This window comes from Lissotriton helveticus, chromosome 8 (genome assembly GCF_964261635.1).
Source record: "Lissotriton helveticus chromosome 8, aLisHel1.1, whole genome shotgun sequence".
Classification (NCBI taxonomy): domain Eukaryota; kingdom Metazoa; phylum Chordata; class Amphibia; order Caudata; family Salamandridae; genus Lissotriton; species Lissotriton helveticus.
In genome coordinates this window covers 89,114,708-89,186,796 of record NC_136069.1, presented here as the reverse complement: position 1 = coordinate 89,186,796, position 72,089 = coordinate 89,114,708, and the positions used below count along the sequence as shown (strand labels likewise).

The 72,089-nt window shown below is 46.1% G+C and overlaps 1 non-coding gene and 1 pseudogene across 1 annotated transcript; both read right to left on the bottom strand.

The window, feature by feature from the left end:
• Positions 1-53,241: 53,241 nt before the first annotated feature.
• On the bottom strand, positions 53,242-53,360 carry LOC144774402 (5S ribosomal RNA). Its single transcript, XR_013600239.1, has one exon. It is a non-coding gene; the product is annotated as a 5S ribosomal RNA (ribosomal RNA).
• A 1,563-nt stretch (positions 53,361-54,923) lies between these two features.
• Positions 54,924-55,032, bottom strand: LOC144774441 (5S ribosomal RNA; annotated as a pseudogene).
• Between the last annotated feature and the right edge of the window lie 17,057 nt (positions 55,033-72,089).

Genomic DNA, 72,089 nt, shown 5'->3' with positions numbered 1-72,089 from the left:
TCCTCAGAAGGAGACAGTGGGCATTCAGACATGTTCAACCCATCTGACATGTATCATCCTATGCCAGCCGAGTGGACCCCAGACCAAAAAGTTGCAGAGTATGTCGCTAGCGAAATCCACCATCTTTTGGAGAAGGATGTCAGGGCAAGTATCAGGAGGAGTGTGTCCAAGACTATCACTGAAAGGGAAGGTAGCGGCCTCCCCTGACATAGACGATGAACTATGCACCTTTTTTAGTAAACATATGAGAGACCCTAAGAAGGGCATTGATCGATCTTGGAGGGCCTGCCAGGACAAACTCTTAGATGTAATTGGACCTATCACCCAAATCATTCAAATAGCAGAGCTTTCTTAGTAATTTGGGGTTCTTATGCCCACAAGGATAGTGGCTGACTAGGCACTGAGGGCTGTCTGCAAACTGCGCACTGGCGGTAGAAAGAAGGAGATCTCTTCTCATTAAGATTGACCCTAAGCTGGGGAAAGTGGTTAAGTCTGGGGCGGGGCCATAGCACAAGGTAACCTATTTGGGGACCCTTTAATCAAGGAGCTGAATACTTTTGTAACAACCTTCTCTGCCCTCGACAAAGTGCAAGACTCCATAAAAAAGATTTTTTTCCGGGAAGGTTTTTGCAGGGGCCAGAAAGATACAGAGGCCGCTCCTCCGGCTGACCATACTACTGAGGTTCCTCTAGAGGTCAGTTCAAGAGGAACAATGGCTGGAATGAAGGCCGACAGGGGACCTTCTATCCCAGCAGGGGCACCGAAAGACGAGAGAGCAACCGAGCCGGTAGAGCAGCCAACGACATCCCAGGACGAATCCCCTTGTCCCGAGACCACTAGTTCTCTCAATGGAGGGCATGCAGCCAATAGACTCTGAGGTAGCAAAACTTCTGCAAAAAGGTGCCATTTACAGGTCAGTACTTCACCCAAACCAGTTTCTGATCAACTTATTCCTCGTGTAGAAAAAAGAAAAAGGCTTCAGTCCCATCACCATCATCAACTTGAAAGAGTTTAACGAGTGGCTGGTATATCACCACTTAAAAGTGGAGGGTATCCATCTGCTCAGGGATATTCTCCTTACAGGGGACTGGAGGGTCAGGCTGGATATTAAGGATGCCTACCTTTCAGTTCCCGTTTACCCACCACACCAGAGATTCTGCCAATTCACATGGAGGGGACACATTTATGAGGTTTGAGCTCTCCCATTCAGCCCCTAATCTGACCCTTGGTGCTTCACCTAGTTACCTGCGGCCAGTGGCAGCAATCCTCTGCACAAAAAGGAGTACAAATGATTATTTACCTGGGCAACATCATACTCATTGACCAGTTTCCGATGCAACTCTGATGCAATCTGAACATGACTATTGCGCGACTTCAGGATCCAGGCTTCGTCATCGACAAGCGGAAGTTCGGACTGATACCCGCACAACAGTTGACCTTCTTGGGGTTTCTCTTTAAATTGACTTTGGCTTCGCTGGACCTACTATCCTCAAAGGTATCCATAATCCAGAAGGAAGTCAGAAAAGTCCTAAGATGGGACAGGACCTCCCTGCGGCAATTGGCCCAGATTGTAGGACTTCTCTTGTCATCCATAGAAGCCAATCAATATCCCCGGCCTCCTGCAATACTGAGCTCTACAGAGACTGAAGACCATACACCTACGAAGAGAATTAACTTATTTGGAATTAATATCCCTGACACAAGAAGCCGGAACAGAACTCCAGTGGTGAATCGGCCACTGGATGCTTGGAACAGGAGAGCAACTTTTGGGACGACACCAGACAAAGCCATGAAGTCGGACGCCACCTGGCTGGGGAACCAGATGTGGAGATGTGTCAAAGGGGGGATAATGGTCGGAGGAGGAGCTGCAGATACACATCAACTGCTTGAAACTCCTTGCTGGATCCTTTGCGGTCAAATCCCTTACCAGAGACAGAATCCTGTTGCATTGTATTATGGATGGACAACATCTCGGCGATCTAGTGCATCAATGGGCTGGGGGGCACCCCCACAAAGACACTATCAAATTTGGCGAAGGATTTCTGGAACTACTGCCTACAGAAATAGATTTCGGTGATGACAGAGTACTTCCCAGGAAAACAGAATATGGTGGCGGTCTGGAATTCCAGGAACTTCTCGGACAGCAACTTCTGGCATCTGGATCACAAGATATTCCTATCACTGATGGACAGATTGGGTCTTTGCCATTTGGACATTCTTGCATAAGGGTTGTACCATCAAATTCTACAATATGTGAGCTGGAGACCAGAAGAGGCATAGCAGTGGATGCCTTCCTCCAAGACTGCGCGAAGAATCTTCAGTAAGCCTTCCCGCCATTCATGATGACTCCCAGGGTAGCGACTCAAGTTAGACGACAGCCACCATCCCTTTTGTTGGTCACACTGATCTGGAAGTCGCAGACATGGTTCCCAACGCTGATGGACCTGTCATGGGACCTACCAATAGAACTGCCCTCATTCCCTTGGTATTCAGAGACCCGCAGGGTTGCCTGCACCCTCTGGTCCTGCAGGGACACCTCTTCCTCATGGCATGGAAGATTTCCAGGGAAGCTGGAAAGACAACCAACTTTCAACGCTGAGACCTTTATTCAGCAGGCGTGGGCTTCAGGCACCATCAAGAGATATTGCTCAACTTGAAGACGATGGAATAGTTGGTGTTTGGACAGGCATCTGGATCCCTTGTGGGCAGAAAGTACTCACAATACATGTTTTTTGGGCAGAATTGGCACAGTCAGGGCTGGCATACCATACTGTCAATTCCTTTAGGTCAGCCATATCAGCCGGACATAACATTATTGATAACAAACATGCTGGAGAAAACCCTTAGGTCAGTAAACTAATGAAAGGTATCAAACTCTCTAACCCCTCGGAGCCAAGGTAGTCGGAGCTGTGGGACGTTAATGATGTCTTATAACTAATCCTTAGTTGGCAGGATAGACAGTGCTTGTCACGAAAGGAACTGTCAGCAAAACTGCCCATATTCCTGTACCTCATTTCATGTAAAAGGGTGTCCGATGTGAAGACTTTGGATATCTCCGCTAGGGTTTTCGTGCCAAAGGAGTCACATTTACCATATGTAGGAGAACTAAGAAAAATACTGTGTCGGTATCTCATTCTACCTTTTTGGAATGCCCCAAAATATGTTTGGTCAGATGCATTTAGGTATATGAAGAAATTAGAGAGGATATCAGACTAGCAGGTGAGAGGCAACTTCTAATTGCTACACAAAAGCCATTCATTCTATTGCCAGGTGAGTAAGGTGGATCATGGGCGAGGCCGGTATGGATGTGCATACATTTGGGGCCCAATCCACAAGAAGGGTCATTGTAGGAGAGTAGGGTCTGCTTCCTATGGTTACCCCCACTTTTTGCTGTGATGCACTGTTTCTTTGTCTTTAGCATGGCTGTGGCCCTGCTTATCAGGCCCACAGCCTAGCTGTCCTCTCTCTAAATTGATACCATGTTCTTTAGTTACATACCAGATTGGTTACTGGGTCACCCTTGTGAGCCCCTGTATATGGTGCCATAGGTAACCAGGGCATAGGTGCACCCAAGTCCTACCAGGGGATGAAGCATGTATTATGCCACCCCTGGCTGGCCTTCCAAACTGACACCACAGGTCTGCAATTGCAGCCTGGGTAATGTGGTGTAATCACCCCTTACTTAGATATAGTATACCTATATCTCTATCTATATTTATATATATAGACACATATTAACCTATAAGTCACTCCTTGGGCAGGCCTTGACAATCCTGGAGGCAGAGTGCTTGGTTTTGTGTGAGAGGGTGCCCTAGCATGAGCTGAGCCCCTCTGCAGCTTTCGGAACCATCTCCTTATAGCTGTTCTATGATATAGCTATACCATATTCTCTTAAGTGCATTTGAATCCTCGCGGTTAATGCTAACTTTGGTTTGGCTTTATCAAAACATGTTGTGTATGGTGTCAAACACTTTGGAATACTACCCCCGCCCGTTCTGGTGGCGGGGGTAGCATTCCACCCTTCTCGAGGGAGAAGATGTAGTTACTGTTAAACCCGGTTAAAGTTAAACAGAGCCCCAGCATCACAGAATGGATGCTGCTGCCACAGACACGAGTCTGCCCTCCTGCTGCTGGACGAAACTCTGGCAGGGGAGTCCTGGACAATAGGTTTCCTGTCCAGGGAGGTGCCAGCACCTCCACATACAGGTGCCAGCACCTCCCCAGAGAGGCGTTAGTGTATTGGGGCAGGGTGGGTAGCATTCAGTGAATGCTTTTCAGACACTGCCTGGGGGACACTAGGTGCTCCATGCATTTCCAAGCTCAAACCGGTTGCTGGGGCACTCAGCCCCAGCTCGGGCGCAAAAGTTGGACAAAGGAGAAGGGGTGTAACCACCCCCTTCCCCGGTCCTCCCATAGGTGGGACCCTAGAGTTAGTCCAACCCCTAAACTTACTATAAGAATAGGAGTCCAGTCCCTGAGACTTTAGATTACCCTGGATGAAACTCTGCAACATACATCTTGGACCTTCGACATTACATATCGACTGGAAGACGGAAGAAATCTCCCTTGTGGTAAAGGAGTGACCACCCTGTTCAAACAGGCACCAACTACATCTTTGCCAGTCTGCATTTTCGAAGCTGCCGCCGGATCCCGAAGAATCTGCAACTCAGGACATGGACTTCCAGATATCTCTGACGCTGACCTGCGCTCTCAGCAAAGCTGAGAACTGTGGCGGACACGAGAGATGTGTTACTGGAACTCCTGGACACCCTGCATTTTGCAACCTGCACCTACTTCCCAAGGTATCCCGAAGTTGTGCATTGGGGTGCTTGAAGCCCCTGCCCAGAGCACCTTTTGCACTGAAGCTCAGCGGCCCACACTCCACGAGTGTCCCTTGGGCCCACTTTGTGCATTTCAGCTCAATGCGTCCTTGTGGTTCCTAGTCTGTTGGCTAGTGAGCCCCCACGAAGACCAATCTTTGATTGGCTTTGCTTTCCTGGTTGCTCCAGGCTTGCTACAACTTCCCTGCAAAGGAGAAGTTCCTCAGACATTGCTAGTCTGCACAGAAGCCAATCTTGACATCTTGCGTGGAGTGCATTTGCCAAGGCTTGTTGGGTCCAATCTGGATTCCGACACTGCAGTCAACTAGATCCTTTGTGGAACAGCTGGAATCCAGCTCCTGGTTGTCGTTGACACCTCCTGGACCACGTGGCTGAAGAGACAAGCTTCACCTCTTTCACCTGAAATCACCCGACATTGGCTGGCAGCTTCCCATTGCCATCCTGGTCACTGGCTAGTGACCCAAAGTCTGTCCCTTCTGCTTTCAGGTTCTTCAGAACTTCAATCCACCCTTGGATCCACCCGGATACTTTTCCTCTGGTTGCCTGTAGCACTTCTTCGCAGCTCTCCATTGGATTCGACAACAAAACCTGACGCCAAAAGGCACCTATGCACCCGGCTTCCCTGGGTGAGGTAACACGAGTACTCTGGTTTTCCCGTGGGTCTTGACTCTCAAAGTGTTTTAGTTTAAAAGGATTCCATCGTAGTTAACCTAGAAGTGTGCTTAAATTGTAAATTTGTAACTTGTTCGTTCTCCAGAGAAAGTCAATGGTAACCCGCGGCTGTGTTTAGACACTGCACGCGTCTCCCGTGGGCCTCCTACATCCTAACCTTTCGTTGTTCTTGATAACCCCATTCTATTCTAGACGTAGTTCATATACCACTGTTTTAGTATATGGTTTGTGAGGCCCCTAGGGCATAATGTATACTGTGCAACTTATCGTATGCTAATTAACTTCCTTGTATTGTACTTTTACCTCTGGCCTCATAAAGAGTGTAGAGGGGTTTTGTTTAGAATAAATACATATATATTTGATATATACCTTGTGTGGTGTGCTCTCAATTGGTACTCAAGAGATTATAAATGGTAAAACAATTTGCTTAACTCGCCTCTAAGTCTTAGCCTGAGGCTGCTCTCCACAGCTACCACTAGGATAGCTTTCTATAAGGTTGACTTTACAACCTACCATCAATAAGGGTCGTTTGGACTGGTGCAAGGTGCCCACTAGATTAGTGGACATCATATACCAGGCCAACTTCTCACAGTCATGGCATCTAAAGCCATACAGGTAGGTGGCAAACTTGAGTGTTTCATGGCCCTCTGAGTCAACCTTCAAGAAGTTTTACTTCAAACCATTTCAGAGGCCGCCACTCTGGTAGTAAGTAAGCTTTGAACATGCATAATCCTCGCATCAGGTCCTCACAGAATGAAAAATGTCCTAACTAACGAAAAGAAAAATTTCAATTCTATTAAGGACAAGGAGGCGAGGATTATCCCACCCAGGTGCATCATGAAATGATTTTCGGACCCACCTGATGTTACTTCGTTATCAGTAAGTAAAGTTAATATCATATGTCTATTTAAGTGAATGTTCATGGAATTAATGTAAATGTTTTAGATTAGATTAGATTAAAAGTTTATAAAGCGGCTGGTTACTCCAACGAAGTGTCCCCACTCTAAGAATTCCTCCTCTCTGTGAAGTGGGCCACTATCCAAAACAAAGGTTAACTTAGCACCAATCTACTGTAGATGATGTAAAGAACCATGGGGCATATTATCAACAAATAGTGATAATTATCGCTAAATGAGCTTAGCGCATTTTTTTTATCACCGCAAATCGCCGGATTTTATTGCTGAGATAACGTGCTATTAGCAACATTTATCTCCAAAGCGATAAAATATCCGGCGATATCGGCTCAATGCATGAATATCGCTAGAAATTCAGTGATATTCAGGCATTATCGTTAATGGGGACTTAACCTGAATATCCACCTCCCATTGGATATACAGGTTAAGTCCTGGTCTAAGCAGGCGTTAGTTTCTAGCGATATTCGTGCTTAGCGCAAATTTTTTAATCGCTTCATCTGCCTAGCTAATAGGCGATAGCTGTGTTAGCGACTGCTTTCAGTCGCTAACAGGTTGGGTATGCTTGTCATTAGCGATAAATATTGCTGACATGCAAATCGGGCCCCAAACCTGTAGCAATCGCCTATAAGCTGTCGCTAACCGCTGTTAGCGACAGCTTGCCAAAAGGGAGCTTTAGCGGGAAAAAGCGGCGATATGACACTTGATAATATGCCCCCATATTTTCATGTTTCTACAGAACAGCACTACTGAGGCTTCATCCTCAGCTCCAATTGCACTTGGTTCCAAGCTTTTGCTGGTAAAATGCTAAAGGATCTGCCTCCTAAGCGTGCCTTTTGAATTTTTGGAACTGTCAGATTTGCAGTACCCGCAGACCTAATATTCCAAATGGGTCTGTAGGGGGTGAGTTAATGCCGAAGATATCTAGGAACTTTCTCATTAAGAATCCTATGACAAAAGCACAAAGCTTTAAACGTTTCTCTGTCCTGCACCTGTAACCTGTGTAGTTCCCTCAGGGCTGCTCCCACAGGGGCTTACCTTGGGATATTCAATAATATCCGGGCTGCAGCATTTTGGACTTTCTGCAGCATTCTCATATTGGTTTTGGTGACTCCTAAGTAGAGAATGTTGCAGTAATCTAATCAAGATGTAACCAACGCCTGAATAATGGTCTTTTTTGCTCCCAAGGTGCCGGACAGAGCGGATATCTGTTCCGTGAACGAAAGGGTGTTATCAAACTATACTCCCAAGTTTTTGATCTTAGATTTAGGAAACAGGGTCGGCCCTCATTCTTCCGGCCACCGGATATGAGACCAGATGGAAGACTGTTTACCAACTACCATGATGTCAGTCTTGCCTGCATTTAATTGCAGGCAACTGAGATTCATCCAGTTAGCCAAGTCAATTAAGCAAACTTTAAATTTAGACGCAGCCTCTACATCATTTTGTTCTAATGTGATGATCAGCTGTGTGTCATCAGCATAAGACACCAGTCTCACCCCATGTTTCAGGGCTATGTCCACTAATGGATGCATATGAACATTAAATAAAGTTGGACTCAGGGCAGAGCTCTGTGACACCCCTTGTAACAGGGGACAGATTTCCGATTTAAAGGACAGGTGCAGGACGTGAAAGGATCTGTCTTGTAGGAAATGCTTAATCCTTCCCATTTGCGGCCTCTGATCTCAGCATCCCACAACCGTTCCAAAAGAGGGCCGTGGGATACCGTATCAAAAACTGCACTCAAATCCAGCAGGATCAATGCTGCTGTCCTACCTTCATCCACTGCTATTTTCATCGCTTTGAAGACTAGGAGTAGAGCCGATTCTGTGCTGTATAGGGCCCTGAAACCTGACTGAGTTTCGTGAAGTACCTGGTTTTCTTCCATAAACTTGGTTAGTTAGAAGTAGAGACATTTCTCTGCTATTTTAGCAAAGAAAAGGTAGCAATGATACTGGTGTCAGATTTTCTGGGAGCGCAGGTGTTGGAACTGGGGTCACCAGCTCCCCGAGGGTAGCATGGCACGAGCGGGTAGGCATCCGAAAGCACATGTTTTAAGCGATCATGCAGCACACACTCACACTGAGACAGAAACATGGGCACGTAAGAAATGACTCCACTCCCAAGCTTGTATAAAAACAAGTAATTTATATTAAGATCAATAGTTAGATAGAGCAGGATCAGGGAAATCATAAATTCATTTAGAATACATATGTCTTAAAACTTGCAATCAATAACGGATGAATAGATATTAAATAATCAATAAATATTAAATATTGGATCAATAACTATTAGTTAGATAAATAGTAAATATTCAATAAATATCAGATATTAGATAAATAAATTTTCAGAAAACCACAGGCCTATCCTTCGCCTTGCTTCTTGACAGCACCTGTAAAAATGCATTAAGGAGACAACCAAATAACATGGCATTTGTTCCTGCAGGTATTTCACCCATGTTTCACTAAACATAAATAGGTAAATAAATAACTGTAGGTTTCAGTAAATATAGCACTGTATAGGAGAAAACATGTCATTAGAATAATCATCCCCTAGTGCAAGTATATCCATCTCCTTAATCAGGAATGACCAATTTATGCATCTCTCCCAGTAGGAGTAGACATTCCCGAGATCAGGGCTACACAGTTCCAAAACAGTAACATCTCCTTGTGCAGGAATAAACAGGGCATTAAGTGTGGATCACACATTTCATTATGAGTAAACATCCCTTGCACAACATTAAGCATTTTAGCAAACCCGCCTGAGTTTAGTGGACTTGGCTTATGCATATAAAACCTTTTAGTAAATGAAAACATTTCTTTAAAGCAAGGAGCACCTCACTCCAATACTGTGGGCATGTGCTCCACCTTTCAACCAACATGAATAAATGTTTCATTAGTCAGCAGACACAGTTCATTATGCGGCTGTTGGCGTTTCCACCTCCCAGGTCAGAATCAACATTCTAATACCTACATTAAGCAGGCATAACCCTTTCAGCACCCAAGAGTAACCCTGTAAATAAATAGAGGTTAGTACACTGGGGCAGGGGTGTAATAAAACTTCCATAGTTCAGAATAATCCTGGCTTCAAGCAGGAATAACCACTTCAAAACTCTTCCCCAAGCCTAGGTAACATCCCCCTAATCAGGAGTAAACATTACACTAGAAGTCCGGCAGGAATAATAACATTTCCCCAACCATAAATAACATTTCCTTAGTCAGGAATAAACATTTCCAATTGAATAGACATTCCATCAGGGTAGTATCCCTCAAGAAGGGCAACACATCTCATTCGTGCTTGGGTCCCAATTCACTATGCAAGGGTACCCATCTCCTTTAGGTAACACTAACCAGTTCCTCAACTAGGAATCAACTTCTCATTAGGAGATTATCCCCATTCCAGTTCTCAGCCCCCAGGCCTTTTTAATGTACAGGAGCTCGGTGGGCTGTACAGCAGGGCTAAAAATACACTCCTGGCCCAGTTCAAGGGCCCCGCAGGCCGGTAGGCACTTAACTTCCCCTCTCTTCCACCCAAAGGGGGGGGGGGGGGGGGGGTTGTACACATTAAGTGGGGCCAACGGGCCAAGTACCAGGGTTTTCCCGGGGAGGGGCGGTCTTAGGACCCTCTGCCCTCCTTTCCGGGGTTTACCTGTCTCTTCGGGCCTTCTCCGGGCCCCTTTCGGTGGTCTCAGGCGAAGGGGAGAGCTCTTCCTCCAATCTGGAGCCCTCCGGTTGTAGTTCCTCTTGTCCCCGGGCCTCGCTCTGTCTCCGGGGCCCGGGATTCATTCAGGGTCAGCCTCGAGGTAGCTGTAGCACATCGGAGGGGGCTCTCGCTCCTCCAGCCCCCTCCGTGAGGATTCCCGGCTTGCCCGAGCCTCCTTGCAGCCGGGAGACAATCGCAGGCTTCACTGGGGAGGTGTGATGCCGGCCGCCAATCACAGCGCGGCCGGCAAGGGGATGCGGCCGGGTAAGCCAATAACGTGATGTGGGGGCGCGGCCGATGATGCGGGCGCCCCCGTCACGTGAGCTGGTAGGGGTAGGCTTCTTGGGCCTAACGCGGCCCTCTTGGAGATCATGCTGACAGGAATTTACGAGGCCTACTGCGGCCCAGCTGACATCCGCGGCAGATCGTCGGGGCCCGGCACGGCCCTCCTCAGATTCCGGCGTCCCTCTCTTCACACCGGGGGCCGCCGCGGGGGTTTCTACAGTGCTTCGGGCGCTCCAGTGGACTGGGCTGCGGCGGTGAGTTAGCAGCGCGCTCGGGCTTCACAGCGCTGCGAGGGCAATTTCCATCAGCGCATGGTCGGGGCATGCAGCGCGCTTCAGGGCAGGCTAGCTCTGGACACCTATAGCGCCTGGGACGACATATAGCGCTTCTAAGGCACGTTAGGCAGAAAGTGCGCTTCGCAGCTCAGGAAATCAGGTCAGATAGTTCAGGGTGCTCTTCACAGGCACAAGTCGGCAGGACCGTGCTTCTCAAAGGGCAATCTTCGCTCACAGCTACTTTAGAGCGCATCAGTCCTTTATCAAGGGGGTTTATCTCCGCTTTTTTGGCTTTAAAAGCCAAGAAAGCGGAGATAAAATTATCTCCCTATTACCAAGCTGTCGCTAACACCAGTTAGTGACAGCTAATAGGAGATAGCGACCATCTTGGGCCCCGCTTTGCATGTCAGTGATATTTATCACTAATGACATGCAAAGTGGGCGTGCCAAGATGTTAGCGACTGGAAACAGTCGCTAACATCGCTATCTCCTATTACCAACTTTTGGAGATATTCGCGCTAAGCGCGAATATCTCCAAAAGCTAACACCTGCCCTGAGCAGTTCTTCACCATGTTATCCAATGGGAGGTGGATAACATGGCTAAGAGCATTTGCTCGATAATGCATGAATATCGCTGACTTTTCAGCGATATTCATGCATTGCGGCCGTTTTTTATCGCATTTGCGATAAACCTTGCTAATAGCAAGGTTTATCTGCGATAAAAATCGCCGATGTGCGCCGATAATTTTTGTCTCTAAACAAGTTAGAGACAAAAATTATCGCTAGCCGACTGACCTGCCACCTCCCAAGATGGCGCCTCCGCGTTTAGACAGCGGGGCCTGGGTGTGATTGAAAAAGCGTGTGCTAAATCGCAAATGTCAGGTAAAAATGCAGCTAAATCACCGTTTACTGTTTCAAAAGTTTCAACAATAAAAGCAGTTAAAAACAATTAATAACACAGGCAATCACATTAGTACCTTTTGAAAAAGTGTCTATGCCCGGCTCAAGCCTCAGGAGGACTCTGACTAGCATGTTAGCCTCAGTATTTATGCAGTCAGGGGCGAACGACTAGCCGACTGACCTGCCCCCTCCCAAGATGGCACCTGCGCATTTGCACAGCAGGGCCCGGGAGTGATTGTAAGAGCGTGTGCAAAATCGCAAATGTCAGGTAAAAATGCAGCTAAATTGCCGTTTACTGTTTCAATGGAGACTCTCCCCCCTATGGTTCATGGGATTTATAGTCTGTGTTGTTTTTTATTGTAGAATGCAGCACACATTGAAAAAAAACGAGGAGAAATGAAAACATTTCTCCTTGTTGCGCCTCGCTCCGCCACCTCTAGGGTGGCGTAGCATTCAGACGCATCTCCAGATTCACGATTTCTAGTAAATCTGGAGATATATCTTGTTCCATGGGTGTTGCGTGGGAACACCCAGAGCAACACCCATGGAATGCCCCTTCCATGCACAGTGCTGCGTGTGAAGGGGCCATATTTACAAGGAGAGGAAAAGTCACACAGGGCGGCTTTTCCTCTCACGAAAAGTGACGTACTGGTGGCGCAGGGGGCTTGTAAATCTGCCCCTAATTATTTTAAACCAGCATGGCGCAGACTAGTTGACAATCAGGAAATTCTGCTTTATGGCTTAGGGGATTCGTAAGCAACCTCATAATCCCTGCATAGACGTCCTTTCATTTAGACAATAATGAATCTGAGGTTGGAGGCCAGGGGGAGGTTGCCTGGAAGTTTTAGACCACTTAAGCACATTTTGAAACAGCTGTGTAATTACTGTGGCTTCTGCGTTCAACAGCCAATCCCAATTTGTAGTCATTTGCAGTCTCAGAACATCTGTGATTTCTCAACAGCCCCTTCGTACCCCCCACCTGAGAGCCACTGAGTACCCCCACCACCCCGAACCCTCCCCGACAGGAAGTGCCCATAGATACCAGGGCAAGGCATGTTAGCATAGGGAGGTGGGCACGGGGGGAGTATGTGAGGCACCCAGGCTGCGACAGACTGGAAAACACAAGCTCAGTGTCCTCTTCATAAGGATGTACTGGGATGACAGAACATATGCAGAGGCTGGGAGGAAATGCACAAATCAACATTCTCCGCACACTCACAACAATATGGAGGCGGTGTGTTCCTCATCACACATTGCTGCTTTTGTGCGCTTTGGGGAGGAAGGGTATAGACAGAGGGGCAGATTTACAACAAAGTAACGCAGCACGGTGCCACAAGTCATTTTGCTGCGCCGTGCTGCGTTAGTTTGGAAAGCATAGAGATGCGACATATATACAAGAATATGTCACATCTCTGTGCTTTCCCCTGCGCTGGCTCACAAACTGCAGCAATGCGCCGGCACCCTTGCACCATGGTGCAAGGATGCCTGCGTCATGGGGAGATTGCTTTTGTGCAGGAAGCGGCACGTTCCTGCACAAAAACAATCACAAGAGACTTTTTCCTCTTTCAATGCGTGCTGTAGAATGCAGCACCCATTGAAAGAGGAAAAAACGAGGAAATGAAAACATTTCTCCTCGTTGTGCCTCGCTACGCCACTTCTAGGGTGGCGTAACATTCACACGCCTCTCCAGATTTGCGATTTCCCTTAAATCTGGAGATGTGCTTGTTCCATGGCTGTTGCGTGGGAACACCCACAGCAACACCCATGGAACGCCCCTTCCACGCACTGTGCTGCGTGTGAAGGGGCCATATTTACAAGGAGAGGAAAAGTCACACAGGGTGGCTTTTCCTCTCCTTGTAAATATGGAGAAGCCCCCTGCGCCACCAGTAAGTCACAAAAAGTGACATAGTGGTGGTGCAGGGGGCTTGTAAATCTGCCCCTGAGTCTGTAAAGACATTGCTTGTCACCTGCCTATTTCACAGTGTTTACGTCTTTGCTGTGACATGCCATTAGGCTTCTCCAGGTGCAGCGTTCCAGGCATATAAAAGATCAAGTAAAGACAGGCTTTCTTCCGTGGAATATAGCATTATAGCGTGACAGTACAGCCTTTTCTGTATTATTGGAAATAATGTGGTTTTATGTAGAATTTCACAGTGCACTTCTATGTGTCTAGGCTATAGTAAATAAAGGTTTTAACTTTCTCCAATTTACCAACCTCTGAAGGATGGGATATTGGTTTGGCCCTGACAAGGTTTGATCTTTAACTGTATGAATATTCCCATACACCACCAGGGAGATATTATGGATAGTGTGCAATGTTCCACTCTTTGAGACTTTGGAAAGCAAAGTCAGTAGGTATCGTAGCGGGATGGTAGCGTGAAGTAGCCTCAAGGAAGAGAGAGCGGAGGACCCTTGCAACACTAACGTGACAGCAAAGAGAGGTGCCTGCTGCGTGTCACTGTGAAGAAGGGGGCACCTCCAGAGCCGGCTTAAGCTACGTACACTAGGTATGGGCAAAGGAAGTAGGGGGGTCTGCAGCACCTTGAAAATATGGTTCGGGGGTCACAAAATGCTGGAACAATAACAAGTATTTGCAATGCAATTGGTCTCGCATTTACGCGACTTTAACCCGTTCCGCCGACTGGAGCACTCCCTGCCCAGTGCTGCCAACGGCCACCGGCCGTCGCAGCCCCTCCCACTCATCAGAACGCCTGAACCGCGGCGGAATTGCCGCCGCGGTTAAGGCTTTAAGCTATTGATATTCTAAATAACAATACCTGTTATTTATGTTTTGGTTTTTAAAACATAAATAAAAGGCATTGTCATTTACAACGCCAATAGCTCAAACTCTCACAAGAGCGAGACCTATTGCATTCCAAATGCTTGTTTAGCAAGCGCCTAGCCTTTCTTCGCACTGGCCTTGAGGCACTTCTTGCTTCTTGCTCGTGGTCACCTCCACATCCTGTGATTCTGGGCAAATTACTTAGGGGCAGATTTACAATAACTGGCGCAACCCTGAATATCAGCAGGGATGCGCCAGTTATTGTGCGCCACGCCTCCGCCACCATGGATGCGCCGCATTTACAATGCGACGCACCGTGGGACAGAAACGGCACAGATGCAAGACGCATCTGTGCCGTAAAGGCGGCGCATTGCTGGAGTTGCATCGCAAGCGCGACGCAGCTCCAGCATAGCTCTAGGGGCAGTATCTCCACAATGCTGCGTCAATCCTTACGCCTGCTTCAAGCATTGGCCTAAAAGTGACTGAGTGAAATCTTGTAGATTTCACTCAGCCACTTTTAGGAGGCGTTCCTGCGCCGGAACCCACATCCAACGCAGGAACACGTCCTTCTGGCGCAGGTCTTTGCAACGTGACGCATCTCCAAGATGTGTCACGTTGTAAATACCACGCAGCATGGCGCATCTTTTGCGCCACCGATGCGTCACAAAAGTGACCCCACGCCAGCGTAAAAGAGGTGCAAGGGGCTTGTAAATCTGCCCCTTAATTTCCCTGTGCCTGAATGCGTAATGTAAATACGGTACTTGAAAAGCTCTACAATACCTTTGACTCGAGTTTGCGCTATATAAATATGAATACCGTACCACCGAGTCCAAGACACCACACGCGCCTTCTTCACATTTTTTCACCGGAAGAACGTACGCCATTTTCTGGACTCTAGCTCCATGGTTACCGGTCGAATTATCTTTATTAGACCTATGAAAGGGCCACGTTTGGAACCCGTAATTTAACAAACTTAAAAGTCGCCTGACAAAAGACCGAGTCCCGTAATTTGCTGAAGCTTACACTTCCTTTGCACTGTATCATCAGATCTCAATAACTTAGAGACCTTACAAAAATTGACTTTAGAGTCTATCATCAGCGCCACACGAGGTGCAACTAAATCAAGACTAAAAAGAAAAAGTTATGTGGGTTCAAGTGCAGAATTTTAATATTACACTGTCCTATATATTTTTTAACAAGATACAATTAGGGCGGCATCTTCTCATAGTCCTCAAAATAACTAAAAGAATCAGCTCCTATGTTACAAAATAGCATCAAAATCAACGTCCAATAATGATTGATAACGGTCTTTTGCTGCGGCGACAGTTCTATGTTTACACAAATGCATTATGGGTATACTTGATTTACCATCTCTCCTTTATGGCCTCATTGGAGATTTCCTTCAGACTAAAGACTGCAATTCTACTGACTGCCGACAGAGGGCCACGCTCGGATTTACATTGTCACCCCTGCTCCAAGGCTAACTTCGAACTTTGGGCCCGATGTAGGTAAAATAGACTTACCGATTTTTAATTACCGAATCATACCGATTCGGTAATTAAAAATCGGTAAATCTAAGAGGTGGATATGTAGGAACATCCAGATGTTCCTTCTACCGAATTGGTAAATATCTGTATTTACCGATTCGGTAAATACCGACCGGTAATGCGCCATTCATTCCTATGGGCTTTGAAGCCCATAGGAATGAATGGGTCATTACCGGTCGGTATTTACCGAATCGGTAAATACAGATTTTGACAAGGGTGCAGGGGGTGTCACTTTGATACCCTCTAGCGGATGTATGACGTTACAACGCATACTTTTACTCCGCATACCATTACAACGCGGTATTTACAACGAATACCGTTACAACGCATAGCGCTTAGAGGTGCTGGATAGTGGTAAGTATAATTTTCTATTCCAACTCCAGTCCCCGTGGACACTAGGGAAGGTGTTGGATAGAAAATTAAACTTATTCCCTATCCTAGAGCGCCCCCCAGCGCAATGCGTTGTAATGGTATGCGGAGTAATGGTCGCGTTGTAGTGGTAGTGCGGAGTAAAAATTGCGTTGTAACAGTTGTATACCCCCTCTAGCACCCCCAAAAAAGATTCGGGGGCCATGTGGCAGGCATATCTGCCTGTCATATGGCACAAGTGTGCATGCACACATGTGCATGCACACCTGAATCGGTATTTTACCATCAAATATATTTGATGGTAAAATACAGAATCGGTAAGGGTTGTGGGACTCAGAAGAGTCCCACCTACATATCAAAAATACCGAATAGGTATAAATACCGATTTGGTATTTTACAGATTCGGTAAATTTACCGATCGGTAAATTTACCGAATCTGTAAAATTCTGGGCCCTACATACCAATTCTGATTTACCGGTCGGTAACGGCCGAAAATACCGATTTTCGGCCGTTACCGACCGACCTACATCTGGCCCCTAGTCCTTATTAGACAGCTGTGACGTCTCCTCTGGAGCCCCGTCCACTCTAGGGGAGGCTGAACCTCCAGCCCAGGGAGCCAGCTGCTAAGATCCCCCACCACCCATGCACAGGGTGACCGAAATGGGCGTTGCCTTCCCACCTTTTTGTGAGTAAAATGAGGAGGATGAAAAATAACACTGGGCAGCTGAAAATAAAATGTACCTTTGAAAAATGTTTGATTCTTTGGGGCATATTCTCAAGGATTTATCGCCAAGTTATAGGCACTTTATCGGAGCCAAAGTGTATATTGGCAACTCACATTTCCCGTCAACGCCAAATGTGACTTGCCAGTTTCTACACACAAGTGGCACCAGTTGTGTCCTCTGTTCTGTTGTGGACGTGTTACGGTTTGTACCACATTGTTCTCAATGTTGATGTGCTCTGCATGTTATGTGTTTGTGCTGCATTTTGGGGGAGTCGGCCCTGCAGCTTTGATTTTGCTTCGCCTTCTCCCTTTCATGCGATGTGCCTTTGACTTCTGTGCTTATACAGTGCTGAGATGTTGCATACTTGGGTACATTGGTCTCTTGGTAGGAGTTGGGGGTCTGGGGCATGGTTTGTCAGGAGATATGCACTACTTTATTGTGCATGTGTGCCATTGTGCCCATCTCCCCCCGTCCCTCCAGTCCCTGGTCGTTACTCGCCCTGGTGCAGTTGTGTCCGGACATGTTGGGCAGAGTCCGGTCCCCCAACTCCTGCCACCGTCTCCCTACTGTGGTACTGGACTCCCACATCCAGTCTGCGTTCCTGCGTTCCGGTTGTTGGCGAGTATCTGCTTGGTTTTGCGCTTCACATCATTCCAGCGCGTCTTGACCTCTTCCATTGACCTCTTCAGCACTCTGACTGCATTCACCTTGTCCACGATGAACTGCCATATTCCATTTTTTGTTGCCAATGACACAGTGGAGGTGACGAACAGTAGTTGATGGTTTTCTACCACCTCTATTATCAGGATCCTGTTTTTCTGCGGACTGAACCTCTTCTTCCTACTCTTCTTGTCCTTGCCCTTCCCGGACCCCGATGTCCCAGGCTGGTTCCCCGGGGGGCTTGTGGGGTTCTGGTTCTCCTCTGTACTTGCTCTGGCTTCCTCCATTGTGCTTCGCTATTGTTTTTATGTTTTTTTCCTTACTTTTATAGTAATTTTTCCCACCTGACGTGTGTAAATCGCATGCCTGGGGAAGATTATCGCAGATTTTTTTATCGCGGTTGGGCCCAGCGCAAATTTTTTCGTGTTGGGGTTTACTTTTTTATCGCCGTCCCGGTGACCATATCACAGACGTTTGACGCGTTATCGTGAGACTATCGCCTGGTACCGCCGTGTTGAGAATACAACGTTTAAACAGTGTTATTTTCCTGCGATAGACTGCGATGTGAAGAGTTGCGTTAAGCTAATTATGCCTTAATTATCACATGTTCTTGAGAATATCCCCCTTTGTTTTTCTGAGGGGCGGGAGGGGTTAGGGCTGAACGAATGGCCTGTGAGGACAGACAAGGACATCCTCGCCTTGCAAACATGAGCTTGACATGTGACAACAAAAGTGATGGGAGTGATGAGTGTTCATTTCGAACTGCATACTTCTTTTTGGGCGTTCTTCTCAATGGCCAAGCATGTGTCTGGAGCAGTGCCAGTAAAGACAAGCATTTGCAGTGCAATAGGTCTTGCATCATGGAAAGTTTGACCAACTGGTATTGCAAATAATAATGCAACTCAAATAGCTTAAACTTTCAGTAATGCGAGACCTAATGCAGGGTTAGATTAGGTTAGAAATCGGCCCGGGCACGCAAAAAAAATGTAGCCCATATTTGCATAATTACTTTCTGCAAAACACTGCTTCAGTGAAGTTTTATAAACACCTGAAAACAAGTGGTGCAGACCATGGCGCCCCGGATATAATTCCTCTAAGTCCCCAGAAGGGGTTAGCGGGCATTCAGACATGTTTGACCCATGTGACATGTATCATCCTAGGTCAGCCGAGTGGACACCAGACCAAAAAGTTGTCGCCAGCGAAATCCACCATCTTTTGGAGAAGGATGTCAGGGCGAGACTCAGGAGGAGTGTGTCCAAGACTATCACTGAAAGGGAAGGTAGCGGCCTCCCCTGACATAGACGATGAACTATGCACCTTTTTTTGTAAATATAGGGGAGACCCTAAGTAGGGCATTGATCGATCTTGGAGGGCCCGCCTGGACAAACTCTTAGATGTAATTGGACCAATCGCCCAAATCATTCAAATAGCAGAGTTTTCTAAGCAATTAGGGGTTCTTATGCCCACAGAGATAGTGGCTGGCTGGGCACCGAGGGCCCATCTGCCTGCTCGGTAACGCAAACTGCACACTGGCGGTGGAAAGAAGGAGATCTCTTCTCATTAAGATCGACCCGCAGCTGGGGAAACTGGCTAAGTCTGGGGGAAGGGCCATAGCACAAGGTAACCTATTCGGGAACCCTTTCATCAAGGAGCTGAATAATTTTGTAACAACCTTCTCTGCCCTCGACAAGGTGCAAACCTCCATAAAAAAAAAAAAATTCCGGGAAGGTTTCTGCAGGGGCCAGAAAGAGAAAGAGGCCGCTCCTCCGGCTGACTATACTACTGAGGTCCCTCTAGAGGTACGTTCAAGAGAAACAATGGTTGGAATGAATGCCGACAGGGGACCTTCTACCCCAGCAGAGGCACCGAAAGACGAAAGAGCAACCGAGCCGGCAGAGCAGCCAATGACATCTCAGAAGGAAACTCTGGTAAGCATAATGCCTTCATCCCCTCAAGATCTATGGGGGAGACTTCTGCAGTATGCACAGAATTGGGTGAAGATTACAAAGGACCCTTGGGTCCTACAAACAGTGAGAGGATTCCACATAGAATTTTACAAATCCCCTGTTCAGGAGCTACGTCCTAGACCACTGGTTCTCTCAACGGAGAGCATGCAGCCAATAGACTCTGAGGTAGCAGAACCTCTGCAAAAAGTTGCCTTTTACAGGTCAGTACTTCACCCAAACCAGTTTCTGATCAACTTATTCCTCGTGGAGAAAAAAGAAAAGGGCTTCAGGCCCATCACCATCATTAACTTGAAAGAGGTTAACGAGTGGCTGGTAAATCACCACTTTAAAGTGGAGGGTAGCAGTCTGCTCAGGGATATTCTCCTTACAGGGGACTGGATAGTCAGGCTGGATACCGAGGATGACTGCCTTTCCGTTACCATTTACCCACCACAACGGAGATTCTGCAAATTCAAATGGAAGGGACACATTTATAAGTTTTGGGCTCTCCCATTCAGCCCCGCATTGGACCCTTGGTGCTTCACCTAGTTACTGCGGCCAGTGGTAGCAACCCTCTGCGCAAAAGGAGTACAAATGATTATTTACCTGGGCAACATCATACTCATTGACCAGTCTCCGATGCAACACAGACACCATCTGAACATAACTATTGCGCCACTTCAGGATCCATGCTTCGTCATCAACAAGCGGATGTCCGATCTGATACCAGCATAACAGATGATCTTCTTGGGGTTTCTCTTTAAATTGACTTTGACTTCGCTGAGCCAACCATCCTCAAAGGCATCCATAATCCAGAAGGAAGTCAGAAAAGTCCTAAAATGGGACAGGACCTCCCTGCGGCAATTGGCCCAGATTGTAGGACTTCTCTTGTCATCCATAGTAGCCAATCAATATCCCCGGACCCCTGCAATACTGAGCTCTACAGAGACTGAAGACGATACACCTATGAAGAGAATTAACTTATTTGGAACTAATATCCCTGACACAAGAAGCCAGAACAGAACTCCAGTGGTGAATCGGCCACTGGATGCTTGGAACAGGAGAGCAACCTTTGGGACGACACCAGACATAGTCATGAAGTCAGACGCCAGCCGGCTGGGGAGCCAGATGTGGAGATGTGTCAAAGGGGGGATAATGGTCGAAGGAGGAGCTGAAGATTCACATCAACAGCTTGGAACTCCTTGCTGGATCCTTTGCGGTCAAATCCCTTACCAGAGACAGAGCTCTGTTGCATTCAGTTATGGATGGACAACATCTCAGCAATCCAGTACATCAATCAGCTGGGGGGGGCACCCCCACAAAGACACTATTAAATTTGACAAAGGATTTCTGGAACTACTGCCAATAGAATCAGATTTTGGTGATGACAGAGTACTTCTCAGGAGTACAGAATATGGTGGCGGACTGTAATTTCAGGAACTACCCGGACAGCAGCATCTGGCATCTGGATCACAAGATCTTCCTAGCACTGATGGACAAATTGGGTCCTTGCCATTTGGACATTTTTGCATCAGGGTTATACCATCAACTTCCACAATATGTGAGCTGGAGACCGGATCTGGAAATCATAGCAGTGGATGCCTTCCTCCAAGACTGGGCAAAGGATCTTCCGTAAGATTTTATTTATTTATTTATTTATTTATAAAGCGCATCATTTATCCCAAAGGATGTCACGGCGCTAAGGACTCTAGTAACAGATGAAAGCTGGATTAGCCAATTGTCGTGGGTCAGTCTTTAGGAAAAAGGGGTGTTTTAAGTTTTTTCCTTCCCACCATTCATGATGACTCCCAGGGTAGCGGCTCAAGTCAGACGGCAGACACCATCTCTGGTGTTGGCCACACTGATCTGGAAGCGGCAGACATGGTTCTCAACGCTGATGGAGCTCTCGTGGGACCTACTGAAAAAACTGCCCTCATTACCTTGGTACGCAGAGACCCGCAGGGTTGCCTGCACCCTCTGGTCCCACAGGGTCACCTCTCCATCATGGCATGGAAGGTTTCCAGGGACCCTGAAAAGTCAACCAACTTTCAGCAGATGCCGAAACCTTTATCCAGCAGGCATGGGCATCAGGCACCATCAAGAGATATTGCTCGTCTTGGAGCCGATGGAATAGTTTTTTTTTATGTTTCTTTTTATTTAAAATATAAACAGGCAAGGCAAAAAACATCTTATACAAAGTACCAGTTCAAACGAGGAGGGAAAAGACAGTACAACAAAATCAGCACTCGATATAAGGAAAGGGAGGGGGGACAGGGGCCGACTCAATAGACGTATAATGGAGTAGTCAGAATGTGGGGTCAGGGGGAGAGTGAGACCTCAGTGTTATCTACTGCAGGCAGTGTACATATGTCCCCACAATAGCTATTCCAAGGTCCCCACACTCTACGCCATTTCCGGGGACGGCCCGGGCCAAATACACCGTTTTTCCCTGAACATACACCAGTCCATGTTTTCCTTCCATACTTCGACTGTAGGAGGCCTCTGGGACCCCCACAACTGAGCAATATCTCGCTTGGCAATCATGGCCCCCAGGGTTGCCCACTGAGTCTGGGCTACATTATAATCCATGGGTTCCCAGACATTTAACAAGCAGCGCCTGGCCTCTGGCAAGAGAGCAACACCCGTCACTTCCTTCATTACCTCATGCACCCCGCAGCAGAAAGCAGCAACTTCATGACATTCCCAAATAATATGGAGAAATGTCCCTACCTGGCCACACCCCCGCTTGCAGAGACCCTCTTCAGAAAAGCCCATTCGAACCAAACGGGGGCCCGTGACGTATATCCTGTGGAGGATCTTAAGTTGTGCCAGTCGGAGTAGAGCTGGAATCGCGACCTCCTTGGGAGAGGAGATCGCAGACTGCCAGTCCTCGTCCTGAGGTTCCGTAAAAATCGTTACGACGTTTTGGGCACCGCCGAATATGGACGAATGTGGTATCAATGAACCGTAAATGACGAGTTGTGTTAGTGTACGCGTTTTCGCCATACTACTCAGAAGAGCTCCTCACGATTACAGGTTTCTTTAAATGGACGCTCGGGTTCCATTTTAGATACGGCATCCATTTTGTTGCTTGCCCTCACGTAGTCAGCGAACAGGCAACTGTCCGCATCGTGACCCTTTTGTTCCCAAGCTTCACGGAAGAAGCATATGCCTTTTCATGCGTCTTTTATGGGTAGGGGGAGGACACTGCTAAAGCAGTTGTCTCCGCTCGGAGGTGATCCTGCCGTGCCGGTCTATTCTTTCAGCCTCGCACGTGCTGGGATCAAGTCCTTTTAGGCTACGATTACGCATCCAATATTATCCTCACACTCCCTCTTCCCTGTTGTCTGACTTCCTTGCAGCTGTTCTTGTGTCTTTCTCTTGTTTATTTACAACTCAAGTGGAATGTACCTAATGGTGGGAAGATGTGCTTTTACAGTTGGAACTGGTGATGTTAATGTAATTATGTTCCGGTGCTCTCAATACATGAAAGCGATCCTTTGAATTTTACTGTGGGAAATGAGTTGTAACCTTTTGCTTACATATCGTGCAATGACAAAATCCTGTATAAAAGAGAGCGGCTCACATATGCAAGGGGAGCAGACTCTCAGAACCTACACTCTGTTGTACTTCTTGTGACTTTTGCCTCCCTGCAGTAATAAACCCTGATCTTTGACGCACAAGGAAGTGTCCTGTGTCTCTGTCTTTAGTGCGCCAGAACAGGTATCTCACGAAGGTTCTAGGTGTTGTCCCCTGGCACCGCTGGGCCTTGAATAGCCCAGTCCTTCAGTTGGCGCCCAACGCGGGGCGACATCGGCGGTACCGGTCCAAAGCCTAACGATTGTGAGGAACTTCGTGTGAAATCTCCGAGGAAAAGGTGCACCCCGCTTCATCGATCCTGTTGTCGAAATAAGTGGTCCGAAGATTTTTCCTGCGAAAATTCCCGCCTCCTGACGGCTGCGACGGACCGATGCCCCGACTGTCGACCTGTTTTCGACGCCTGGCGTAGACCTTTCGTACAGCGAGACGATAGACGGGCCTTCCTGGTGACGCCATTGAAGCCCTCAGTTAAGTATTTGTGGGTCGCTCCCAGTCCTTAGTTGTTGTTACAGCTTGTTGAAGCTTTGTTGTCTGCATAATTCCAGTGCATTTGTGGTTCTTAGTTGTTGGTTCTTAGTTGTTATTTGACAATTGCAATTGCCAAAAACCGAGGGTTTTGTTTTTCACGAAGAATTAGTGTTTCGGTAACCCTTGAAGTTTGATACTAGGTTAGTGTACATGATGCCTAGCCATAGTGGTTTTCTCGGTTTCTTTAAATGTTGCAACAAGGATTCCCGGTTGGAGGACTCGTGTCCGATACCTCCAGTTGGAACTCCGATATATGAGCTCTATAGTCGACATGGTGTGGGCCCTATTATATATAATAAATATTGGGTCCGTTACACGAAAAAAGATGGTGTCCTTAGTTGGCCACCGCACGGAAGTTTTGAACTTGCGATTTTAGATAATCTTGAAGCTAAATTGTTTAAAAAGAAAGCTAGGCCAGCTATGTTTGATTCCTTTCGGTTGTGGCGTAAAGAGGCCAAGCAGAAAGAAATCACACAGTCTAAAAAGAATCGAAGAGACGGTATGGTCCCGATAATGCAAGTTGTACAACAATGTCAGCGAGATAAAGAAGAAAAGGAAATAGAAGTTTCTACTAGATTACATCATATGAGGATAGACAAATGTTATCCGGTTTTACCAACTAGTCAGGATAAGAAAGAAGAGGATTCAAAGGAGGATCCCTTGTTAGCATATTTGATGAAATCGCCGCCCCCTTATGCACAGGGTGCTACGGCCCCTGTAGTTCCTCCTGTAGTTCCGCCTGTTGTTCCTCCTGTTGTCCCTCCCGTTGTTCCGGCGGCTGCGGGTCAGCCCGTTGTTGGTCCTACGTTTGTCCCACCACCTGTCTCTATTCCTACTGCTCCTTTGCCTGTACCTTCTCAGCCTCTTGTCCCTGCCACCCCGACTATCTTGCCTGCTTCTGCTGTGTCTGCCTTCACTTCAAACGTTGTGGCTCCTGTTCTCCTTTCTCCTTCTGTTCGTAATCGTATCCCTAACACTGTTGCTACCCTTTATTCACCGCTTTCTGGTCAGTTATTTCCATCCGATACTTCTGAAACTCCCCAAAGACGGAGTCAGATCCCTAGTGGAAGGGAGAAAGAGACGTTAGTGACAATGGCACATAGGTGGATAAGACATCCTGCCAACTACCCTCCACACATGGTTTTCGAGACGTTTTCTCAGTTTAATGAGCCTACACAGAGATTCGTGTTCGAAGAAATGTGTAACTTTTTGAGGGAACAATGGTATAATGACAATTTAGATAACGTACAGCCCGATATGATTGAACTTCAGAGTCAGTTTTCGAACGGTATGATTGTAGGTGGCGATGTACGACGTGCCTTAGAGCGATTGTTATCCTTTAGATCCACAGTGCCTTCTCGTGTGTCATTTAATGATGACGACTTAGAAACTTGGAAAGCGGCTCCTGGTCAGTATCCTATGAGAGAAGTTCCGCCAGTATACATGCCAGGTGATCCTAATGCTAATCCTGTGGTTCCTCCATATTTCCAGAGAGTTTGGATACACCTCCCATGGAAGCGATCAGAAGTATTGCAGGTCAAACAGTCCTTGCCTGATCCACGCAAGAATCCGGCGGGTTACTATAAGGAGTTGTCTCAATTGGTAGATGCTACTATTATGAACCTTGCCGACATCGACATGCTGTTCGGTAATGTTGTACCACAGCCGGTTTGGGCGAAAATTCGTCAGGAAAATCATGCGAATGAGTTAGGCGGTGATTGGGCTGCAATAATAGCGGCTGATGGCCGACAAGTTGGTGGGGCTAAGCCTGAGCAGGTAATTTCGGATCTGCCCCAGAGAATAATTACGTTCATGAAAACGCTTATGCCGGCGATGAGGGTAAACTGGGATAAATTAGCAGCTTGTAAGCAGAAGAAGGACGAGAGTGTCTCTGATTTCTTTACTAGATTCGAAGAGGCATTTGTCGATCATAGTGGTCAGGATATGGGCACTGAGGGAGGCCAACGGTTGTTTGTTGACAAATTCGTGTTGAATTTGTTGCCTGAACTATGCAACAAATTGAAAAATTCAGAAAGTGCATGGGCTGTTTCAACCACTGCACAGATATTAGCAACGGCTCAATATTATGAGAATAGGGAAAAAGAAGAAAGTGATCGTGTAGATAAGAAAACGAAGGAGCTCAAAACAAAGGTTTTGTTGCAGCAAGCGTATCCTCCGCGTTCAAATCACACTGATTTGCAACAGCAATATAGACCACAATCGCAATCCTCCAGAATACAGTCACGTCCTGACTCCTCTGACTTCAGATCTATGCTTGGGTATAACCAGTGTGCATATTGTAGAAGAGAGGGACATATAAAATATGATTGTCCCGCTTTGCGTGACCGCCTTAATGGTGTGTCGGCACGAGGGGGTCGTGGTGGTCCTCAACAAGCATCTCGAGGTAGAGGTCGCGGTGCCTTTCAAAATCAGACTGAGCGCCCTAATACGTCCTCGGACGCGAATAATTGTTTTGACCAGCGAAATGTAAGGTCCGATAAATCAGCGCAGTATTACGCGGACGACTATTACGTTGAACATGAGACTGTTGTAAACGATCGTTACTAGGACAGCCACCGACAGAGAGAGGGAGTAGTATCAGTTCCGGTTGATCAGAGTGGGCCTTACGTCGCAGTTGCTACATATGGCGTAGTTGATCCTTTTCTGCTAGACACTGGTGCGACGAAAAGTTCCATCATGCATTCGAAACTCCCTGGCGCACCTTTGTCCGGCTTAACAAATGTTTCTGTTGGATTCTCTGGCGCCCCTGTTAGCAATCCTGTTTCTAGCCCTTTGCCCCTTGCAATTGGCCCTCGTGAACTAGAGGCTCCATTGATTCTATCTACTGGTTGTGGTGAGAATCTTTTGGGTCTGGATTTGCTGAAACGGTTATACGCGACTTTGTATTGCTCTCCTGAAGGAGTGGAGCTTACATTAGGTCGGAGAGTAATCTCTCCTATGTACTTGTCGATCGATAAACTCCCACCGGAATTGAGCTCCCTTCCTGTGTCTCTATGGGCCACAGGTCCCAATGACGTGGGTCTCTTGGACATCCCACCTTATATGATCAAGCTGAAACCAAATGTGCGATTGCCACGTATACCACAGTATCGTATCTCCATTGAGGGAGAACGGGCGCTATTAACGATTGTAAACGATCTGATCGAAAAGGGTGTCGTTGAAGAAACTCGGGGAAATGTGTGTAATAGTCCTGTGTTACCCATTTTAAAACGAACTGATCCATCTAAACCTCCTGTGTACCGTTTCATAATCGATTTGAGAGAAGTAAATAAAATCGTGATTCCACAATACCCCGTGGTCCCTGATATCACGACTTTGTTAACCCTGATTCCAGTGTCTGCCTCCTGGTTCACGGTGATCGACCTAAAGAATGCTTTCTTTAGTATCCCGATTGCTGAGGAAAGCAGAGATCTATTCGGATTCTCATTAGGAGGTCGCAGTTTTAGACTGAAACGCGCACCACAGGGCTATTGTGAGAGTCCGTCGATCTACAGTCAAGCCCTTAAAAGTCAACTTGATTCATTTATATTACCGGCAGGGGCAGCCTTGATTCAGTACGTTGACGACCTGTTGGTCGCCGCTGATACCGAAGATATTTGTAGAACTGCTACAGTATCATTGTTGCGGCATTTATGTGACTTACATCACAAGGTGTCACCTTCCAAGCTGCAATATTGTTGCCAAGAAGTAACCTACTTAGGTCACTTATTATCAAAAGAAGGGAGAAGGTTGACCCCAGAGAGAATTGCAGCGATTACCCGAATGACTGTGCCAAAAACTCAGAGAGATGTACGTGCCTTTCTAGGTATCACGTCATACTGCAGACAATGGATCCCAAATTTTTCACTATTGGCGAAACCATTGTTAGCTCTCACGTGCAAGGATGTTCCGACTCCTTTGCCATGGACTGGAGAGTGTCAAAAAGGTTTTTCTGAATTACGTGATGCGTTGTGTTCGGCTCCTGTGTTAGGTACTCCTGATTACAGTAAGCCGTTTACACTGTACGTTCACGAGAGGGATGGTTGTGCGTTGAGTGTTCTGGCGCAACAATTTGGTGACAAACAGCGCCCATGCGCATATTTTTCTTTGACCTTAGACCCAGTAGCTAGAGCTTTGCCGAGTTGTTTAAGAGCAACAGCGGCAGCTGCGGCGTCCATTCGACAGTCCGCAGGTCTGGTCATGGATAATATGGTTACGGTGATGGTTCCGCATGCAGTTGACACTCTCTTGAACCGAACAAAAACTCAACATTTGACGAGCGCAAGGTTGTCTGGGTATGAGCTGACGTTACTGGCTAGTCACATACGGATAAAACGGTGTAATGTGTTGAACCCAGCAACATTGTTGCCGATCCATACAGAGTTGAGTGAGGTAGCACCACATGACTGTTATCTGAGAACCGAAGAGGAAACGAAAGGTCATATTGACCTAAAAGATACTCCATTGGTAGATCCCGATGGTACTTTGTATGTTGATGGTTCCTGTTTTAAGTTACCGAATGGTGATGCGACGACTGCGTATGCTGTAGTGACGTTGAGAACGGTTGTGGAATCTACGAGATTAAATCAGAACTCGGCTCAGGCAGCTGAGTTGGTCGCCTTGACGAGAGCGTGTGTGTTGTCCAGAGGAAAGCGGGTGAATGTGTTCACAGACAGCCAGTATGCTTTTGGTGTGGCACATAGTTTTGGGCGATTGTGGAAAGAAAGAGGATTCTTAACGTCGCATGGCACAAAGATTCAGCATGGACAGCTTGTGAATGACCTTTTAGATGCACTCACATTGCCTAAACAGGTGGCCATAATTAAATGTAGTGCGCATCGAAAAGTGACAGATGATGTTGGTCGTGGTAATGCGTTTGCAGATGCGACTGCTAAGGAGACAGCGAAAGATCTGACAAATCGAATGTATGTTACAAGTTCAGTGAGATGGCCTGCGGAAACTAGTATGTGTGAGGACACAGTGGAGAGTGTGAAGGAAATACAGAATGAGGCCACTGAAATGGAAAAGACTAAGTGGAAAGAAAGCACGGGAAAATTAGATGAGGATGGATGTTGGGTTGATTTGTCAGAGAAACAGAGATGGATGTTACCGGATGCATATGTGCTTGCTGTTGTTACAATGGCCCATGGCACAGCACATATTAACTCGAAGGGCATATGCAAGTTGTTGTCTCCTGTATGGAAGAATGATGGGATTACTAAATGTGCAGAGAGAGTGGTTAAGAATTGCATGGTATGTTTGATGCATAATCCCGGTAAGGGCACCCACACTCCACCTGGTCATTTTGCCCCTCCTACATGTCCTTTCGAAGTTATCCAATTAGACTTCATCCACATGGAGAGATGCAATAATTTAAAGTATGTGCTGGTTGTGGTTTGTGCGTTCTCCAGATGGATTGAGGCTTACCCTCTTAAGGATAATACTGCCCTATCCACAGCTAAAATTCTGCTCAAAGAGTATTTCCCCAGGTACGGCATGCCTCGGATTGTATGGTCGGACAACGGAAGTGAGTTTGTGGGAAGCGTGATGAAGAGTGTGTGTCGTGGTTTAGGAATATCCCAGAAATTTCATAGTGCTAATCATCGTCAGTCAGCGGGTTTGGTGGAAGGATACAATGGCACCCTGAAACTAAAACTTGCTAAAATTCAGGCAACAACTGGTTTATCATAGCCTGACGCTTTGCCTCTAGCTCTCTTATCGACCAGGGCTACTGTACACTCACGAGTAGGGCTTAGCCCATATGAGATTGTGTTCGGCCGTCCTGCGAACATTTGGGGGGTTCCGAGGCCTAAAGAATTGAACAGACTTGAATATCCAATGTTAATTGATTATCTATATGATCTGACCGCTAAATTGAGTTTGATTCATCAACAGGTCTTTGAGGCTCTGCCGTCACAAACAGAGGGTCCTGGTCATCGGCTCCAACCAGGGGACTGGGTCCTCACTAGAAATTTCGGACGAAAACGCCATCTTGAGTCGAGATATGTGGGACCCTTCCAGGTGCTACTAGCAACGAGGACGGCGGTTCGACTGGAGGGACGGAAACACTGGGTGCATGCCACCCACACCAAGAAGGTTCCGCTTCCTCTGCCGGCAGACACATGGATACGTAAAGGTTTTTCCTCGTCTGAAACTGACATTCCCCAGCGCTTTGTCCCATTTAGCGAAGCTCAGACCATAGGGAACACTTCAGTTTTATCTGACACCCCTGTTGATTCCTCTCAAACAATTTCCTTTCCTTCAACATTGGGGAATACAAGTACTGAACAATTGCCTGGACAATCGAACACTCTTTCGCCATCCAATCCACTGTTTGAAGATCAGACTCGACCCGGAAGAAAACCGATACTTTCTTAGTACACGCAATAAGAATGAATAAATTGTCATCATTTTGATTTCAAAATACCCCCTCACATTCTGCCTTGACCATTGTGGACATTTTATTATGTATGTATTTCTTTTCCAGAACAGCTAGGAGACATATATGAAATTGATTATTTAACTGATTAAAACCTGCCATCTGGGTTGGCCGTAGGGCCGCACGGGCACTTCCTTCTGTTTAGCAGTTTTTGACATTAGGTCAATTTCTTTTGTCGATTTCCGGGAACCCCTGGGAATTTATAATCGCTACCCAGAACGAAGTGCGTCAAGAACGTTGCGGACGGTTGTTAGAGGATGGAGTTCTCCAAGCTGACGAAGATAAAGGAAAAGACGGTGCAAAGATGTAAATTGTACAGCACATTTCGAGCAAAGTGTTTTTTATTACAGGTTTTCATGTTGTTCCTAACTGTTTCTATGCTGCTGGTGGGTGGAGTATATTTTGGTTTTCTATCATTGCTGCCTTCTGCCTTACCCACCTCTCCTTCTCAGGATCTAAATGTCGTCTCTACTGTTTCTCCACATTCTTTTCACCTACTGCCTCAACATGAACAAGTCAGACGTGCGGAATTTAGAAACAATTCCTTTGTGCAACTTTTGCATCAGCATCAGTTGGTGGTAAATACTACAAACTGTTGGGTGTGTGGGCTAATGCCACATACCATGGACAGGGGTATCCCATACTTGGTCCTTCCGTACAGCCCCCAAGGGTCAGTTCGGGCATTCCAAACCATGTTCCGTAGTGCACTAGATTCCTACCCCCATCGAGAGCCACGCTCAGCAAACTTTGGTCCTGGCCCGTATCACAAGTCTCTAATGATAGCTATTGCCGATCTAAATAGAGATATCTTCGATACGTCACTTATCCCAGAAGAGGAGGTGCAAACCTATAAGTACCTTAGTGAGGCTGAGTATAGTATATCAGTGGGTGATAGGCAGCTTAAAAGCTCATCTCCAATCTGGATTGTACCTCACCTAGGCCACTTTTTTTTTTCTACAAGGTTGTGGCCGAAATCCAAGAGCCCAGCTTGGGAAGAGTGCTTGTGTGGATACTTACGTTCTACCGATGCTCTCTTCCCCCGTCTTTCTGACTGCCAAGAGTACCTATTTTGTATGTTATGACCGAGCATATACGTGGTTACCACATGACTTCTCAGGTACCTGCTATATTGCAAATCTCTTGCCCCCGACTTTCACTGTTGCTGCCGACTATCACAAAACCAGAGTTGTGAGAGGTGTCATTAGTAAAGAGGATACTTCCGGTCAAGAAGCAGGAGACTTCTTCAAGGGTTTTCTACCGTTTTGGGGCCCCATGGTCAATAGCAGAAATCTGAGACTGTTAACTCGTGTAGTAGAGTCAACTGCTAACATAACTGCAAGTGCCCTTGGTAACCTGACAGCAGAGCTTCAAGCGGATAGGCTTATGACGTTACAGAACCGTATGGTTCTAGACGTTGTACTAGCAGATAGAGGTGGTGTGTGTAAGGTAATCCATTCGAGCTGCTGCATTTTTATACCTGATAACGCTCCAACTGTCTATCAAGCCATCTCAAAGTTGCATAAAATCTTGGAGTCCATATACGAGGACGAGGGAGATTGGACGCTTCTAGGATGGTTTTGGGGTCTAATGTCGACTTGGGGTTGGAAGATTCTGATGATTATAGGGGTTGTAGTGACATTTCTGTTCACGTGTTGTCTTTGTGTACAGTGTGGTCCTGCCTTATGTGGCCTTTGTGCCACAACGTGTATAAGAAGGCCACCTGTTTCCAAGGAGGCATTGATGGATAGAGTTATGTTCCAACAACATCTGAATGATCTGATGAATATCGAGATCGACTCCGACTTCGACTAGTTCTTGCCTACATGAGGGCAAAAGGAGCGTCTGAGGTTCCGTAAAAATCGTTACGACGTTTTGGGCACCGCCGAATATGGACGAATGTGGTATCAATGAACCGTAAATGACGAGTTGTGTAAGTGTACGCGTTTTCGCCATACTACTCAGAAGAGCTCCTCACAATTACAGGTTTCTTTAAATGGACGCTCGGGTTCCATTTTAGATACGGCATCCATTTTGTTGCTTGCCCTCACGTAGTCAGCGAACAGGCAACTGTCCGCATCGTGACCCTTTTGTTCCCAAGCTTCACGGAAGAAGCATATGCCTTTTCATGCGTCTTTTATGGGTAGGGGGAGGACACTGCTAAAGCAGTTGTCTCCGCTCGGAGGTGATCCTGCCGTGCCGGTCAAATTTTTCAGCCTCGCACGTGCTGGGATCAAGTCCTTCTAGGCTACGATTACGCATCCAATATTATCCTCACACTCCCTCTTCCCTGTTGTCTGACTTCCTTGCAGCTGTTCTTGTGTCTTTCTCTTGTTTATTTACAACTCAAGTGGAATGTACCTAATGGTGGGAAGATGTGCTTTTACAGTTGGAACTGGTGATGTTAATGTAATTATGTTCCGGTGCTCTGAATACATGAAAGCGATCCTTTGAATTTTACTGTGGGAAATGAGTTGTAACCTTTTGCTTACATATCGTGCAATGACAAAATCCTGTATAAAAGAGAGCAACTCACATATGCAAGGGGAGCAGACTCTCAGAACCTACACTCTGTTGTACTTCTTGTGACTTTTGCCTCCCTGCAGTAATAAACCCTGATCTTTGACGCACAAGGAAGTGTCCCGTGTCTCTGTCTTTAGTGCGCCAGAACAGGTATCTCACGAAGGTTCTAGGTGTTGTCCCCTGGCACCGCTGGGCCTTAAATAGCCCAGTCCTTCAGTCCTCTAACTCAAGGCCGTCTCGGGTCCACAAGTCCCGAAGACGCAGCGGGAGGTCCGACCTATCGTTAATTAATTTTTTGTAGACAAGGGAGATAGTACTGTCAGGCACATGACCGTCCAGCAATCTATCTTCAAGCGGGGACGACTCCGGAATTACCTCCCCCACTGGGAAAACTGACATCAAGGCATGGCGAACTTGAACATAGCGTAAGTACTCTGAGTCACCCAATTCAAACTCCGTCTTTAACATCTCAAACGATTTCACCTGGCCCTTAACCCAGAGGTCTCCCACCTAACTAATGCCAATGAGGTCCTACTTATAGAACCCCTTGGTCTTCCACAGTTTACCAAGCTTATCCGAGCCGAAAAGCGGGGTCACTAGAGTTAAGCGGTCTTTCCATCCCATCGAAATAGTTGCGTCATGCCACATACGTACTGCCGTCTTTGTAGGCCCCGACAAAGCCTTAACCACCGACTTTGAGTACAGCGCCCTATAGTAATTACCCCCAGGCAACAACCATCTATCCATAGCAAAAGCGGGGTTCAATTCAGGACCATAAATACCATGATTAATGGCCCCCAATTGAGACGCCCAATAATAACGTTTGATGTCAGGGAGAGCAATACCACCGTCGTACCACGGGAGCGTCAGTTTGGCAAGTGCAATACGAGGTCTACCGTCCCACATCAATTTCCTTTGAAGACCCTCAACTGCACGGAAATAGCTAGCAGGAACTATATCAAGAGTGTTCTGGAGAGTATAAAGAAAATGAGGCAGAGACATCATTTTAAAGAGGGCCCCACGACCAAGCAGCGAAAGCGGAAGCTTACGCCAACCTGCGACGTCCTGCTTCAATCTAGTCAAAGATTCTGTTCATACCGAGTTGCAGGGTCCAATGAAACATAGATACCGAGGTATTTAAACCCCGTCTGTGTCACCTGAATGGGACAGTTACGTGGAAGAAGAGGGATGACACCAGAGAGAACGTATAGGTAGGATTTCGTCCAATTAATAATCAGGCCAGAGTTCCTACCAAAAGAGGTCAAAACTGTCAATGACTTCCAGGGCGAGGTCAGATACAGTAAGATGTCATCTGCATAAAGCGAGATGCGATCTTCAAACTCAGAGGACCACTGAATACCCCTCATCGAGGGCTCCCACCGGATCCATGCAGCGAGGGGTTCGAGGGCTAAGGCAAACAGGAGCAGCGACAAGGGACAACCTGACGAGTACCTCTCCCAAGACCAAACGGAATAGAGACACCACCATTCACAACAATTTGCGCAAGGGGGACCTCATAGAGAAGCCGCACACCCAGCCAATAAAACTGGGTCCAAACCCAAACTTAGCCAACGCGGCCCATAAATATGGCCATTCCACGGTATCAAAAGCCATCGTGGCATCCAACGATGCCAAGATGGCCCGCTCACGCAACGTCTCAGCCCTCTCGAGGCAGACGCCTAAGATTCAGGGCAGTGTTTCTATGTGTGATAAAACCGGATTGATCCGGATGTATCAACTCTCTAATAACAGTGATCAGTCGGTTAGCCAATAATTTAGCGAGGATCTTAGGTTCGACATTCAAAAGAGATATCGGCCGGTACGATGCACACCGATCCCTTGGTTTCCCCTCCTTATGAATCATGGTTTTGAAAGCCTCCCAAAGCGACACCGCAGATGAAACAGAACCCTCGTTTTCCAGAAAATATTGGTCAAGAGATTTTACCAGGTCAGCGCGAGTTTTAGGGTTCTGGAGATACCAGGGATTAATCTCAGCTACCGGTCCCTTGGTTCCGGAATTCAACTCCATTCGAAGCCATAGCGGAGAGTGATCAGAAATTCCCCAAGCCAAATGCTTGACCTCAGTGATAGGAAGTGCCTGTGCAGCAGGCACCAAAACATAATCGATCCTCGAAAGGCTACCGTGAGCGCCCGAATGAAACGTGTACTGCCGCTGAGTGGGGTGTAACAATCTCCAGCAATCTACCAGGCCCAGAGTATCAATGAAATCGTGAAGCCAGTTCTGCGCCCCCTTAAGATCCCTAGGTGGATGTCGATCAACCATACCAGAAACCACAGCGTTAAAATCACCACCCAATAGCAATGACCCCTCGAGGAGAGCGAGGATAACCCGCCCCAAGTCCGCAAAAGTAGTTGACTGCAGGCCAGGGGGGACATACACAGAAACCAGGGAAAGGGACCGGCCCTCCCACCTACCCGTAAGAGCGACGTAGCGCCCCCTATCATCGCGGACCGCCGCGTCGATCTCCAGCGGGAGAGAATTCTTAATAAGGGTACCAACCCCCCTGGAACCGGAGGAGAACCCAGCATGGGCGACCAAACGATACCCCTTCCTATTCATAGCATGACAAGTGTTACCTATCAAGTACGGCTCCTGAAGAAGGACCACATCAGGGGAGAGTCGTTTCAACAATTGCAATACTACCCCACGTTTTATTCTATCCCCCAACCCATTCACATTCCAGCTCATCAGTTTCAACCCCCTACCCCCATCCCGACAGAGAAAGAAGATCCAACCCCAGTAAGAGTCCAGCACTTCGATCAGAAGGTCTAACAATACATTGCCTTGCAAAAAAACAAACACACACCCCAACAGAACACCCCATTCCCCCACCAACATCCCGTTACAAACCCCCCCACCCTGCACCCCTGCGTGAGACTAGAAAGCCACCCCAACTTGCAGTGTGCCTGTCGCCCCCACATCTAACTAAGCTACAAAAAGTCAATCAGAGGAGGAAAGAGACCCACCAATAGCCCTGCAACCCCCCCGAATATCACATCAAATCACATAACAGAATTAGCGAACCACAGTTTGAGGCACACTAGAGACCCCAGAAACCAGACAACAGGTGCCTATTCCTGTTCCATCGATCCGCCTTCCGCCCCCCCAGACTGTTCCTCCTGTGCATGCTGGTTCGGCAGAGTGTCAAGCCAGTCGGCCACCACCTCCGGTCGATCAAAAAAATAAGTCCGCTCCGCATGTTCGATCCTCAACTTGGCCGGAAAAAGCATAGCGTACTTAAGGCCCATGTCACGCAGTCTTCTCTTTACCCCTAGGAAACCAAGTCTCTGCTTCTGGACCGATTGGGTAAAGTCCGGGTAGAAGCTGATGGTAGTGTTCTCAAACTTCATAGGTCCACCCATCCGTGAGGCCTGCAGGATAGCGTCTCTATCACGGAAATTAAAAATCCTTGCAATTATAGGCCGCTGGGTGCAAGGTGGCTAACAATGAGATCTTCGATGAAGAGGTCAGCTGCTGGATCTTCCGCCTTCTCCGGGACCCCAATGATACGGACATTGTTTCGCCTAGCCCTTCCTTCAAAATCTTCCAGACGACACGTAAAGAGGTCATTGGAGGCCCTCAAGTTACGGACCTCCGTCTGCAGGTCAGCGACGTCACCCGTCAGACTGGAAGTCTTAATGTCCAACGACTTGACTTTCTCGTTCGTTTTCGTCAAGTCCGCACGGATCAGGTTGACATCTATCGCCACAGTATCGAGCTTGTGGGCGAGAGTCTCCATTTGTTGCCCAAGGGAGGATTTGATCCCATCGATAGCGGCCATAACGTCCTGCAGGGTCAGCTCTGTCGCCGAAGTCGGTGGATCTCTCGTGTCTTCCAGCGACCTACCCGGTCCGCTGGGAGATCCCTTAGCCTGGGCATAGCGATCCATGATGTTAGTATGGGTATAGCCACCCCACCGAGTGGTCTTAAATTTCTGCTTTTCCCCCTCCGGTTTCCCCGCCATTGCGGGATGTAGGCCGACTTGGAGCGGTTAGACTAAGTAGGAAGATGGCGGCCCCCGGGACCCCCGAGCGGAGGCCAGCTTCAGCCAGAGGGCACAGGCCAAGTGTCCTCCCAAAACCGGCAAAGCAGTGAAAAAATACACTCGCGTGCAACGCAGGATAACAGCCCTCGGCATGGGGGGGATGTTCCAAGTCGAAGATCTCTCAGGAAGACAAATTGAAAGTGAAAGTCAACCGGACCGGTCGTCCCTGCCCCCTCGGGCCGATGTTATTCAACTACAGCTCAGGCACCAAGCCAACTCCACAGCCGGGCATCACGGAGACGTAGGCCCCCACCTTCTGAGCACCACAACACCGGCTCCCGGGGTCCGATTCGGAATCTGAATGCAGGTTTCGCCTCACCCGTGGTTCATCTGCACGAAGACATCAATGAGGGACAGGATAGACGACAGTGAGGTACTGGGTTTTTCAGAACCGGTACCAAACCGGTAACCCAGCGGTGCCAGGGTACACCCAAAGACCTCGGGTTCTTTCCTGATTCAGACCACAGAAACTCAGAGTCTTCTAGGTGAAGTCAAGGATCGATTTTATTGGCTGCAACCAAGGTAACAAGCGTCCTAGAAGTACAACACACGGGATGTATATTCTCAGGGGACTGCTCAAACTTACAAAGTTCTCTTTTTATACAAAATATTGTGCTTTAGGCAAACATTCTTCGAATTTACAGTATACTATTCACATTTTTTCGTTACAAAGGAAAAGCAGAGTCATGATGACATGTCCATATTTCAGTTCGTCCAGCCCACAACAAATCACCCGGCAAGGCCCAACATTTCATCAGATATCGGTGGACCCCCAATAAAAATGGGCACCTCCCCATCATAAAGCAAGTGAGAGAAAAGAGCAGGGACAGGTGTGAGCAAGATTCGGCAGGGTGTGTGCGATGAAATGGGTTTATGGCCTGTTGTGCCTTGATGCTGTCTCATTCGGCCTCTGGGAGAGGAACTGACCAAACAGGTTCGGCCTGGGGCAATGGTTCCAACTTGCCCAGGTCAGAGAAAAGTCAAGTAAGGTGTACGTGTCCTTTTGAATTGAATTTAGCTGTATCATGAGCCTATGTAAAGGGCAACTCACAAAATGGCTGCCGTACACAAAATGGAAGCCAAGGGTTCAAGACGCAAATGACGATTTCGAGGTGAAATCGTCACTGGAATATGACGAAAATGCTTGTACATAGTGTTCTCGTCATTTTCGGTCTTTTGATACTAAATTCGTCATGTTACGATGAAGTTTTATTCTCAAGTCCAGAATTTTCAGAACCACACACCCTCCTTTTGCCCTTACATAGGCAATTTAACCTAATCTCATGCTAATCTGAGTCCTGGTCTATATTCCCAAAGTCATTGAGATGTTGCTGTAACATCATTCTAGTACTTAGCTCGTCTCTTGATACAGGTTTCCTTACACATGATGCAGCACAGAGGCCACATATTGCAGGAGCACACTGCACGTACAGACAGAACAGGAAAAGAATGGCTAGGACCATCCCAATGACCATCAGAATTTTCCATCCCCAGGCGGATATCAGTTCCCAGAACCATCCCATTAAAGACCAATCTCCTTTATCCACATGAATAGATTCGGAAATCTTATGCAGTTTAGAGATGGCCTGGTACACTGTTGGAGCGTTATCTGGAATGAAAACACAGCAACTCGATTGGATCAATCTACATACCCCACCTCGGTCTGCAAGTATGACATCTAATGCGACCCTGTTCTGAAGGGTCATAAGTCGATCCGACTGGAGCTCAGCAGTCAAGTTACTAAGGGCACCAGCAGTTTCAATCACGGTGGATTCAACCACCCTTGTCAATTGCCTTATGTTCCTGCTGTTAGCCATTGGTCCCCAGAACGGCAGAAAACCCTTTACGAAGTCCCCAAATTCTTGTCCTGCAGTGTCTTCTTGACTCAAGGCACCTCTAACTATCCTTGTCTTGTGGTAATCTGCCGCTGCTGTGTAGGTGGGAGGCAACAGGAACGAAACAAAACATGAGCCCGAAAAGTCAGGGGGCAACCATGTATAGGCTCTATCATGGCAGATGAAATAGGTACCCTTAGCTGCTAAAAACGAAGGGGAAGTCTGGGCTGCAAAAACATACGTTTTAGTGCAGATACTCTTCCCTAACTGAGCTCTGGGATTTGTGCCATTACCTTGCAGACACAGATGACCCTGATGGGGTACAATCCAAATCGGGGAAGATCTCTTAGCTTGCTGTTTCTCACTCAGAGTAGCTCCATATCCGGTTATGTTCCATCCTATGTATACTAGTGTCTCATCTCTCGGGATAGTCTCATAAGAAATACCTTCCTTAATCATGTCTACTATACCCTTAACTAGAGCACTATTTTTAGGATTGTCTGTTACAGAACGTAGGGGGTAGATTTCATGTGCATATATGAACATTGTTCTGTATGCCCACACGGAATCATTGTGACTGAATGGCAGGACCAGATAAGGAATACCTTTATCCGTTGTGTGAGGCATAAGACCACACACCCAACAGTTAGTTGTGTTCATTACAAGTTGGTGTTGGTGCAAGAGCTGAACAAAGGAGTTATTAATAAACTCTAATCTCCTAGCTGATTCGTGTTCAGGAAGGGGTTGAAAAGAGTGTGGGGAAACAGTAGAAGGAGGAGGTATAGGCGATGTAGTGGGTGCAAATGTTACTCGAAAAGAGAATAACACATAACTTATTAAAAATATCATCACACTGAATAACATGAAAATGCACAATATCAAAAAGCTTTTCTTTGTCATTATTTTACAAATCTTGTGTTTAAAGTTCATTTCTTTGGCAGGTCTCTTCATCTTGAGAAACTCCATCCTCTCTAAAGTGCTGCCCGCGATGGGAGGTTGATTCTGCTAAGGAATGCTTCTGTCAGTCCAGGGCAACTCCCTTAGACCAACCAGAACTGCCGACCTAACGTCGTCAGCTGCACCCGAAAGACTTTGGCAATCGCGGCCTTAGCAGCGGAACCCGGATGGCGGTTCGAAAAACAAAAATAAGCACGTTTCTCAGATGGGAGAGCTGCACTTTCAAAAATAGTACTTGGAAGGAAAAAAGAATTAAGTTTATTTGTCCATAGGTCTCGGCCTCAAATTATACCGTTGTTTTCCTGGTATAGTGTTATCTTGGAACAAGAGTTCAGGTTCTGTAGTGTCCAATGGAATTGACGGTGATACAGCTGGTTGCAAAAGTTTATCGCTCTCTTGTTCAGTAAGTGTTTCTTTTACTCGTGCATCACTGAAGGGCAGAAAACGTGGCACAGTTTCAGTTTCTGAGTCGGTGACACCCTTCTGGACCCACTGGTCATATGGCAGAGGCAGAGGGATCCGTTTGCAATGGATCCCGTGGATCCAGTTCACCTTCCCCTCCACTCGAACTGCTGATCTTGTGGAAAGAAGGACGAGGTGCGGTCCGGTCCACCTGGGCTGGTCGTTTTTGGTTCTCTGGAAGTTCTTGACGAGGACCCAGGAACCAGGGTCGATTGCATGACCTGGAGTCTCGGAGACAAGAGGCAGGGTGTCGTGAACCTCTTGATGCAAAACACGCAATTTAGCCGTCAATTCATACAGATAATCAAGCAAAACAGGGTGTTCAATTTTGCTAAACCTAGTGGGCCTTGGCACTCCCATATGTTGGCCGGGCGGCCAAAGACAATCTCATAGGGACTAAGTTTCACTCGTGAATGCACAGTTATTCTGGTTGATAGGAGTGCTAAGGGTAGAGCATCAGGCCATTTAAGACCTGTGCTCGCTTGAATTTTGGCCAGTTTTAACTTAAGCGTGCCATTATAACATTCTACTAATCCAGCTGATTGGGGGTGATTTGCAGCGTGGAACCTTTGTTGAATGCCTAGCCCTTCACACACTCTCTTCATCACTCGACCCACAAATTCACTCCCATTATCACTCCAGACCATTCTAGGCATTCCAAACCTGGGGAAGAACTCTTTCACAAGGGATTTAGCTATGGATAAGGCAGTGTTGTCTTTTAGGGGATATGCTTCCACCCATCTTGAGAAGGCACAAACAACAACGAGTACGTATTTTAAATTGTTGCACCTCTCCATGTGAATGAAATCTAGCTGCAAAACCTCGAACGGGTACGTAGGAGGTGCAAAATGACCAGCTGGAGTTGGGGTTCCCCTACCAGGATTGTGTTTCAGACACACCATGCAATTCTTGACGACATTCTCTGCACACTTGGGAATTCCTGAATTTTGCCATACTGGAGCCAACAACTTGCAAATCCCTTTCACGCTGATATGAGCCATTCAATGAGCCATTGTAACCACTGCAAGCACATATGCATCGGGTAACAACCATCTCTGATGCTCTGACAATTCAATCCAACAACCATTTGCATCCATTCTACCCGTACTTTCTCTCCACATGCTCAACTCTTTCTCTGTGGCCTCAGCTTGAATGGACTTCACACTCTCTATCGTGTCTTCACACATTCCAACATCACCAACCCATCTTGCAGGGCCTGCAACATACATTCGGCTCATTACATTCCTTGCAGTTTCTTTCGCGATTTCGTCAGCAAATGCATTTCCACGACCAACATCATCGGTCACCTTCTTGTGAGCACTACATTTCACAATCGCCACTTGCAGAGGCATGGTCAGTGATTCAAGAAGCTCATTCACCAACTGACCATGCTGAATCTTAGCTCCATGCAAAGTCAGGAACCCACGTTCTTTCCACAATCGTCCAAAACTGTGAGCCACACCAAATGCGTACTGGCTATCGGTATAGATAGTCACTTTCATTCCTTTAGACAACACACATGCTCTTGTAAGTGCAATCAATTCTGCTGCTTGAGCTGAATTATGTGGAATACGTGCAGCTTCAACAATTGTATGCAAAGTCGTGACAGCATATGCTGCAGTCGTGTCACCATTCGGAAGCTTGAAGCATGAACCATCCACCCATAATGTACCATCACATTCAGCAAGAGGAGTGTCCCTAAGATCTATTCTCCCTTTCGTTTCTTCTTCTGTTCTAAGAAAACAATCATGCTGTTCTGAAGCATCTAATTCCTCTACAATTGGCAACAACGTAGCTAGGTTTAAAGTATTGCACCTTTTTATGTGCACATGACTAGCTAACAATGTTAATTCGTAACCTGACAATCGAGCACTAGTTAAGTGCTGTGTCTTGGTTCTATTTAACAACGTGTCTACTGCATGTGGGACCATCACGACTAGCGTATTGTTCATTACTAGACCAGCAGACTGTCGAATAGAAACAGCTGCTGCCACTGTGGCTCTTAAACAACTTGGCAACGCTCTAGCTACTGGATCCAAAGTTGACGAAAAATATGCACATGGACGCTGTTTGTCCCCAAACAACTGAGTCAACACTGACAATGCACAACCTTCCTTCTCATGGACATACAATGTAAAGGGCTTACTGTAGTTGGGGGTACCCAACACAGGAGCCGAACATAATGCTGTGCGCAATTCAGAAAAACTTTTCTGACACTCTTCAGACCAAGGAATGGGATTGGATGTATCTTTACACGTTAATGCCACCAAAGGTTTGGCTAATAACGAAAAATTTGGTATCCATTGCCTGCAATATGATGTAATGCCAAAGAAAGCACGCACTTCTCTCTGTGTTCTTGGCACACTCAATTTCGCTGTTGCCTGAATTATTTCTGGGGTCAGTTTCCTTCCCTCCTTCGATAAGAGATGACCTAAGTAGGTCACCTCTTGTCGACAATATTGCATATTTGAGAGAGACACTTTGTGGTGCAACTCACACAAATGACGCAACAATGACAATGTGGCTTCCTTACAGATTTCCTCAGTATCTGCAGCAACAAGCAAATCATCCACATACTGAATAAGGGTAGCACCTTCAGGTAAAACAATCGTATCAAGTTGTGTTTTTAAAGCTTGACTATATATTGATGGACTTTCACAGTAGCCCTGGGGAGGGCGTTTAAAGCGGAAGCTGCAACCTCCTAAACTGAAACCAAAAATATCCCTGCTCTCCTCAGCAATCGGGATGCTGAAGAAAGCATTTTTCAAGTCAATCACCAAAAACCAGGTGGCAGAAGCTGGAATCATAGTCAATAGGGCAGTAATGTCAGGAACAACTGGAAACTGTGGCACAACTATTTTATTCACCTCTCTAAGATCAATCACAAATCTGTAAACAGGTGGCTGGGAAGGGTCAGTTCGCTTAAAAACAGGCAGAACAGGGCTATTGCAAATGTTGCCTCTTGTCTCTTCAATGACATCTTTTCCAATTAGATCGTAAACGATCGCTAGCAAAGCTTTTTCACCGTCACTAGAGATTTTGTATTGGGGAATTCGTGGCATTCTAACATTGGCTTTCAATGTTACAACATATGGTGGTATTTCCAAAAGACCTACATCATTAGGACCAGTAGCCCAAAGAATATTAGGGAGAGATGACAATTCTGTTGGAAGTTTGTCTCTCGACAAATACATTGGAGAAACCACTTTCTTACCCAGTGTAAGTTGTACTCCAGAAGGAGAACAGTACAAAGTTGCATACAATCTTTTTAGCAAATCTAATCCTAGCAAGTTTTCACCACAACCTGTTGTTAGAATAAGGGGTGCTTCGAATTCACAAGGTCCAACAGAAAGGGACAAAGGGTCAGGAATCGGATTTCTAACTAGGGCGCCAGAAAAACCTACTGACACATTCATTTCGCCAGACAAAGGTGCGCCAGGGAGTTTGGAGGGCATAATAGAACTCTTTGTAGCACCAGTATCCAACAGAAAAGGTTCTGACACACCTGATGTAATCACCTCAACGTAAGGTCCACTCTGATCTACTGGAACTGAAACAACTCCCTCTCTTTGTCTATGGCCGTCCTAGCAATCATTACCTTCCCAATGCTCATCTTCTGTATAGTAATCATCAGTATAGTACTGAGCTGTCCTACCAGATGCGTTATTCTGCTGATCGAACCTATTCATAGAATTTTGAGGTGGAAGAGACTGTGTGTTCTGAGGGAAATTTCCACGTCCTCTACCTCTAGGCGCTTGCTGAACACCTCTACCTCTTGTGTTTGAAACACCATTCGCGCGCTGTAACAGAATAGGGCAGCTATACTTAAAATGACCCTCGTCCTTGCAATACAAACACTGGTTGGGGCCTACAGGAACACGTGGCTGAGTATACTCGACTCTTTGCGAGTTCCTCTGATACTGTTGAGGCTGCTGATAATTATTCTGATAGTTACTCTGACCACTATTATTTTGACCACCCCTATTCTGGCCACCCCCACCACGTGGCGGATATTCTTGCTGTAACAAAACCTTTGTTTTCAACTCTTTAGTTTTCTTTTCTGCTCTATCTTTCTCGTCTTTGTCTCTATTTTCGTAATATTGTGCAGTAGCCAATATCTGTGCTGAAGAGGAAACTGCCCAAGAACTCTCTGAATCTTTCAACTTTTTACACAACTCGGGAAGCAGATTGTGCACGAATTTATCGACGAACAAACGCTGACCACCTTCTGTGCTCATATCTTGACCACTGTGGTCGACAAATGTCTCTTCAAACCTGGTGAAGAAATCTGAGACTGTTTCATCTTTCTTCTGCTTACATGCAGACAACTTATCCCAATTTACACGTATTGCAGGCATTATCGTTTTCATGTAATCAATTATTTTACCAGGAAGTTCAGCTACTAAAGGCTCAGGCTTAGCACCACCAACTTGTCGGGCATCTGCAGCAGCAATATTAGCCCATGAGTCACCTAACTCCTGATCATGATCTGTATGACGAATCTTACCCCATAAAGGCTGTGGAACAACATTCCCAAATAACATATCGATATCGGCTAAATTCATGATACATGACCCTGCAGTCTGTGACAACTCTTTGTAATACCCTGCGGGATTTTTACGGGGATCAGGTAATGTCTGTTTAAGGGCTAAAACTTCAGCTCGCCTCCATGGGACATGTACCCACACCCGCTGGAAATGAGGCTGAATAGGTGGGTTAGCTTGTAGGTCCCCTTCCTTCCACTGTGGGGGAACCTCTCTCATGGGGTACTGCCGCGCCTTTTTCCTACCGGATGTGCCATGCTCAAATAGCGACTGAGAAGTGCCCCCCTTACTCCGAAATGACAACAATGTCTCAACCGCTCTCTCGACATCGGGACCTACGATCATGCCCTGTGCGAACTCGAACCGCACACGACACAACTTGGGCGGGTTGCATTCCAGATCATTGTCTTCCAAATCCTCACAGAGAAAAACACACATTTGTTCAAAAACATATCTCTGCTTCGGTGCTTCCCATTGACGGAAGACTTCCATGACAGACTCTACATCATACCTTACAGTGTCCATAACCCATTTATGCGCTAAACGATTCAGTAAATCTCTCTCTCGATAGTCAGGCAGTTGACTTCGCAACTGTCTTCGTTCCATGTTAGGGGTCGTAGTAGGCGACCCGAAAAGAGGTGAGAAAAGATTAGTAACAGTGTCGGCCATTCTCTGTCGAACGGAAGGAGAAACTGACGGAAGAACAGGTGGAAAAACAGGGTGAGATAAGGCAGGGGCAGAAGCAATAGCAGAGGGATCATTAGGAGAAACAGAAGGTGCACTAGGCAAAGTCGTAGAAAGCACAGGTGAAACAGATGTGATCGGTGGGCCTTGAGGAGGCTGCACCAAAGGAGCAGGAGCCAGCTGAAGAACAGCTGGTGGGTGCTGTGGAGGAACAGGAGGCACAGGTTGCACAACTAAAGGTTGCGGAGGTGCCGTGGCATTGTGCGCATAGGGGGGTGGCGACCTTAATAAATGCGACATCAAGGGATCTTTTTCAAGCCCTTTTGCTGCATCTTGCTGAGGAGGTGGCAAAACTGGATAGCATTTATCTATTACCATTTTACGTTGCCTGTGCAACTGCTCGCTCATCTGTTCCTCTTCACTGTCTTTAAACTGCATAGCAGCTTGCATTATCGAAATTCCCCCTTCTCTCTTATTTTTCTTCGCTAATTTAATTTCCTTCTGTTTGGCTTCCTTACGCCATAGGCGGAAAGAGTCAAACATTGCCGGCCGGGCTTTCTTTTGAAAAGTTTAACTTCGAGGTTATCTAAGATTTCGGTATCAAAGCTACCATATTGGGGCCATTTTAAAACACCATCTTTTCTGGTGTATTTGATCCACACTTCATTGTATGTGATGGGGCCTACTCCATGTTTCACATATAACTCGTAAGTTGGAGTTCCAACCGGAGGAACCGGACATGAGTCCTCCAATCGGGAGTCCCTATTATTACAACCAAGACAAAACAAATTTCCAAGTCTGCTAAGACCAGGCATCTTCGCTCACTAGTCTAGCTTCAAACTTCAAAGGATTAACGATTACGATATTTCTCCTGAATACACGAGTCCTTTGGCTTTGGCACTTGCAAGTTCCAAATTAAAACCAACTAAGGACTGGGAGACGCTCCACTTATACTTAACTGAGATATCGATGACATCACCAGAAGACTCGTCTTATCGTTTCGCTCTACCAAACTTCAAGGGTCCAAATCAGGGCGATAGCCAGGGCAGCAGTCCTTCGTAGCCGTCGGGAAGCGGGGAACCTCGCAGCAAAGACCTTCGGACCACGTCGACATGCAGGGGTCGATGAAGTGGTTGGCCGACCTCCAGAATTTTCACACGAAGCTCCTCACGAACCTCTGGCTGGACTGGTACCGCTGGTATCGCCCCACGTGGGGCGCCAACTGAGGTACTGGGTTTTTCAGAACCGGTACCAAACCGGTAACCCAGCGGTGCCAGGGTACACCCAAAGACCTCGGGTTCTTTCCTGATTCAGACCACAGAAACTCAGAGTCTTCTAGGTGAAGTCAAGGATCGATTATATTGGCTGCAACCAAGGTAACAGGCGTCCTAGAAGCACAACACACGGGATGTATATTCTCAGGAGACTGCTCAAACTTACAAAGTCAGGCTTCTCTTTTTATACAAAATATTGTGCTTTAGGCAAACATTCTTCGAATTTACAGTATACTATTCACATTTTTTCGTTACAAAGGAAAAGCAGAGTCATGATGACATGTCCATATTTCAGTTCGTCCAGCCCACAACAAATCACCCGGCAAGGCCCAACATTTCATCAGCTATCGGTGGACCCCCAATAAAAATGTGCACCTCCCCATCATAAAGCAAGTGAGAGAAAAGAGCAGGGACAGGTGTGAGCAAGATTCGGCAGGGTGTGTGCGATGAAATGGGTTTATGGCCTGTTGTGCCTTGATGCTATCTCATTCGGGCACTGGGAGAGGAACTGACCAAAAAGGTTCGGCCTGGGGCAATGGTTCCAACTTGCCCAGGTCAAAGAAAAGTCAATTAAGGTGTACGTGTCCTTTTGAATTGAATTTAGCTGTATCATGAGCCTATGTAAAGGGCAACTCACAAAATGGCTGCCGTACACAAAATGGAAGCCAAGGGTTCAAGACGCAAATGACGATTTCGAGGGGAAATCGTCACTGGAATATGACGAAAATGCTTGTACATAGTGTACTCGTCATTTTCGGTCTTTTGATACTAAATTCGTTATGTTACGACGAAGTTTTATTCTCAAGTCCAGAATTTTCAGAACCACAACAGGATAGATGCGGGAGGTTACGAGGGTCTTGGGAGCCCTGTGCTCACGCTGCCATCTTGGTTGCTGATGGAATAGTTGATGTTTGGACAGACATCTGGATCCCTTGTGGGCAGAAGTTACTCACAATCACATTTTTTGGCAGAATTGGCACAGTCAGGGCTGACATACCATACAGTCAATTCCTTTAGGTCAGCAGTATCATCTGGACATAACATTATTGATAACAAACCTCCTGGAGAAAAGCCTTAGGTCTGTAAACTAATGAAGGGTATCAGACTCTCTAACCCCTCGGAGCTCAGATAGTCAGACATATGGGACGTTAATAATGTCTTACAACGAATCCTTCGTTGGCAGGATAACCAGTGCTTGTCACGAAAGGAACACTCAGCAAAACTGCCCATATTCCTATACCTCATTTCATGAAAAGGGTGTCCGATGTGAGTACTTTGAATACCTCTGCTAGGGTTGTCACGCCAGGAGGAGTCTCATTTACCATATGTAGGAGAACTAAGAAAAATACCATGTCGGTATCTTATCCTACCTTTTTGTAATGCACCAAACTATGTGTAGTCAGATGCTTTAAGGTATATGAAGAAATTACAGAGGATATCAGACCAACAGGTGAGAGGCAACTTCTAATTGCCACACAAAAGCTATTCATTCTATTGCCAGGTGGGTAAGGTGGATCATAGCCAAGGCCGGTGTGGACGTGCATACATTTGGGGCCCAATCCACAAGAGGGGTCATGGCATCCAAAGCCATACAGGTAGGTGGCAAACCTGAGTATTTCATGGCCATCCGAATCAACCTTCAAGAAGTTTTACTTCAAACCATTTCGGAGGCCGACACTCTGGTCGTAAGTAAGCTTTGAACATGCATAATCCTCGCCTCAGGTCCTCTCAGAATTAAACATTTCCTAGCTAATGAGAAGAAAAATGTCAATTCTGTTAAGGACAAGGAGGCGAGGATTATCCCACCCAGGAACATCATGAAATGATTTTCGGACCCACCAGATGTTACTTCGTTATCAGTAAGTAAACTTAATATCATATGTCTATTTAAGTGAATGTTCGTGGAATTGATGCAAATGTTTTGGGTCAGATTACTCCAACAAAGTGTTTCCGTGCTAAGAATACCTCCTTTCTGTGAAGTGGGCGCCTATCCAAATTAAAGGTTAACTTAGCACCAATCTACTGTAGATGATCTAAAGAACCATGGGGCATATTATCAAGCAGGGCGTTAAACTCATCGCCTTTTTAGCGGCAGAAAACTGCAGCTAAAGCGGCGACAATGGGCTTGATAATATGTCCTGAAGAATTCCAATAGAAGCCCATGTTCACACCAGAACATGGGTTTCTATTGGAATTCACAATGCCATATTATCAAGCCAATTATCGCCGCTTTAGCTGCAGTTTTCTGCCGCTAAAACGGCGATAATTTTTAAAGCCCTGCTTGATAATATGCCCCCCTGTTTTCATCTATATCTATACTACTATAATAAAGAGAGAGCCCAAACATTTGAGGCGGGTAATCTCAGGAACCACAGCACCAATCACAACACCCAATACAGCGTTGGAAAGGGCAGTTGCAGCAGAAGGACATAGGCTATGCAGACGCCCACGATATACATTTAAAAGGTAAAAGAACCGTGCCAGCAAAGTAGTCCCTTGTGGGCGTGTCTGCGTTGTGCTGTGGGCGTGTGCTGGGGGCGTGACAAACACGGGGGGCGTGTGGTACATTCCGCCCTTCATGCCATGTCTCATATCGTGTGCTGTGGGACTGTGCTGGGGGCGTGGGCGTGTGCGGGGCGTGGGATTATGGAAAAAAAAGCGAGTGTTGTGTCCAATATTTCATTGTTTTTTCTTCCCAGGATCTGTACATTCCAGCTCCGGGTGTCCACCTTCCTCCCTTTAAATACCCCTGCACCCCATAATCATAACCCACCCTTACTCCTTAAAATACCCCAACACCCTTAAACACTAACCCATATTAACCCTATAAATATACCCTGTATCCCAAAACCCAAACCTATCCCTAAACCCAAAAAATACCACTGTACCCCAAAACCTAAACCTAGCCCTGAACCCTATAAATACCCCTGTACCTCAAAACCCAAACCTACCCCTGAACCCTAAAAATACCCCTGTACCCCAAATCCCAAACCTACTCCTGAACCCTAAAATACCCCTTTACCCCAAACCCAAACCTAGCCCTGAACCCTTAAAATACCCCTGTACCCCAAAACCCAAACATAGCCCTGAACCATAAAAATAACCCTGTACCCCAAAACCCAAACCTACCCCTGAACCCTAAAATACCTCTATACCCCAAAACCCAAACCTAGCCCTGAACCCTAAAAATATCCCTGTACCCCAAAACCCAAACCTAGCCCTGAACCCTGAAAATACCCCTGTACCACAACACCCAAACCTACCCCATAACCCCAAAAATACCCCTATACCCCAAAACCCAAACCTAGCCCTGAACCCTAAAAATACCCCTGTACCCCAAAACCCATACCTATCCCTAAACCCTAAACCCACCCCTGTACCCCATAACCCAAAACTATATCTGAACCCTTAAAATACCCAAACACCCCAAAACATATACCTCAGTACCCCAAAACAGATACCCCTATACTCATACTTACCTTATCCACAAATAAAAAAAAAACATGCTTGTACCATTCATGCATTTACAACAAATTTCGTTGTAAATGTATGCATGGTAAAAGCATATAAAATGTAATGCCATGCTTTATAATGGCATTGCAGAGTCATGTTACTTTCGTAATGAAAGTATGCGGAGTGATGGTATGCGGAAAGAAAGTTGCGGAATAATGGGTGTTTACCCTCCCCGGTAAGTACATTGGTGGCACGGCGGCCCACATCTCCAGCAACATACTCATATTTTTTCACCACCGATTTGAAAAATGCACAGGTCTCTCTCATTGATGGCCAGCACCGACATACACTTTTAGACACACCTCCCACCAAAAGTTCTAGAATTGCGAACTTTAGAGCTGGGGAGCTACGTTTGACTCTCGGCATCAGCTCAACATCCTGTGATTCCAGGCAAATCACTTTAAATGTAAATGTGATGGACTTGTAAAGCGCACAGCTGCCCGTAAGCGTCCCGGCGCTTGCTTAGGGAACCCGTCCTGGTATTCCCCTGTGAGGAACCCCGGCAGGGTGTCCACAAGGTGAAAGCCAGGCATCCTGCCGCGAGGGGCCATAGTGGAGATTAAGCAAGCTATTGCCCAGAGTCGCAGAGTGTGACCCCGTGAGTTGAGTAGGCACCAGAGCGAGAATTGTCGAGTCCGTGGAATTTTGAGCCCGAGACCCGCCGAGGCAGGGAATCGAACCCTGGTCCACGGTCGATCTCAGCTTGCGGGTCTGCCGCCTCTAACCACTGAGCCACGCTTCTCCACATGTCTCCTCGTGCCTACCACAAATGAATGTGTTCTTCTGTAATGTAAATTGTGCTCATGCCATGTTGTCGAGTTCGCGCTATATAATATTACAAGGAAAAGTAAAGTAGGGAAAGTTGAGTTCACACACTACTGAACGCGCACTCTTAAGTGCATCAGCAGTGCACTGTGTATCGGAGGGTTTCACAGGCCTGTCACAGATAAGAAATGCTATCAAAACGAAATCCTACAAAACAATATACTACTGGCCGGCAGCAATTCATACCCGGAGAACGTCGGGATGGGCTGATAGTGTTTCTATAAAACAGCGCTACTGAGGGCTGCATCCTTAGCTTCAACGGCACTTGGGGCCCGATTCACTGAACTAACTTAAGACAAAATCCTAAACTTACTACCATTTTCGTATTCACAGAAGGCACTTACTCATTTTGGGATTCACAGAAGACACTTACTCATTTTGGTACTCACAGAAGTTAGGAGTCTTAACTTTAGGACTCCTAAATGCCTTCTGTGAATACCGAAAGTCTTAAAGTTAGGATTTTTCTCAGTTTAGGAGTAGTAAAGTTAGGACTCCTAACTTTAGGACTCCTAAATGTCTTCTGTGAATACCGAAAGTCTTAAAATTAGGATTTTTCTCAGTTTTAGGAGTGGAAGAGGTGTGGCGCAGTGGCCAGGGCGACGAACGCTGGGGATCACGGTTCGATCACCGGCGGCAGGGGTCTGCCCAGCACCATGTGACTCTGGGCAATAGCTTGCTTATCCTTCCCAACGTCCCCCGCACCGGGAAACCTACGGGTAGCTGTGTGCTTTACAAATACAGGATTACATTTTTTAAAGTTAGGAGTCCTAACTTTACTACTACTAAATTGAGAAAAATCCTAATTTTAAGACACGGGAACCGTGGCTCATGATGAGCTGAGCTCGTCATGAGCATGGGAGGGGTTAACTTCCTCCAGTGAAGAAGAACAGGAAGGGACGTCATTCAGTTGCACCGGATTGTATGGAATGAAGGCATTCCTTATCTACTGATTGGACTATGGTTACTCTGGTGACTCATCCTCCTATGGTTCATGGGATATATAGTCTGTGTTTTTTTTATTTAATATGTTCTTTAAAGGCTGGTGATTTAATAAAGTGAAGAAAGTAATGCATAATCCTCAGTGTGAGAAGTTGGCCTGATATATCATGTTCACTATTCACGAGACACCTGGCACCAGTCCAAACGACCCTAATTTGATGGTGGTTGTAAAGTCAACTTTATAGAAAGCTATCCTAGTGGTAGCTGTGGAGAGCAGCTTTCAGGCTAAGACTTTAGAGGTCAGTTAAGCAAGTTGTTTTACCAATTATAATCCCTTGAGTACCAAATGAAAGCACATCACACAAGGTATATATAACAAATATATATGTATTTATTCTAAACACAACCCCTCTGCACTCTTTATGAGGTCAGAGGTAAACGTACAATACAAGGAACTTAATTAGTATACGATAAGTTGCACAGTATACGTTATGCCCGAGGGGCCTCACAAACCATATTTTAAAATAGTGGTATAAGAACCACGTCTGGGGTAGAAAGCAGGCCTATGGCCTGTGGAATCGCTGGGGCTTCTAGGAACAACCAAAGGTTAGCATGTAGGTGGCCCACGGGAGACGCGTGCAGTGTCTAAACACAGCCGCGGGTTACCATTGACATTCTATGGGAAACAAACAAGTTACAAACTTAACAATTTAAGGTAACTTCTGAGTGAACTACGATGGAACCTTTTTAGACTAGAACACTTCGAGAGTCAAGACCCACGGGAGTACCGGAGTACTCGTGTTACCTCACCCAGGGAAGCCGGGTGCAGAGGTGCCTTTTGGTGTCGGGCGTCGTCGTCGATTCCAATGGAGAGCTGCGAAGAAGTGCTGCAGGCGACCAGAGGAAAAGTGTCCGGGTGGATCGAAGATCTGAAGAACCTGAAAGCAGAAGGGACAGAGTCTGGGTGACTTGCCAGTGACCAGGAGGTGATGGGAAGCTGCCAGCCAATGTCGGGTGATTTCAGGTGAAAAGGTGAAGTTTGCTTTTTCAGCCAAGTGGTCCAGGAGGTGTCGAGGATGACCAAGAGCTGGATTCGAGCTGTCCCACAAAGGATCTAGTTGACTGAGGGGTTGGTATCCGGTTTGGACCCAACAAGGCTTGGCAAACGCAATGCACGCAGGATGTCAAATTTGGCTTCGGTGCAGACCAGCAAGGTCTGAGGGATTTCTCTTTTGGAGAGAAGTTGGAGCAAGCCTGGAGCAACCAGGAAAACAAAGTAATTCAATAATAAATAAATAATACAAAAAAATTTAAAAAGGAGAGGAGAGGAGATCAGAATATTTATTTATTATTATTTTTTTGTTGTAAAAAGTGCTATTAGCGAGGAAGCTTAGGTATGATTGAGCAAGGGCCGAGCCTGGTGTCAGCGAGTGGCAAAATGTCTACAGCACCTGGTATTCCCAGGTTGTCTCCCATCCAAGTACTAACCAGGCCCGACCCTGCTTAGCTTCCGAGATCAGACGAGATCGGGCGCATTCAGGGTGGTATGGCCGTAGGCATCGGAGGCTGCAGGTTCAGGCCTCTTGTGCTGACGACCTCCTTGCACTCTGGAACGTGCTGCACTGCACTGCACTTGCACACTTCCCTTCAACAACTGCCCTCCCTTTGCAAGCTTGCTACAGATAGCCAAGCACAGCCCTCTCTTCCAGCAGCCTTGTGCTTGCTTCTTTCCCAATTACACACAGGCTCCGGCCTCCCTTTAGGTGCCAGCCGGAGAGCTCCAGCAGCCTGGGATTTTCACCAAGTGCCTGGCCTTGCTTTGCGCTGGCCTCTGAGGCACTCTATCAGGCCACCGCTCTATGTGGCAGTGGTTGGCAGGCTACCGCTCTTCAACTCTGGATCGCCCGCAGAAACTTTGGGGTGACAAGTTTTTTCTGCGCAGCTCTGGCTGCAAGTTTCCTTTTCTTTTTTAATCAGGGACAGAGCCCTGATATGCAAATCACGTCCATGTCCAGGGCCCGCCCTTGTGTACATAGAGAAGAGAGACTGAGATGAGGGACTGAGTGCTGCCTGGGTGAAGGGTCCTTCTTGCAAGTGGCCTGACTTCAGCAGTCGCCCCTCCTTAAGGGCAGTGAGGCCACGACCCGCCCCTTTTGGACAAAAAGATTGCATGTCAGGCTTAACAAAGGTCAGCTAGACAAACACTCTTTATGTTCAGGCCAGGCAGCCAGGAGCTGGACATGCGCTAAATGCACAGGCTCCCGGCTTCCTGAGCTGAAGATTGCCGGGCTGAGGATGTCACAGCTCCGGTGGGCCTGACCTCCTCAGCTCAGCAAATGTCCTGGAGGCCCTCCCCCTCGTGACGAGGGAGAGCGTCAGGGTTAGCCTCCTAGCTGGGCGCTTAGTTTTTAAGCCCTGAAGTGCCAACGGCCAAGTGTCTGTCGCTGACTCTGTCCCCCATCCTGCTCTGTGACGAGTGAGGGACTGCTGCCTCCCCTCATTGGTTGAGCTAGGTAGCAGTCCCAACCCTCCTGGCAGCTCCCCGAGCCCTGCAGCAGGTAAGTGTTGCTTTTTTATTGACTGGTTCGCACGTGTTTGTATGTATGAGGGTATGTGTATTTGTGAGCGAGTCTCGTGAAAGGGGGGTGGGTGTGTGAGTGTCTGCTTGCGAATGCATGGGTGTAAGTGAGTGTGTATGCGTGTGCGCCCCGCTCCCCTCTCGGTTGTACTGAATGGCACTCGTTGCCTGCCTCTCTGCCTCAGCCCTCCTCCTGCTCCCGGGCTGCTGGGGAAGGCCAAAAGAGGGGGACCAGGAACCGGTACTGCTGCCCCCGGAGCAGCCCAGCAGCAGCTTGCAGCAGCTCGAGGCCATCCGGCAGAAGAAAACCCTCTGCTGGGGGAGGGGTTGCGGGTCCCCTGTCCTGCCTTAGGGCAAAGGTTTTCTGTTTTTTTGGAACCAGGGTAAAGTGCAGCCGAATTTTCAGTTTCCGAATGGAAAGTTATGGGCCCTGCGTGTTGTCAACTTGATGGTGTTTTCTTTTTGAAGACAGATACAATAAAATAATAGAATAAATACCCCCCCTAAAAGAAAAAACAGAAGTGCCACTAGCGAGAAGCAAAAAGCCTACAGCACCTGGTATTCGCAGGCAGTCTCCCATCCAAGTACTAACCAGGCCTGACCCTGCTTAGCTTCCGAGATCGGGCACTTTCAGGGTGGTATGGCCGTAGGCACGAGAGGCTGCCGGTTCAGGCCTCTTATGCAGACGCAGCCCAGCCCGCATGATGTCGTCACCAGGCTACTTTCAAGTACATTTGCACATTTCCCTTTCACACCTGCCCTCCGTTTCAAACTTCCTGCACAGAGCCAAGCACAGCCCTCTCTCGCACTTGCTTATTTGAAACTTTGGCAGAGGCTGGGACCTCCCTTCTTAAGGGGCCGGCACTAACAGCAGCAAGCGCCTAACCTTGCTTCTAAGGCACTCTACTTGGGCCACTTCTATGGTGCAAAGACATAATATCGACTCCAAAATATCGACTGGAAAGAATATCGAGTTTTAAATATCGTTTGGAGAAAATATCGACTAGACAGAATATCGACAGTCAAAATATCGTTTTTAAGGTAAGTGAAGTAATATCGACTGTAAATAATATAGACAGTGAAAATATCCAAGTATATAATCTAGATAGTAAAAAATATAGTTTTTTCAATAATATTTAATTATTTTTAGTGTTTTTATGTTATAATATATGTGAAAAGTGTCATTTTTTTTAATAATTATTTTTAATTAATAATTTTTTTTAATTATTGTGTAATTTTATTCTGTAGCGGGTTGTGGGTTTATAGGGGAATAGGGTGGGAAGTAATTTAATTATAATAAATTAAATATGTAAATTTATTAATTGGTAGTAATAATTAATTAATTGGTAATTAAATAATATATGTTAATTATTTACAATTTAATTGGTAATTAATTTAATTTAATTGATTAATTGCTAATTATGTTAAATTAAAGGGGTATTTTTAGGGTTCAGGGTCAGTTTTCAGTTTTTGGGCAAAGGGGTATTTTTAGGGTTCAGGGTCAGTTTTCAGTTTTTGGGTAAAGGGGTATTTTTAGGGTTCAGGTTCAGTTTTCAGTTTTTGGGTAAAGGGGTATTTTTAGGGTTCAGGGTCAGTTTTCAGTTTTTGGGCAAAGGGGTATTTTTAGGGTTCAGGGTCAGTTTTCAGTTTTTGGGCAAAGGGGTATTTTTAGGGTTCAGGGTCAGTTTTCAGTTTTTGGGCAAAGGGGTATTTTTAGGGTTCAGGGTCAGTTTTCAGTTTTTGGGCAAAGGGGTATTTTTAGGGTTCAGGGTCATTTTTCAGTTTTTGGGTAAAGGGGTATTTTTAGAGTTCAGGGTCAGTTTTCAGTTTTTGGGCAAAGCGGTATTTTTAGGGTTCAGGGTCAGTTTTCAGTTTTTGGGTAAAGGGGTATTTTTAGGGTTCAGGGTCAGTTTTCAGTTTTTGGGTAAAGGGGTATTTTTAGGGTTCAGGGTCAGTTTTCAGTTTTTGGGTAAAGGGGTATTTTTAGGGTTCAGGGTCAGTTTTCAGTTTTTGGGTAAAGGGGTATTTTTAGGGTTCAGGGTCAGTTTTCAGTTTTTGGGCAAAGGGGTATTTTTAGGGTTCAGGGTCAGTTTTCAGTTTTTGGGTAAAGGGGTATTTTTAGGGTTCAGGGTCAGTTTTCAGTTTTTGGGTAAAGGGGTATTTTTAGGGTTCAGGGTCAGTTTGGGGTTTTTGGGGTACATATACAATATTGCCTATTATTTAATGAAATTTTGTTACTATATATATATGTTTTAAGAAATATGATGAAAAAAAATATTTTTTTACTTTAATTAAATATTTAATTATTAAAAGTTATTTTAAGTATTGTTAATTATATTTTAGTAATTAATTTTTTATATTAATGTAATTAAACATTGTTTTTAGTAAAGTCGATATTTTTAACAACGATATTTTTGTAAACAATATTTTGTACTCGATATTTTTGTACTTACCTGTTTGTAGATAGAAACTCGATATTTTGTACTCGATATTTTCTCAACGATATTTTGGGTAGTCGATATTATTTCAGTCGATATTCTTTCAGTGATCCCACTTCTATACGTGCCCTCCTGGAGGGTGGGGGGGCTGCAGGGACTCCCGCTCTGCAGCTGATGCTCACCCCAACTCTGGGGAGGCAACTTCTTCACCCTCAAGCACTGGCTGCTCCAAGTCTCCTGTTGTGTTTTTTTTTTTTTTAAATCAAGGACAGGCCCCTGATAACATAACAGGTGTATTTGTAAAGCGCACGATTACCCGTAGGTATCTTGGCGCTGAGAAACACATGTTTATTGTTACCCAACTCAATGGTACTCATTTTATCAACCTCAAATGGATGATAGGCTGAGTGGACCCGCCGGGATTTGAACCTGTGACCATTAGGTCGAACACAGGCCCCTGCAAGGGACACATTAGTCCACTGAGCCACCAGACCTGGCTATGCAAATAATGTCTATGCCCGCCCTTCGGTGCCTGCGTGTAGAAGAGAGAGTGAGGCGAGGGTCCAAGAAGTGCCTGGGTCCAGGAGGGAGGAAAGGGGGACAAGAGGCACCAACAACCATTTGTGTGTGTAACCTGCCGCTTTATTGAAACAGGTGCCCATTACACTTTATTAAAAACTGGCACTTGGCTTACAAAACTAAAACCTCTCTAAACATCGAATTACCTGACCCCTTGACATTTCGTCCCCCCGCCCCTACGATGCCCACATGATAAAAAATAAACACCCTGCAACATACAACAATACATAACTTCCAATACATTAAATAATACACAATCTTATCACATAACATTACAACTCCTACCCTCCCAAGACCTACAATCCTATCTGCCTTCCTGCAACTGTAACTAACGACCCTCTAATGTAAACTTCCAAACTGCTTAACCTTTCCCCGCTCCTGTTCACCAACTCCCCAAACTTATCGATAAACTACCAAACTCCAGCCAAACTTGGCCAACTTCAAAAATAACTCTGCCAGCACCTGTTCCAAGTGACAACATTACAATAAGATAACCCCTATGCACTTGTTGCAACAGATGCCCCTATCCAATAACCTGCTAAAAATGCCTCCCACAAAAACCTTAAGCCCAGGGAGGGTGGGCGGGGCCAGAAAAACCTGACTACAGCGCTCCCAGCCACCAGGTCACCAGAACCTAAAATGGTGGCTGGGACAACGCTGACCCCCTAGAAATAGCCTTGGGCTACATTGTCAAATTGGGCTGCCTTTGGGCTACTCCCAAGGCAGCCCAAAACAGCAAAATGGCTGCTCCCTGCTCGCCCCCTCCCCCTCCCAAATCTGCCCGGGGGTAGACCTTGCGATGCTCGGCTGCACCCCAAACCCCCATTGGGTGATAGGAAAGGGGGGCAAGCAGCACCAACAACCATTTGTGTGTGTAAACGGACGCTTTATTGAAACAGGTGCACATTACACTTTATTAAAAACTGGCACTTTGCCTTACAAAACTAAAACCTCTCTAAACATCGAATTACCTGACCCCTTGACATTTCCTCCCCCCACCCCTACGATCCCCACATGATAAAAAAAACCACCCTGCAACATACAATACATAACTTCCAATATATTAAATAATACACAATCTTATCACATAACATTATAACTCCTACCATCCCAAGACCTACAATCCTATCTGCCTTCCTGCAACTGTAACTAACGACCCTCTAATGTAAACTTCCAAACTGCTTAACCTTTCCCCGCTCCTGTTCACCAACTCCCCAAACTTAACAATAAACTACCAAACTCCAACCAAACATGGCCAACTTCAAAAACAACTCTGCCAACCAGGAAAAGGCGGAAGGGTAGGCGATTACACTGCCTCCACCTTTTCCTGCCCCCCCTCCCGCACCCATTAACAGTCGCCCTGATGCCTCTCACCCTCGGTTCCTCACTCCCGATGCACGGATGTATGATGATACATCGCCAACCGCAACAACGCTAGCAATGCCCACGCAATTTTTACATCGTAAAAGACATTATATCACAAGCATTCCCTGCGCATGCTGTCCCCACGCTATTGCAGTGTCTCTGCTGTTTTAGGCAAATACAACGCAGTTCACGAAATCGCATGCTATTACATCGTTTTTTCCGCTGTGTTTGTTAAGTATCTGGGGCGTGTTGTATTGTAATCCTGTAGTGTTAAGTTTGATACAAGTGATCGGTGCCCGCTTCTGTCATCTCCCGTGTTCCTGCCTCCCCTCAAAAAGTTATTTTCCATCTGCCATGTGCTATATGTGCTTTCATACCGAATGTCATAATCCGTCATCTTCCATCTTCGTCATCGCAGCAACTTTTTTGTTTTGAAAGTTATTTACATAATGTAAAAACATAGTAGAACCATATGCGCGTAAAATAATTCTTATTCAATACAAGTGATCGGTGCACGCATCTGTCATCTCCCGTGTTCCTGCCCCCCCCAAAAAGTTATTTTCCATCTGCCATGTCTATATGTGCTTTCATACCGAATGTCATAATCCGTCATCTGCCATCTTCCATCTCCCTCATCGCAGCACGTAGCACTCATGTTGCATCATCTGCTATAGTGCTCATGTCGCATCTTCACGCATGTGGCATGTTATATGTTATCTTCCGCATCTAGTGCCTGCCTTTGCCAATATGTTTTTCATCGCAGCACATCATGTCGCATCATGTGCTATAGTGCCAGTCTTTCCTAAAATGTCATCCACGTAGCAATATGTTTTTCATCGCAGCACAGCATGTCGCATCATGTGCTATAGTGCCAGGCTTTGCTAATGTCATTCATCTGCCGTATATGCTATGACGTCATGTTGCATCTGTCACAATCGGTGCGCGCATCTGTCATCTTCTGTGTTCTGGACCCCCCCCCAAACAAACTTCTTTTCCATCTGCCATGTCATCTTGCATCAGTCCTAATGCGCATCTGCCATCTGTAGGGAGAAAATTTTGCCTTGGTTTACTGACCAATTAAAACATCTCAAAACCTTAACAAGGAATGCCGAAAAAACCTGGCGAAAAAATAAAGACCCTAACAATCGTAAAATCTATCAAACCCTACATACTAAATATATGAGGGAAATAAAAACAGCGAAAAGAACACACATAGCTGAACGAATAAACAAAGCCGAGAATTCGTCTAAGGAGCTCCACCACATCCTAAAGGAATTCACTTCCTTTAAAAGTCCGCAAGAAACACCAAAAACAAATGAATGGACGGAAGACCTTTCTACGTTTCTAGACGACAAAATCATAAAAATATGTAAATCCTTTGAAATAGAGAATACATCCCTCCAAAACCTGGAACAGGAGCTACACGCAAATCAAGCTGTACACATAAATGATTCATCCCCGAGCTGGTCCACTTTCGATCTGTTGGATAACAAAAAAACTATGCTTTTGGGATGAAAAATCAAATCAGGCTCTTCCAGTGATCAGCTAACCTCAAAACTATTTGCCATTCTTGCCCCAGTGTTAGTAGACCCCTTTTCCTGCCTCTTAAACTCATCCCTGACAGAAGCGGAATTTCCTAAAATTTGGAAGGCGGCAAGAGTTAAACCCATATTAAAAAAACCCGGTGCTGACGCAAACACTTTCTTAAATTACCGCCCCATCTCCTTGCTGCCCTATTCAGGGAAAGTATTGGAGGCATTTGTAAATGAACAGCTGGTAAACTATCTTGAGAAGAACAACCTACTCGATTCCTCACAGTTGGGTTTCCGTGCTGCCCACAGCACGGAAACAGCCCTGATCGAGGTTGCCGACAACATCAGACTTGCTCTTGACAAACGTCAATCCTGCATTCTGGTGCTTTTGGATCTGTCGGCTGCCTTTGACACCATCTCCCACCAGATCTTGATTAGAAGACTGTGGGAGTGTGGTATCAAAGGGCAGGTTTTAAAATGGTTTATCAGCTATTTGTCAAATCGAACAACAACACTGCAAATAGACGAGACCCTGGCCAGTACTCGGCCTGTCACAAGAGGTGTGCCTCAGGGTTCTATTCTCAGCCCCTCGCTTTTTAACGTTTATATGGCCCCTCTGGCCAAACTTATCAGGGCATACGGATTTGACGTGTTATCATATGCGGATGACACGCAAATACTGGTCACCCTCGGCCCTGACGTAAACGACACCAAAAAGCGTTTTAAAATGTGCCTGATAGAGGTAAAAAAACTGGATGAGTTTAAATCATCTCCAGCTGAATGGCACCAAATCTGAAATTATGACATTTGGGCGAGCAAGCGAACACTGGACCCATGACCGGTGGCCCCCGGAAATGGGGGAGTGCCCCGTCCCAAAAGAATCAGTCCGCAACCTAGGATTCCGCATGGATAACAAATTGTCCATGAAGGACCATGTAAATCATACCGTAGGCACCTGCTTCGGAATCATGAAGAGTCTACGTAAGGTCTTGTTGTATAGCTCCTATATATCCTTATATCGTGTTAAGTTAGCATAGGTACATTTGAGATTTAAACGCCATTTTTCCTTTCTTGCAACTTCTGCACACGACCCTTAATTGTTGACTTAGCTTTCAACCTAGTGGTTTGCCGTGGTGTATGTGAGAATAATATGTTATTGCTCTGATATCAGTTTTGTTTAATAAACCATGTCTGCACGGAGAGTGCTGAAGTTTCAGGAGCAACACGATATGGAATTGTTATGAGGTCTGATCTCCACGCCTTCATAGTCATAACACAAGTGCAGCCTTTGCCAACTTGGGCTTGAGGCGGGATTGATATTGCTTTGCAGGAGAATAGTTAACACACTTGATGCGGTGCACATGCAGAGAGAGCTGGTGTATGCTGATGTGATTCCTTCATGCTAGGACACTAAGGTATGGGCCCGCCCTAAAACAACCCAAAGAGACCTTCTTAGCTAATAATATAATATATGTGTTAGGGAGGGTGAGATATAAGTGTTGTTAACTCTTATTCATTACAGCATGTTAACATGCTGTCACCATTCGCTTTTTATGTCTTAGTAACTATGCTGATAATTTTGATACTGATAATAAGTATACTTGTATTATCTAAGATACTGCGCCTGAGAAGACGGCATTAGTAAATAAACATTTCAAATGCACATGTGTCTTCTTTACTCCAAGTTCTGGTTTGTAATGATAATATAACAAAAGAGTGTTCATGAGTCCCACGTACCCTGAGGTACTGTAAGTTCATGTTCTGGTTTGTCTAAACATTGGGAGTTTGATATGTCCAATGAGACACTGTAGCTAGCTCGGTAAGGGGTGAGTTGGTTGCTAAGGTAAGTTTTGGGACACCCTAATTTGCCGAGGTTCCACTCCTCTGTGCACAGTTCTGTGTGAGTACAGAAACCCTGCAACATGGCGCCCAACGGTTTCGGTGGTCTTATATCATGACACTCGAGTAGTTTATCGTTCATGCCTTAACCCCTTCACATCCGTTTCCGGAAAACGGGGTGTCGGTGAAACCTACCTATTTTTTGAAATAGGTCTTTATTCAAGCTTGATTCTTTCTTAAACGGTTTCTTTGAATTACTACCCAGTTGTGCTACAGAGTATTCTTTGTGTGTTCTTGTTTCCAGTGTTGTCATGGCGGCGGTGGCTATTGCGCAGCATAGTCGCGTAGCGGTACGCAACCATCTTCAGACGTACCAGGTCCCAGTAGATGGGATGGCTGTGATTTTCGTGGTATGTGCAGATCCGGCGTTTCCTTACGAGTTGTTTTACTCTTGGGTTACGTTTCCGGCTGTGGACGCTAATTCTGGTTTGTTCCACTCCTACACCGCCTCGGATGTCCCGGCTGTATATACGCCGTACAGGGCATTGGAAATACCTATTGATCATTGGCAGCATCGAGTTTGGTTTGATGGCGCCCTCCCCCACTCTTTGTCCGCTGCGAGGTTAGGTCCACTCTCAATTCCAGGTACAAATTGGCCTGCGTTGGGTGGCTTTACCCCGCACCCGAATCACGGGGCTTGTACCCTAGCAGAAATTCGCAGGTTACATGTTGTTTCCATTTCCGTGATTCGTGCTTTAGTGCAATACATCGGTCGACATCTTCCTGGTGGTCCCCAGGGGGGTGCGGCCGTTCCCTTGGATCGAGGCGGAATGCGTCTCAATCCAGTGATGGTTAATTCGGTTTTTGGTGCGCGTCCTGTTGACAACGATGACTTCCCATTCTGGCTAGCGGAGAAGTTTGATCAACTGGAGGCGGTTTTTCCGAATTCTACTCCTGCTGATAAACATAGAATGTTAACGATTACTCTACCGAAGGATATTACTCCTGAACTTGCTGACTGTGAAAGCTGGGGAAAAACTTTTGCGGCAGTTTATACGAGGTGCTTCGGCACCCCGTCTATGAATGCCCTGCCTGAAATCATTAGACGTGTTCAGAATGATCACGGTCCAGAGGCAGCGGTTGAATTGGGTATGCGCCTGTGTGGTTCATTTGAGATTGTAAGTGATCTCATTCTCTCCAATGTTAAAGGAGATGCAGTTAACTTTCAGGTGTCGAATGCTTTGGCTGCTCTGCCCGATGCCGACAAACCCCGCCAGTTAGCAAAGATTGTGGTGGCCGCTTATAAGACAATTGGCCGCACAAGTAGAGGTCTGAAATATTTTCCGGTGAAGGAGAAAAAACAACCTCAGGGGCAATCTGCAGTGTCAGATGCCCAGCCCAAGTTCAAAAAACAGAATTGGCCTAAAAAACAGACACAGGGGAAGCAGACTAGGCAAACTCAGGATTCTGTTCCTGCAATACAAGCTCCTGCACCGGCAGACAAAGTTTATGATTTGCGCGATCGCGCGATGATTAAATCACCTGATCGTTTTCAGGGTTCTGATCAACGCTCTCCTCGTTCCTTTCAGGAAACATCGGCCCAGAAGACCGGTGGTGGAGGAGGGGGTGGACGTGGACGTGGTGGCCAGCAAGGACGTGGTCAGTCCCGCCAGCCAGACGGCGCAGTGAAGCAGGAGGATTCTACGCCTAAGCGTCCGCAGTTTGCGAAGAAGAAAGTCGCGGCCTTAACAGCGCATAGATATGCCACAGATAGTGAGAACGCGGCTTCGGAATCTGACGTGGGCTCTGACCTTGCTGGACAGCGCGGCGGAGATTACCATAGTCAGAGAGGCGCTCCGTCCACTACTGAGGGTGACAGCGACTGAAGTTTTTGTTGTAATAGAAACAGCCGATACGAGATTAGCTCCCCCTGAAAGACTTTTTGAAATTGTCCTGTTAATTGAAGGTGACATACAGCGTACTGTCAGAGGGGTATTTTGGGAGAACCTTTCGTCTACGTACGACATTTTGCTTTCCGAGGCTGACTGGCCCCCACCTTTTGTGCTCGCAGCGCCGCGAGGGGAGGAGGTAATCCTACCCAGTTTCGCGCACACTGTCTCAACTGAGCATGCGCAGCATTTTGCAGAAGAGTGGGCTCGTGCTCTTGCACCGGCTCTCTACCGCAACCAATGTGGTTGGGACAAATTGTCCCCATGCCACGAAATTCCTTTGCGGTCTGAACCGCAGCCTCAGCCTCAATATCCCATACGGCGTGAAGCTAAAGCGGCCGTCGCAGAAATCCTTGAACAATTGGAATATCAGGGAGTTATTGAAACGTGTGTGTCACCAATGAATAATCCCCTTTTTACTGTGACCAAACCTGACGGATCATATCGTTTGGTATTGGATTACCGGCATTTGAACTCGCATTGCCGTAACTGTGCAGTACAGAATACTCACGGCTCTGCCCTAGTGGATAGTCTAGTGCGTAAGCGTTTCAAGACAACGCTTGACATTTCCAATGGTTTTTATGCCCACAGACTGGATGGCTTTAGCTCCCAATGGACAAGTTTTACGTCCGCTGGTGTGCAAAAATGCTTCCGGCGACTCCCAATGGGCTACAAAAATAGTCCAGGGGTCTTCACCTCCAGAATAGTCACACTATTGGAGGGAATCGATCCGGATGCATGTTCTTATGTGGATGATATTTATCTCACAGACGACGAAATTTGGATGCATCTGTGTCGAGTGAATTCCATAATTTGTACCTTTGCAGACATGGGTTACAAATTTAATTTTGCAAAATCGCACATTGCAGAACACACGTTGTTGTTCCTAGGCTATAAGCTGAACAATGAAGGTAGAGGTTTGGCTCCTCACTTCTTGGAGAAATGCGCACAATTGCGCGCTCCTACAACACTGAAAAAATTACAGTCTTTGCTGGGCTTTTTGAATTTCGGCAGAACTTACATTCCGGAATATGCCCAGCGTATCAAGCCTTTGTATGCTTTGATACAACCAACTTTCTCAAAATCATGCTGGCTGCCTGAGCATTCAGCCATTTTGCAATCCTTGCAGGCTGATCTGCTCGCTTCTAAATATTTACTGACTCGTGATAACCACACCAACCTGGTAATAAGAATAATTCCTGGGACGGTGGGTTTCACATACCTCACTTTTAATGAAGGTGACACAGTACCTATTGCTTACAAGTCACACTTGTACACTTCGGCTGAGATGCGGTTTCCCACAGTGGAAAAGGTTTTAACTGCTGTACAGATGGCAATTCTAAAAGAACGAGCACTGTCTCAGGGGAAACTCATGCTAGTGGTAACACCCTGTCCTCATTTGGAGGCAGTCACGAAAGCCAGTGTACCAAATTCAAAAGCTTTGCACCCTCGGTGGATTCAGTGGGCTGCGTCATTGTCATCCACGGATGTCATGTTTATTTTTGACGCCTCCTTACGGTCGCAAGAGTACTTGCAGTATGAATTCGTTCATCCTGCTCCTCTGGCTATGCGACCTTTGGAGGACTTCCATTGCATCATTTACACTGATGGGTCGGCGCAGGTTGCGCATGGCTCTAAACATGCCTACGTTTCCGCATGCGCCATTGTGGTCGGTGCTATGTTGAATGATGAGTTCATTTCCTGGGAGGTACACACGTTGCCCCTGGGCGACTGCACCGCACAATTGGCAGAGCTTCGTGCTCTATTACTAGCGTTAGAGTACGCAGATCCAAGTGTTACTACTCTAATTGTAAGTGATTCTTACTACTGTGTCCAGTCTTACAATGAAAACCTGTTCTTTTGGATACAAAATGATTTTCATGATTCCAAGGGTAGCACAATAAAACATAAAATGATCTGGGTTCGAGTGGCAGAGCTTAAGGCTAAGTTGCCACTCGTTTTTGTTATTCATACTCTCGGTCATCAGCGCGTAGGAGTTCGCGCTGTTGGCAACTCGCTTGCTGATGAAGCAGCGAAATCAGCAGTATCTACATACTTAGTTGCAGCAGTTACTAGGTCTAAAACCAAGATTGATAGCGACATCTTGGCAGCGATTGCTGCCTCTGAGAAGGGAAGTAAACATCCTGCGGGATTCCCTTCGAAGTATAAATACCACTTAAGTCCCGAAAAGGTTCCTTTTGTGACAATTCCTGAAGTTGGGGAACGGCTGATTCCCAACTCGGATCGCAGAGCAGACTTGATTACAGCGGCTCATGAAGGTGTGGCGTCTGCGCATGCAGGCGTCTCGGCCACTGTAACTCAATTACAACTACGTTTCTGGTGGCGGGGACTGTACAAACAGACGCGTGATTATGTCCTTCTTTGTGACATATGCCAGCAGATTAAACCTTCAACTGCTACGCGTCCGCCACAGACTCAGTTGTACATTTCTAATAAACCGCTAGGCTGTGTTTATTTAGATCACTGCGGTCCTTTTTCATCTGATACTGCATATAAGTACATCTTAGTAGCAGTTGACTCATGCACACGCTTTGTGTGGGTATGGCCACATCGCAGCGCTGATTCGCGGACTGTCATTAGAGATTTGCGTATCTTTATAGGGATTTTTGCCTGTGGTACCTTCCATTCGGATCAGGGTCCGGCTTTCGCCTCTAAGGCGTATAAGGATGCCATGACTTCGATGGGGGTCCAAGTCAAGTTTTCGTCACCCTACAGACCTGAGGGTAATAGTGTAGTTGAACGAATGAACCGTGATTTAAAGCAATCTTTGACAGCCCGAGTTATAGGCACTGGCAGAAACTGGCTGGCTCACCTCTATGGCGTGCAGCGTGCTCTTAATAATCTCCCTAGAAGGTCTCTGGGTGGGCGGACCCCATACGAAATGCTTTTTGGCATCAAGATGTACGTCCCTGACCTTGACGGTCTAGACTCTGTGGTTCGCGCCACTTCCTTTGACGCAGATGAACATTGCAATGTTTTACAGAATCTACAAAAGACCAGAGACAGTCTTGCAAAGGAACATTTGCCCTCCACATCGGATGATGCGTTGCAGATCCCGGTAGTTGGCTGGCTACCCCAAGTTGGAGAACTGGTTCGAGAGAAGATCGACAACAAGAAAGAGTTTGGTCCCTCCTATCGAGCTCCAGTCCCAGTGCTTGGAGTGAAGGGCACAAGAACAGTCATTTTACCACCACTTCCAGGTCGTAAAGAAAACAGGTTTATTTCTATTGACAATGTCAAGATACACAGAGTGGCCGATTCTTCTTAGCATGACACCAGCTGTTTCCTGTCCTTCCATTGTGAGAAATTCAATTATGCCCACTGCTTCTAATATTGAACCTGAAGTGGCCATCGAATTACCTGCTGTTTCCAGTCCATTATTAAATAATTTACCCGGAACTAACATTGATGAGACAGACTATACATACCCCACTGATTTGTCCATGCCTGACCTGCAAGCTCGTTTAGCCACGGAATCCAGATTTTCTTTTGACTCTGCTTCCCTTGCCTCGAAAAAACCCTCTCAAATTGCGGTATATGCTAGCCTGTTTAAAAAACATTTTTTGATACCTCCTTGGATATACATTTGGCTGGTCCTTTTTTCGGTTTACCTTTTTATGTCAATTGGTTTTGTGTTTTATTTTTTTCGAATTATGAATGGACACTATGTCGAGGAGAGAACTTGCATTACTCATTTAAATGGAACTTTGGCCCCACTTTCCTCTTCACATTCTACACACAGATTAAAAAGAGACTTGACTTTGGTTAACATCACAGCGTGGCCTGTTCTGGATGGAATCGCGTGGGATGCAGTTCGTTTTCAGATTCATGGCCCAACGGAAGTCGTTAATGTTCCTAATGTACTAAGAGTTAATATGGGGGATGTGGTGAAACAAAACATTCGTTCTGATGATTGGGATGTTAATGCTGTGGAAAGTTTGTTTTCTGATTTGAAGTACTATGCTGCTTTTGATGCTGAGGATTTATATTTAGAATCTGCTAATTATGGTGAATTGTTCTGTTACCAACATTATGGCAATCACTTCTTACACAAGACATCTTCCCGAAGGGATGCTGTTAATTTTACTCAGTGGGAACATTGCCCGACACCTACACAAGGGACTTCAGAAACGTTTCTTAAAAAGTATACTTATTTCACTGACTTTAACCAGTCCAATCCCGAGTCCTTTTATTTTAGATTTCACAAACAGCCACTGTCCAAGGTTAGACTTACCGATACAAAATTGTTGTATTCGAAGGCCTTCCTAGATCAATTAGTTACTGGGGGCTATGAGTTATGGAAGGAAACAATAGACCTTAAATCGGTTTGGGGTTCAAGGGCCTGGCAGGTACGAGGCACTGAGGCTTTGCACCGTGCATGTCTCATCCCGAATCATATGTTGTTTTTAAATGAAACCATTTCCCAGACCACATGCTTTGGATTGGCTACATCTAAAAGGTTAAACACCCCGTCTTTCCCGGAGTTGGAGGAATATGAGAATTGGAGTAATTTTACTCAATTGTCCATTAAAGATATACAGGCTCTGCTTCTTAATTCCTCCTTTAACATTTCCAGTATGAATCCCAAGGGTTGGCTGCTTTGGCACCGTAGTGCTGATTCTTGCCAAAAAAGATTTTTAAATATAACTGACGGTTTTAAGACTGTTAGATCTGATCCCCGGTTTGATTTGAGTCATACTGTCACCTCTTACTCTGTGGGCAAGTTGTGTCAAGCTTGGCTGAAACATTCAACTTTACCTACGGTTAAGTATCACCTTTCCAAACTGAATGCAGACGTGGATTTGAATGATTTCATTAAAGGTCCAGCTAGTGGCAGGTCGAAAAGGTGGTTATATGGGGTTTACAATGAAATTTGGAAACTCTCACAGATTGAGGCTGCTTCACGCCTTAGGGCTATTGATCAGGCGAATCTTGAGAAAGTGCTTGCAGTTGTTGACAATAGCATTAATGTGCTTTCCTCTAGAATTTACACATTAGATAATATTGTGTCGTCTGTTGTAGATATTGTGCATGATGAAGTGTCAGTATTATACCATGGTCAAAATCAATTACGGTCAATCATGCAGTTTGCATGGACACTTCAGACTCTGAAAATGGGTAAAGTTCCCTGGGGATACATGAACGTTTCCTCTTTATTTGCACCGTTTAATTTGACAGACAAACAACGCTTGCTTTCAATGCGTGATGCTTCCTTTTCTATGCTACATATTGAAAGGTTGGAATCTTTACCTTTTTCTGTGGCAGAAGCCACTGCTGCTACGTGGCTTATCCACGGTTTAATAACACTGCCTTTTGCTTTATATAAGTTTTCAAATTGTATGAAATATGTGCCAATAGGTCGTTTTGAACCCTTAGGTAGCGGTTTTCTTCATGAGGTCTGGTCACTCCCATACACATACAGATGTTTCAAGGATGAACAGGAGGTTTATCTAACAGGGGATGAGTGTACTGAGACGCCAGATCATTCTTTAATGTGCAGACACATACAGTTACACGGTTCATGTAACAAGGACCGACCGAATATGGCTTGCGTTTTACAGGGCACGCCAGTTCCTGCTATCATCCCCACGTTTAAATTATTAGAGAATGGTAGTTATTTAATGCTCAATAATGAAAACTGTTGTGGTTTAATTAAAGGTATAGCTTTCATAGTAACAGTTAGTGAGCGAGTTATTTGCTGCAGAAACGTTCTTTATCCTCCCACACGTGAACATAGGGAGTCTTCCATTTGGCCACAGATACCGACCTTGGGAGCAGAATTCAGCGGCATGGCTAGAATAAGAGCTCTATTGTCCCAGAAAGAGGTGGCCTTGAGCTCGGCCCGTGAAACTTTCGTGCTTCACATTGCTAACACCCGTACGGAGGTTCAGGCTCTTTTAAACACTGATTTGCCTTTGCATTTCGGAGCCATGGTCCGTTCTATCTTTAACGCATCCTCCACAACGGGCCTAGCGCATTTTTTTAAAGTTGTTAGCGGTGGTCTCGTGACTTCCTTTGAGAAGATTTTTGGAGTCATCCCTGCCTTCTTCCATTCTATTTTTTCATCCTTATTTGGAGGGTTCCCGTTTTTACTTGCATTAGCGGCTGGCGCATTGGTGGTTTTCTGCCTTTTTAAATATGGATGCCCTTCCTGTGCAAGACCACGCTCAGCTGCTACTGACGCGGTTTCGCAACCGCATGCTTGATTATTATGGCACACTGCCGTTGGCGACTCTAAGCACGGCGTTTGGATTATCTTTTCGGTTCTCCTATTTCACCTGTGTCCAGCCTGTATTTCGCTGCCTGACCTGTGATTTCCTTTGGGCCATTGATTTGTGTCTCTGCGGACCAATATCTTCTGACGTCGATTTTGATCAACTGATGAGTCCTATCATTGCTCACGAGTTGGTTTGTTCTGACGAAAGGATTATGGCCTTGGCGGTGGCACATGGACTAATGGGTCCCTGGGATGTGTTGTCGGCAGCGCAAAATTTCTTGGAACAAAGTTTTCTTGAAAACCCACCGAGCTGTCCTCTGATGGTTATAGAGGATCCGGTGCTGGAAGATCACGTATGTTCCTTTCATCTTTTAAATTGGATGGCTGAACTGTTTTCGGATGAGGACAGTGACTTCCTCCTGGAGGCTGTTGCAGCTTACTTTTCATATACAGTCTTATCATAGACACTGCCTCAAATGGACATGCTGATTGATAGCATTTCCTTGATTTTATTGACTTTTGGTCAAGACATTTTATTTTTGCTTGCCTATTGGCTTGAGCCACATTATACTTGTGGGCTATTTTTTAGCATTAGTTTTTATAATTGAATTTTTATTCATGCTCGTTTATAATTGGATTCTGCTCTCATGTGATGGCACTTCTGTTATCTTATTTAGTCCGTTCTCGGATCATGGGGGGGTGTTGTATAGCTCCTATATATCCTTATATCGTGTTAAGTTAGCATAGGTACATTTGAGATTTAAACGCCATTTTTCCTTTCTTGCAACTTCTGCACACGACCCTTAATTGTTGACTTAGCTTTCAACCTAGTGGTTTGCCGTGGTGTATGTGAGAATAATATGTTATTGCTCTGATATCAGTTTTGTTTAATAAACCATGTCTGCACGGAGAGTGCTGAAGTTTCAGGAGCAACACGATATGGAATTGTTATGAGGTCTGATCTCCACGCCTTCATAGTCATAACACAAGTGCAGCCTTTGCCAACTTGGGCTTGAGGCGGGATTGATATTGCTTTGCAGGAGAATAGTTAACACACTTGATGCGGTGCACATGCAGAGAGAGCTGGTGTATGCTGATGTGATTCCTTCATGCTAGGACACTAAGGTATGGGCCCGCCCTAAAACAACCCAAAGAGACCTTCTTAGCTAATAATATAATATATGTGTTAGGGAGGGTGAGATATAAGTGTTGTTAACTCTTATTCATTACAGCATGTTAACATGCTGTCACCATTCGCTTTTTATGTCTTAGTAACTATGCTGATAATTTTGATACTGATAATAAGTATACTTGTATTATCTAAGATACTGCGCCTGAGAAGACGGCATTAGTAAATAAACATTTCAAATGCACATGTGTCTTCTTTACTCCAAGTTCTGGTTTGTAATGATAATATAACAAAAGAGTGTTCATGAGTCCCACGTACCCTGAGGTACTGTAAGTTCATGTTCTGGTTTGTCTAAACATTGGGAGTTTGATATGTCCAATGAGACACTGTAGCTAGCTCGGTAAGGGGTGAGTTGGTTGCTAAGGTAAGTTTTGGGACACCCTAATTTGCCGAGGTTCCACTCCTCTGTGCACAGTTCTGTGTGAGTACAGAAACCCTGCAACAGTCTTCAAATGAATACCAACAGAAGCACGCAGAACCTTGGTTCAGGGCCTTATAGTAAATAGGCTAGACTATGGTAACTCTCTCCTCCTTGCCATAAATGAATGCCATAGTAGGAAACTGCAAGTTGTACAAAATA